The sequence below is a fragment of the Cornus florida genome, unplaced genomic scaffold (assembly GCF_030987335.1).
Source record: "Cornus florida cultivar Cherokee Brave unplaced genomic scaffold, ASM3098733v1 CherokeeBrave_3.0.0_Hap2_Chr11, whole genome shotgun sequence".
Lineage (NCBI taxonomy): Eukaryota > Viridiplantae > Streptophyta > Magnoliopsida > Cornales > Cornaceae > Cornus > Cornus florida.
In genome coordinates, this window is record NW_026775581.1 from 112,481,454 (window position 1) to 112,548,893 (window position 67,440).

The 67,440-nt window shown below is 35.3% G+C and overlaps 3 protein-coding genes across 6 annotated transcripts; 2 read left to right on the forward strand and 1 right to left on the reverse strand.

Moving 5' to 3' along the window:
- The first annotated feature begins 412 nt into the window (after nt 1-412).
- Nucleotides 413-32,816, forward strand: LOC132282515 (uncharacterized). 2 transcript variants are annotated; one of them, XM_059784229.1, is made up of 15 exons: nt 413-655; nt 766-888; nt 4,281-4,371; nt 4,504-4,588; nt 4,911-4,995; nt 7,378-7,447; nt 9,246-9,315; nt 24,643-24,688; nt 24,789-25,035; nt 25,934-26,139; nt 26,271-26,345; nt 30,135-30,204; nt 30,463-30,543; nt 32,134-32,213; nt 32,323-32,816. In XM_059784229.1, the coding sequence occupies exons 2-15, from the start codon at nt 773-775 to the stop codon at nt 32,399-32,401; spliced, it is 1,401 nt and encodes a 466-aa protein (XP_059640212.1). In that variant the 5' UTR covers nt 413-655; nt 766-772; the 3' UTR covers nt 32,402-32,816. The 2 variants fall into 2 exon arrangements, with proteins under 2 accessions (XP_059640212.1, XP_059640211.1); XM_059784228.1 differs by having other exon boundaries at nt 414-888.
- A 1,781-nt stretch (nt 32,817-34,597) lies between these two features.
- Nucleotides 34,598-42,490, forward strand: LOC132282804 (uncharacterized). Of its 3 annotated transcripts, none has more exons than XM_059784596.1 (5): nt 34,598-34,866; nt 35,510-37,193; nt 37,368-37,560; nt 41,647-42,017; nt 42,136-42,490. In XM_059784596.1, the coding sequence occupies exons 2-4, from the start codon at nt 35,581-35,583 to the stop codon at nt 41,782-41,784; spliced, it is 1,944 nt and encodes a 647-aa protein (XP_059640579.1). In that variant the 5' UTR covers nt 34,598-34,866; nt 35,510-35,580; the 3' UTR covers nt 41,785-42,017; nt 42,136-42,490. The 3 variants fall into 3 exon arrangements, with proteins under 3 accessions (XP_059640579.1, XP_059640577.1, XP_059640578.1); XM_059784595.1 differs by having other exon boundaries at nt 34,599-34,866; nt 35,550-37,193; XM_059784594.1 differs by having other exon boundaries at nt 34,598-37,193.
- Nucleotides 42,491-44,050: 1,560 nt separating this feature from the next.
- On the reverse strand, nt 44,051-66,896 carry LOC132282806 (histone deacetylase 15). The gene is made up of 18 exons (XM_059784597.1): nt 66,728-66,896; nt 62,347-62,646; nt 62,067-62,243; nt 61,767-61,881; nt 61,014-61,090; nt 60,247-60,322; nt 59,949-60,013; nt 59,272-59,327; nt 59,003-59,126; nt 58,775-58,900; nt 58,545-58,595; nt 58,018-58,086; nt 52,376-52,484; nt 49,718-49,797; nt 49,280-49,362; nt 49,147-49,192; nt 48,351-48,522; nt 44,051-44,302 (listed from the first exon to the last, which is right to left on the reverse strand). Exons 2-18 carry the CDS (start codon nt 62,569-62,571, stop codon nt 44,184-44,186), a joined length of 1,770 nt encoding a protein of 589 aa, XP_059640580.1. The 5' UTR covers nt 62,572-62,646; nt 66,728-66,896; the 3' UTR covers nt 44,051-44,183.
- Between the last annotated feature and the right edge of the window lie 544 nt (nt 66,897-67,440).

Genomic DNA, 67,440 nt, shown 5'->3' on the forward strand with positions numbered 1-67,440 from the left:
ATAAATTTTGATTGATTAATTGTAAGTGAGACAATTTACTTTGAGAGTTCCGTTGAAGTGTTACTACTCTTTTATTTGACAGGAAAAAAAATTTGATAATTTGTTTTCGTCTTGATCTATTATTTTTAACGAGGGATAAGATTATCACATTTCAATGAGATTCCATACTAGTAAATTTTGAAATCAATTTACCAAATCTATATAAATTAATATGTAATAAAGGATTATAATTTAGTGACATATTCTTTTATCTTTTTAAAGCGTGAACATAACAGTAAAAAAAAATAAACGTGTCGTGATGTTACAGGATCTTCAAATAATCGGAGTGAGCAGCATCAAACTCGCTTCAGCGTGAACGCAAAGTTGGAGAGAGAGAGAGAGAGAGTAAAAGAAAGGGACTCGTTGAGAGAGAAACAAAAAGGGTAATGAATACATTTGTTTCTACGTAATTTAATACTCGTAACAGTAACTACACAATGACATGTCTTGAATGGCGCATAGCATAGGGAATGAACTGAATTGAAACCCCCCTTTTCAATCTCTGCTACAGTTGCCCCCTTTCGCTTTCTTCTTCCTCAAGACCCTAAAATTCTCTCCTTTTTTTTTCCCCAAGCTAAATTCCCCATCGATCGCTACATAGATCGAACTCAAAATAGTAAAGCTCTGATTTCCATATATATATATATATATATATATAAATATATATAGCGCGTGTCCGTGTTATTTGAGTCTCATTTTCAAACCCCTTTCATTTATGCTTGAAAGGAAAGCAATGTGTTGGCGAAGAGTCGCGAAGTCTTTGCAGGCCTTCACAGCCCACAGTTTGCTGTTCTCCTTCACGCTCTCGCTGGTTCTCAAGCTCGATCATGTCGTCTCTTACTCTTGGTGGTCAGTATATTTTCTGCAACTCCATTTTCACACACACACAATATATATAGTGCACAGTGTAGGCGTTGATTTCGATTTTTGTTGTCATATCACGTGTGGTTGTGGGTTTGATAGTCTTCACATGGTACAAAAATTGGAAAGTTTATTTATTTATTTTTTCTTTTAAAAACATTTAATTGTCCGGAGAATTGGATTGGGGTAAAAGTTATGGGCTTAGTATCGAATTGATTAATTTTCTCTTTGGGTGTTTCCCGATGGGTTTAGGAAATGCATCATAAGGCTATTTCGAGGCTATCCCACGATTGAATGGGGTTTGTGGGCAGAAATTAGGAGGACTGAGGGAGAAGGGAAGAAGAGAGGTTGAATCAAGTTTCAAAGTAGAATAGGGAATTGAAGAAGCTAGAAAGCTCATTTGTTTATGATATTATAAGGGATATGGAGGTGGGAGTGTCTCTGGGAAGTAAAGGATATCAATATACTATGGTCTGGTACGAAGGTCAAAACAATCTTTTGGAATGTAAGGGATCATAATGACATGGAGACGACTGTTATAGGGTAGACTATGTTGAATAATGGAAAAGCTTGTGTGGCGTGTCTTCACAGAACAAAAATAATGAAGGAGATGTTGAGGGAATTAAGGTGTTATAGAGGTGCTTAACAGGTTGAGTCGGGTTCCTCCTGGAAGCTAGGGGCACTGGTAAGGGTGTAAATATAAGTTGGATTTGGTGGACTTACCCTTAAAAGGCTGTTGGTTCACATGGTCCAACTACAGGAGGACTGATCAATGGCAAGGATGGATAGATTCCTTATTTGTGCAAGTGGGAAGACCATTTCTGGTATGTGTCATAAATTTCCTACCCCCGACTGTTTTTTGACCACATTTCGATACTGTTGTATATTGGTGGTCTCTTGGGGTGTTAATGTCCTCACAGATTTGAAAATGTCTCTTAGGGAGGAAGGTTATATATCGACGTGGTGGGAGGTTGATGAACAGAGTACTCAACTAATGGTTTGTTATATGTTGGCTAGAAGATTGAGGATGTTGAAAATAAAAAAAGGAACTTAAAGGAGAAAAGATGTATTGGAAGTGTGGATGGTAGGAAATCTTGGGCCCTCAAGAGTTTAGGGAGTCAAATATCAAAGAAGAGAAGAAAGGATTTTTTGAAGAGCCTAAGAGGAGAAGCTAGGAGGCAACACAAGAAGGGGCAGGGGTCAATTGATTCTCTAAGAGGAGACATTGCAGACAGAAGTTTAGATTGCTTTGGCTTAAGGAGCGACATAAAGAGTAAGAAGTTGAAGTTCTTCCACCAAACGGTGAATGCTCATAAAAGCGTGAGCTATGTAGGGCTTATTATTATTGATGGCAAGAGGTTGAACTCAAAGGGAGATTTCAAGCTGGGTACTACTATTAGCTTCAGAGACCTCTATCTTAGGAGTGGTGGTAGCTTCACATTTAATGCAATGGGACGAGGCCTGCTTCCAAATGGTTATAATAAGCCTTGTTAAGAAATTTTGGTCAATGTTGAGGAAGGATCTGACGGCTACTATTCTTCCCTTTGAGCATGATGGGTTTGGGAAAAGCTTCAATGCTTCCGTTTATTTCTTGACAACAAATAAGGAGGATGTGTGCTTATCAGGGAGAAAAAACAAGGAGGATGTGGTGGATGTCAAGGGCTGCAAAGTACAAACCTATCCACCTGCTTCTGAGTGTATAGAATTTTTAGCTAAAATTCGCTCCTTAAAATTGTAAAGGGTATTGGGGAAGTGATATTTGAGGAACAGATTGCTTTTTTGGGTGGAAGGCAGATTTTGGATGCTTTACTAATTGCAAATGAATGTGTTAATTCTAGAATTGTAAGAGCGAGTAATGATTTGCAAACTCAACTTTGAGAAGGCATGCTATCATGTGAATTGAAGATTCGTGCATAATTTGTTTGATAGAATAGGGGTTGGGTTGAAGGAATGAAGATGGATGGAGACTTGCATATCTTCTGTGTGGTTCTCTATTCTGGTGAGTGGCTTCCTTATCCGTTTCCCTCCCAATTACAGAGGTTTGAGATAGAGGGATACTCTTTCTTTGCTTTTATCCTTGTAATGATGGAAGAAGATTTGATTAGATTGGGTAAAGCAGTTTAGGGTTGCGTGTCATTTATTATTTATTTATATTTAAAGTAAAAAAAACGAGATTGAGTAGTTTAGATATTATGAAATTTGTTTTTGTTTTTGTTTTTTTTTTTGTGTTATGAGGCTGTATCTAGTTTGATGGTAAATTTGAGGAACACTGAGCTTATTTCAGCTGGTGAGGTTGGGGATTAGTGTAGAATATGGATTGTAGGGTGGCTTTTTTCTTGCCTCTGACACGAGCATTCCTTTAGGTGCTTTGTTAAAGCCAAGGAGGTATGGTATTAACATTATTATAGAGATTTTCATGTAGGGGTGGCAATATTTGACACGACACGCTAACACTACACGAGATAAGTGGGTTTGGGTTTGGCTTAATCGTGTTCGTGTCGACCTGATTTGATACGGTAATTAAACGTGTCGTATTCGTGTTTGACCTGTCAACCCGTTTATAACCCGATTAACCTGTTTAACTAAACGTGCCAGATAAACGTATCTTATTCATGTTAAAAATGACCCGTTTAACTAAACGTGCCGTGTTCATGTCAGAAATGACTTAAACGTGTCTTGTTGTGTTGTTTCGTGTTGTGTCAAGTCTTGACCTATTTATTAAACGGGTTATGCGTGTCGTGTCGTGTAATAATCGTGTCGTGTTCGTGTAATAATCGTGTCGTGTTCGTGTGTTTTTTGACACGAATAGTAATCGTGTCGACCCATTTAACAGAATATCCATCCATGCTCTGACACGACACGAACACGACCCTCCAACACAAATTGCCACCTTTATGATTGGGAATTAGCGTCAGAGGATTTGTTGTTCTAGGTGGTTCAGGGATTCAGGTGATAGAAAGGAAGAGTCTATGCAGTGGAATTTTCAAGGGCAGGGTTTAGTGTGTAATAATTTTATTAGGTGTTGACTGCTGAGTAGGGGTGGTCATCCTAAAGTTCCTTGGAAGACTTTATGAAGGATGAAGGCCCCTCTTAAGGTGGCTTTTGTTCCTTGGATAGTCCCCACAAATGCACACAATCACCCATAAACCATGTGCATCAGGTAAGCCGGAGGAGAGTTGAATGTAAGAAGTTTGGTTGTTGACCTAAACATACAAGTTTTTTTCGTTATGCTCAAACTTTAGGTCATTTCAATACCACAAAGTGAATTGAATGCTTGACATAATAACAAACTCGCAGTTAGGAGCTTCCCCCATAGTTTAAATGTAAATTTCTTTGAATTTAGTTTTTAAATTGGTATACGGTTTCAATTTGATATGCAGGTTCATTTTCTTCCCTCTTTGGCTATTTCATGCTGTTGTTGCCCGAGGAAGATTCTCTTTACCTGCTCCATCAGTTCCCCATGATCGTCATGTATGGCACCATTCTTCTTGATATTTTTGTAAATGGATTTTATAGTACCAAATATGTATGTAGCCTCGTGGATATTAAAATTTTCAAGGTATATTGTACGTGCATCTTGAATGTTCCATTTCTTTTGCGCAGTGGGCACCATGTCATGCCATCATTGCAGCGCCATTGCTTATTGCATTTGAACTGCTCCTCTGTATATATCTCGAGAGCATTTATGGTATGGAAGCAACACCCTGTAACCGTTGTTCAACACCAGTAGTGCCAATTAAATATTTTCTTGTGTTCTAATTGTTCTTTTTGTTTGTAGTCACACATAGGAAATCCATTTTATTTTTTTGAAGTTGTTGGACTTTAAAATTATGTGCAATTTATGTACTCCAGTAAAAGTATTATTATGCATAATTTTTGTTTTTCATGTGTAAGCTTTATACTATGTTGGTCTATTAAAAGTATGAATGCGTTGCATGTGAAAGCTTTTGTTCTTGTCGTGGTAGTTGTTCAAGTTTTTGGACTTGCTGATGTGTTTTTCTTTTGTTCAGTCAACAGAGCTGCAGCTGTAAGCCTGAAGATTGTCTTTCTTCCCTTGTTGGCATTTGAAATAGTTATTCTAATTGACAATTTCAGGTACTTTGATTTGCATGTTACTTTATCCCAAGTTCTAAGACATAATGAATAAAGTCAAGCATATTATTATTATTAGAAAATTAGGTCTGTGTACTTTTTACTTTTTATTTCTTAGAACCACATTTTTGAATTATTGATACACAGGATTGATACCATGAAACAACCATATCATTTATTGATCCGGTAACCCATGTGTAGACTCTTGTGGACTGAGAAGCAGATGCTTATTTAGTTATTCCAGTTTCTGTTAGACCCTGAAGACCATAATTTGTTACTTGTAAGAGATGTACAGTTTGTTTGCACATGTTAAACAATCAATAATATCTTGATGAGATTCTTTCTCTGAAATATTTGGGCTTTTTAGCGAAGGATAAGAGAAAAAAATGACAATTGCCTTGTGCAAGTGGCGAGTGTGACAATGGCGGGGCATGTGCAAGTACATTTGGTTACCTTGTTCTTCATATCCAAGACATTGATTCTCTACAACTCCTTATTTTTTAAGCCCTTTTGTTTTCTATTTTTTAGATGATTTCACCAAAGGCTTTACCTAATAGGATGTCCAACTCAGGAGAATGACCGCGTTATATCCTTTACAAGCCCCTATTTGAGCACCCTAAAATCATTGTTCTTTAGGTGACCGGCAGACCCCTCGCTTTATTTTCTTAATTAAAAGAGTCAGCAAGCTACCGGAAGCGAAGCTTCTGGCTCCCCCTTTTCATTTATAATTCCTTCTTTTCATTAGAAGGCTCTTTGGTGGATTCTTTAGATCTGGATAGAGTCCCCTTTACTTTCTATTATCTTACTAAAGCACTAGCGCGCCACAGCTAGCAGCCCCTTTCTTATTATTGGTAAGATAGGGAAAAGCCCTTTCTTTTATATTAGTAAAGTGCGCTCGTCGTGACCCAGGAGAAAAAAAAAAAGTGCGCTTGCCTAGTGAGCCAAATAATCCTTAAGAAATTAAATTATCAACTTGACCTCATTAATTTTTTTGTGAAATTTTTTTAAGTACAATAAATAAGTAAAAAAAACGGAAGGAGCAATTACGTGTGTATATAAAGTATGGACGACTGCATACCTAGATTAAGATTTGGTGAGTTGCCATGTTGGACCTCCTTTTCCTACTCAAAAGTTGACACTCTACAAATAAAAATGAGAGGAGACTACTGCCACTTGAATGCACACAAGTAAGTCTGAAACATTCGATATAAGCTCCATTTCGTCATAAGTTACTAAACACCATCATTTCTCCCCCCCCCCCACATTTTAGTTTCAGGCATTAATATGGAGGTTTTGAGGAGAAAATAAGAAAAACTACAATTTCAAGAAGAGGGAAAATTTTGTATGATGAAATGAGAACTTCTGCTATTGCAGTTTTTATTAATTTTTTTCTCATTCCGTTTCTAACAATCCTCGAACTACTGACCTAATGTTTCACCACACGCCAACACTGAAGCCAGAGAAGTCATAGAGGAAAAGTAATTCCATAATAATTGCATCTAGGACATGCTTGTCTGTCCCCTGAACTATGGATTTCTGGTTCTACACACTCACACACACGAATATATATTATATATATTATGATTTTTTAGCATGGTTTTTTGCCCCAATATAAATGGATTGAAGATTGTTTTTTTATTATTTTATTTTATTTTCAAATTTTCCTGCTGTAAGTAATGTTATCACGTAAAAGTAGTGGAATCATCCTCACCATCATCAATGTGAAACTTATTTATTATTATTATTATTTTCTTTTTAGTGCTATTTCCAGGAACTTTGGTAAATACCAACTAATGATTATAATCATGGTTTTGAGACTCAGTCAGCTCTCTGTGTATTGGTTGAGTTGTAACAGACTCGGCCGAGGCCGGCTCCGCTAGCAGTATATAGGTGGGAATTACAACCATATGAGATTCGTTTGAGTCCCTGTGGACTCGACTGAGTCTCTTCCTGGTCCTTGAGGACTTGGCTGAGTCAACATGGTATCTGATGGTGTGCAAGGTCGAGAAAAAATCATGATTGCGGTTTCCGATACCGTTAAGTAACACCTGTTATACCCTTAGTCCATTACAATGCAACTGTGTCTGTGACTTAAAGCATGATTATAGTAAGGGCGGGCTATTCCACAGCTTCCTAAATTTAAAAGGAAAGCTATATAAGGTGTAGATGCAGCTTCTGGGGCTTTGGACATTAACAAGCATAAAATTCAAGAGTTTTTCTCAACTATCTTTGCACCTTCCTGCCCCCACCAAAAATAAAAAGAAAAACCTTGTTTCCAAAAGTTGCTGAAATAATTTCCCACCCATTTTAGTCATGCATCGTTCCCACTACTGACCACTGATGGTTTTTTTATTTTTTATTTTTATTTTTTTTTTTCTTGTACAGAATGTGTAAGGCTCTATTGCCCGGAGATGATGAAACCCTCAATGATGAAGCAATATGGGAGACGCTTCCTGTAAGTTTGGTTGAATTAGTTAATTTACTGATGAAGTATTCATGAGATAACATACTCTAGTTTTGTATCATGGCAAATAAAGCATTTGATAGGGGCCATTGCTTGGTGTAATATTAAAAGCTCGGGCTCACAAGCATGAGAATGCATGTTCAAGTCTAAAAGTAGTCACTTTGTGCACAAGTAATGCTAAAATTTAGGTTTTTCTCCAGTGAATCACTCCCAGTACCCCAGGCAACATTGGGGTAATGGCCTTTTCGGCTAAAAAGTCATTTGATGTTCCAAATTACTCTTCCATTCATTCTTTTCTCCTTTCTTTTTGCAATGTTTATTGCCTTCCTTGTGGAAGTCAATGCATTTAAAATGAAACTAGGGCATTAGAATACTAAAACTCTTGAACTACAAATAATATACGAGTTGTCAAGTCTTTCAGGGAGAATCAGACTGCTTTTATGTTTTTCTTTAATGAATTTAATACCTCATAGAATATAAAACTCAATGAAGCTGAATAAGATGATATGAAAATTGTGAAAAGAGTAGGCGAGATTCTTGGAGATATGCTACATCGGCTTTAATTTGGATCTCTTGATCCAACAGAAATACTAGCACTTTTTATGGTATTTCAGAGACTTTCTTGAGGATATCAGGTAAGAATGTCATTTCACTCATTTTGAAGCAATAATATAGCAAGATTGAATTATTGAACATGTCTTTTCGGTTCATTTCCAACGAAAAGTGTTGGACACATATCCCATACCCACATTCGTGCAACGTGTGTCGGACACTGGTGCTTTACCTACCTATGAAGAGTCCATGTAACATAGACTAGAAATTTTCTTCAAACTTTGGGTGTGTGTGACTGACGGTAATGAGTCCCTCGGATTCAGCATTCCATACCTGGGTATCAGATGCCCAAGAATATTGGGTAATCAACTATTCTTGTTCCAATTTTTTATACATGTCCCTGGAATGTCTCATTCCACTTACAGTGTTTGGTTCAGTCAATATATAATGGAGGGATCGGAATTATGTTTTACTGAACTTCCAATACCCTTCAATAGAATTGTTTACATGGGTTATTTGGTGGCCCAATTATTGCTCGTGTAAGCCTAACATTGATGGAAGGGCCTGAAGATTGTATAATGGGCGACATTATCATCGGTGGGAAGCAAAAAATTCGTTGTTGGCACCCACTAATGCTAATCGTGGCCGTATAGCAATAGTAGGTCGAATGATTGATAAGTTAAATATATAAATTTGCACAACTTATTTAGATGCAAAGTGAAATAACCGAATACGGAAATTATTGGAAGGGCTCAATTATAAATTAGGGGCGCTGATGCTCTTAATCTCTTAACTATTTATGTTATTGCGATATGACTTTTATCAAACTAGTGTGAATGGATGAGATTAAGAGCATATTTGAGGCTCTGTTAGAAGATAATCTCAAGGTAAAGCTGTTCTAAGATGGCTTGGCTTTAAAGATCAAGGAGGGGTCTACTTAGGCACATGCTTCACAGTCAACCCATTGTCACAGGCGTGTTTCTTCTGCATCTTTTATGCCTAAGCTCATGAGGCATACACAATCATTTTTGTTAACCAAATGAGCAGGGTTGGCTTCAGATTTTAGACTATTGCTATTTCTTTTTATTCTAAACAATAGATGTCAAATGAAAAGCACAAACCTGGATATTTCTGAAATGTATTGTTTTCAAGTGTAAACTGTTGTTTCTTTATTGATATGATACTGTTAAATATCTTAAAGGATGACTGTCACTGAATGCCAACTTTTGTTTTTTAGCACTTTTGGGTGGCAGTATCCATGGTTTTCTTCGTTGCTGCAACATTGTTCACTCTCTTAAAGCTCTGCGGTAATTTTCTGTTCCCTATTATTTTTCCATCAACAGAGAAATTTGCACATATTTAGGCATTGCATTTTCTCATGAGCTAGTTTCCATCTTCCATCAATTTTTACCAATGACTTTATTTTTTGTTTCAGTTCCTGGATGACACAATTCATTCCTCTTTACTGATTTTGGATATGCATTCTCGTCTTGCAGATTAAAAAATGTGAATATTTAAAGATTAAATAAATGACCTTCAGGAGGATTCATGGAATATATATATATATATATATATATATATATATATATATTGTGATTAGAAAAATTTATATTTGCAGTGAACATTGCAAATGATTGTGCAACTTGATGTTAACTCAATAGTCTTTTTTACTAACTATGGTGTCAGGAAAGGTAAAGCTATAAATCCAAGTGCTACTCAATGGACTACATTCAAATCTGTTGTATCTTGGATAATTTTTTTGGATAGGTGGCTTTCTACACTTGAATGTTGAAGCAAACAGAAAATGAAGAAGTCTTCTTACGACAGTAAGAAAGACCAGAATTACTCCAATCACCGTCTGAGCCTAGATTTCTAAAGGGAAATCTGGGGGAAAGCCTTAGAGAAGTAGAAAATCTGATAATGTCTCAAAATATATTGATAAAGACTTGACTACAAAACATATAGAGGTCTGTCCTTTTTATAAGACCACTATTAATGATACTTACTTTCCCTGACTTTTGGACTTTCTAGACTGACTTTTGGATTACCCACAGAACATTTATAACAACTATTCCCAGGATATATTCAGATTTCCACACCATAATTAATAGACTTTGACTAAACACTTTTCAAGACACCAATGACTGCCTCAATCTTGACAAAGGTACCATTAATGATTTGCATCAGACCCTCCTCCTTGGAGAAAACTCATCCTCGAGTTTGAAACAATTTACCACGATCAAAGAAGAACCCGAGTAAAGCCTTCCATCCTTTCCTTCTTCTTTTCCGTACTCTGACCCAACACACTAATCTTCTGTTACTAACAAAGAATACCTTTGCACAAACTTTCAGAGCTCTTTTTTGAAATATAGTAGATTTCCAAAACCTTCTTGAACAGTGATCAAGAACCAAAAGTTGAATTAATTTGTTCTTTGCATTGGAACAACACCTGGCCATATGTCGCATCAAGAATCCATCCCAAATCAGATCACGAATATGGGGTTGGATACTCCTTTGTGGTGGCAATCCTGCAGGCAAGGTAGCAGGGAAAACTTCAGCTAGTTCATTCAGCAACTTGTCAATTTCAGCAGGTACTTCTTGCAGTTTCTCCTTCCTTTCCCTGATCAGCAATGCATATGCAACTCCATTGTCCTCAAATTCATTTAAAAACTGCCTAGATGTCAAGTAAGCATGTCCTTCCTCCTTCTTGGACTCGGGAAAGTCTTCATCTTTCATTGGAGCTAGGATCACCTTAACTCCATTCTTATAAAAGGCATAAACTGTGATACCCCTCGATTCTAGAGCCACGGGTGATCAAGTCCGAGCACAGAATACAAGGGATATCATACAATTAATATTTAAACAAGCATTTGAATACAAAAAGAATAATAAAGAAATAAATAAATAAGAAGCTGAAGGAAACTAAATATTAAATCCTTATTTAAAAATCCTCAAATAGAAATAATTAAAAATCCCATACTAAAATCCTCCAATCCTCTGATACCAGTAATTAATTAAAACTACAACTCGGGAATCCATATTGTGGACCCCTAATAATATCATAATTGAAATAACTGAACTGAAATAAAACTAATAATTAAACCATGAAGAAGAGTCTTACGTAGAGTCGGAAGAGTGAATTACTGTCTTTGCTCGGCATGAATAATCTCTAAGACTGGAACTGACGAACACCTGAAAAATAATGGTGGGTCAGGCCCACAAACAAGTTCTAATCTATTACATCCCAAACAGAGACTCGATACACTTACACATCCTAATTAATTCAACAATAACTAAATAGTCCATATATAGATATATACGCACTAAAGGAACCTCACTAGACTATAGAGTTGTCTCAACCTGAATAGTAGGTAACATGCAAAATGCACATATAGTGGGCATGAATACCTAGACCTACCAGGGTACACAACTACGCTATATCTAGCTACACATCCCTGGCAATATACGCATCCTAACCATTGATCCTGAGACTCAAGCTCATATCATGGCGTATAATTATATATGTAAAATCCTTCCTATCCAATCATCAAAATAAACTATCCAATTATTATTTTAATTATATGTCATCCAACTATTCCGTTGACCTGACACGAATAAGTAGGACTTAACACTATGGTTAATCCGTTCCTTTATTAAAATTGGTAGGACTTAACTCTTAAGTTAATCCGTCCCTAATATGCCCCCATCCCATAATGGTGCATTAATCCATATCATAATCCAATAAAAGTTTTCAATCCAAAGATAATGTAAATAATATTTACATATAATAATCCAAATAAACATGATACAGATCATAAACACATTATTTGCATTTATTTGAGCAAAATATCAATTCTAAGTAGCGTGTATTTAATTTACATCATAAGAAATTAACATGCATCTCAACTAAATTGTACATCTCCATGTTCCGATTAAATTAATTTTAAATCTAAATAATTGATTAAAATAATATAATCCAACTATATTTAATTAATTTATCCCTTTTAAAATTAATTATATTCCATACTTAGCATGTAAACTTAAATCATGCTTTCCGATTTTTAATGAATCTATTTAAATCAATTAAATATTTAATATAGATCTATCAATTCAAAAATAATAAATATTAATTTAGTATTCCAACCCTAAACAAATTAACCTTAAAATATTTAATGCATACTTATCTTTTTGTTTTTTTATACCAAATTGATTTATTTCTACCATAACAGTATTACATGTTGCCTCGTTCGGCGTGTTTCCCTTGTGAAAAACATGGAATTCCAACTTTCCAATTTCATCACGTGCACCCCTTTATGCATAGAATCAATTTGTGACTTAGCAATGTCTAACTTTATGTTTATATCCATAAATTGATTCATCACCTCGTTCGGCGTGCATCCCTTATAAATAAAACCAACTTTTGATTTTCTATACTTAAAAGTACAAACTGTTGCAATCTCCAATTAATTCAGGTGAAAAAAAAAAAAAAATAGATAAATTAAATTAAAATCACAGCCACCAACAGTGCTAAGTTCGGCGGAAGAAAAGAATTAAATTCCACTATTAAAAGCATGAATTTAAATTTTCAAATTAATCCATGAATTTTGATTCAATTAATTTATTTAAGAACCTAGAATTAATCTAGCATGCATAGGGTACGAATCAAAGGAGAAGAGAAGAATTAAAACTTGCCTTTAGGGATTTGATAAAAACCCTAGCTTCCTTCTTCCTTTTCCTCTTCCTTCTTTCTCTCTCTAAAATATAGTACGCGATATATTTTCTAACCTCTTTCACAACTCTATAGTTATATATTTATAGTCAACTAAAATAACCCTAATCCTTTTTCCATTCCAAGACAAACTAAAATAAAATAAAAATAAAAATAAAATAAAATTTAAATACTAAAAATGTAACTTAAATATATGTTACGTATAATCTATGTGTACTCCTTTTTATATATAATATGTAAATATATATCAGATTATTATTTAAGGACTTTCTTTATATATATATATATATTTATTTATTAAATATACATATACATGGGTAATTATCCGTACCCATTAAACCCCTTACCCAAGTAGTCCATGGAGCCCAATTGATTGGTCAATTACTACTATCCATATCCAATTCCTTAAAAATAAAAAAAAATAAAACAATTAAATTCCTAAATAAATACACATCATCACATACAATTCAATTTAAACAAATAATTAAATCAATTAAACAATTAGCCAAAAAAACAACTAAATAATTAAATGCAATTAAAACTATTAAAATAATACTGAGACTATCCTTTTTAAATTAGGGGTATTACCTAAACATTCTTTTCACTAAGGTGGACAGTCTTGTTATTGAACTGCCATGGTCTTCCCAATAAGAGATGACAAGCCTCCATATTCACCACATCACACAAGACTTTATCTGTATAACTTTTCCCAATTGCAAAAGGAACAAGGCATTGTTCGGTTACCTTTACTTCACCTCTTTACTTGAACCAAGCTATCTGATATGGCTTTGGATGTGGATACACCTCTAGTTTCAGTTTTGTAACCATCTCTTTAGAGACTAAATTCTCACAGCTGCCTCCATCAATGATGACGTTGCAAAGTCATCCGTGAGATGTACATCTAGTTTTGAAAATGTTGGTTCGCCTCCAATCACCTTCCGGTTGTTTTGGTGTTAACATTGCTCGACGCACCACCAGACTTGGAAGATCTCTATCTTTAAATGTGACTTCATTTTCTTCAAAATCCAGCAGACCTTCATCATCTCGTGCTCCATCAAATTGACCCCTCTGTATTGTGTAATTCATCTTCATTGATAAGCAAGCTTTCTGCCTTCCGACAATCAGAGGACTTGTGACCTTCTTTACCACATTTGTAACAGATTATCTTGTTTCCCATGGATTGAAATGGTGTGCTACTACTCCCAGTTGCAGCATTTGTCGCTCCACGTCCCCGGCCTCGACCACACCCATAGGTAACAGGCGCTGTATTATTTTTCTGCATAGCATTGGTTGCTGCTCCAACCTCCCGAGTGATGTTTTCTTGACCAAATTCAGCTTCCAATTGTACTTATCCTCTTCTGAACTGATTTGAATGGTTGTTGGACCGATTTTGCTGTGTTTCAACCCTCGTTGCCAATTGGACAGCACTTGCTAAGGTCCAACAAGGCTGTAACTCCACGTGGTTTCTTATACTTGGCTTTAAACCCATCAAATAACGATGAATCACCTGTGTTTCTGTCTTAGCGTACACAAGTTATCATCTTATAGAACTCATTTGTGTATTCCCGAACTGAGCGAGCTCCTTGATAAAGGGACTGGTAATGCTGAAATAGAATTCCTTTGTAATTTAATGCAAGGAATTGGCTCCTGATTATTCTTTGCATTTTTGCCCAGGTTTGAACACGATCCTTTCCGGACTGAACTCTGGTTGTTTGAACTTGCTGCCACCAAGAAGATGCATATCCCTTCATCTTAATTCCTACCAATTTTACCTTCTTATTATCAGGAAGGTCAAGGAACTCAAAGATCCTTTCGGCCTTATTTAACCAGTCCAAAATTTCCTTCGGCTGCTCTTCCCCAGTGAAAGTTGGAATTTCCACCTTAATACGTGGATCTTGATCTCTCTCAAAGTTACGATTAAATACCGGCGGCCTTGCATATGGTAAAACTCCATCTTCTTCATCTGAAAATTAATCTGTAGCTTGCTGAAATCTTTCTACAGCAAGTTGGTTCCTCCAATTTCGTTGATAGACATTCATTTGATGTCCCCTGTCTTCCAACAGTTGGATTAGGAGGGCGAAGGATTCCAGATTGCTGCAACCCAGTGCACAACTGATTAATTTGCTGCTGCAAGTTCTCCAAATCTTCTTTTGTAGCCATATTACCAGCATTTGCTTGAGATGTTTCTATATTGCCCACTTGGTTGTTTCCTTGCCCAGCCATAGATCCGCAAATCACAGATCTTAGAGGAAAGACTCTGATAACACTTGAAGCAAACAGAAAAAGAAAGCAGTCTTCTTACAACAGGAAGAAAGACTAGGGTTACTCCAATCACCGTCGGAGCCAAGATTTTTAAAGGGAAATCTGGGAAATCCTTAAGAATTGTTTATACTCTGAAAATAACTCAAATTATATTAATAAAGACTTGAATACAAAACATATAGAGGTCAGTCCTTTTTATCAGACCACTATTAATGATACTTACTTTCCCTGACTTTTGGATTTACCCACAGAACATTACTTTTGGACCATCTAGACTGACTTTTGGATTACCCACAGAACATTTATAACAACTTCTATTCCCAGGATATATTCAGATTTCCACACCAAATTAATAGACTTTGACTAAACACTTTTCAAGGCACCATTGACTGCCTCAATCTTGACAAAGGTACCATTAATGATTTGCATCAAATGTTAATCCTCTTAATAAGGCAGAAGGTGTTCAATGGAGAGTTTACAGACAAACATCCATAGATATGGTATAGGAAGGTGGTTAATGTAACGGGTGGGCGCTTGCCCATGTATCCAAAAGTTTAAGCTATTGGGTAGTGCTGCATACCCACCCATTTATACTCATACCTTTTCCCATCCAGACCCGATGTGGGACAAACTCCCCCTTGTAACATTCTCCCCCACCCGAACTCGTAACGCTTTCATTGCGGTCGAGCCACCCTGCTTACTCGGATGGGTAAGGCTCACCCGGATGCCTTTCAGGCCGGGCGCTTGGCGTGACATCGGATCAAGGATTGAGTCTGGCTCTGATACCAACTGTAACAGGTGGGCGCTTGCTCATTTACCCAAAAGCTTAAGCTATTAGGTAGTGTTGCATATTCACCTATTTATACTCATACCTTCTCCCATCCCGATCCGATGTGGGACAAGCTCCCCCTTGTAACAATTAACGAAAAGAACAGAGAGGAAGGTGGTTGTTATGTAGGGGGCACATTATATTGGTTTGCAGCTGATAGATTTCTGCATTCGAAATTGTATTTTCTAAATCCCATTCTTCCTACACCAGGGGGATTTTCTTCATAATGGTTTCTGGGTCTCTGTTGATATTATTATGTGAGGACATTGACATGGTAGCTTGCTCCTTTCTAAGCTGCTTTCTGACCCTTTTAGCAAGTTGTCAGACATGGATGCTATGGTGAATGATTTTCAAAAAAACTTTCATTCCTTCAGCAGAGGAATTCATCTCATTGTGGTAATGGGTCTCAGATTAGGTTTTGGGATTATCGTTTATGTGATGGATTGCCTGTTTGTTTGAATCCGCCCTGCACCCAACCCCCGAGTATATGCTTCAACAGGAATCACACAAGGGTAGATTAGAAACCTCTGGTAAAATGCCCCCCCGTAACCCAGCAGATAAAGTACATTACATAGTCCGTTTTAGGGATTGACGACTTACCCATTCCGTGACTTTGGCACTGGACGTTCCCAAAATGGGTACTATCGGGTCGGGTGAATTCAATAATAGACGCCTGTTGGCATTCCAGCCTTCTTTCTCCTTTCAGGGCCTATCCGAAAGAGAATCCAGTACTTAATTTTCTTGACTATTTTAGGGATACACCCAAGATGTATGCATCAATGACGATTATTTCTCTAGTTCTCTCTCTGTTCCTTGAGATAATGTTGTTTGTGATCTTCCATAGGAATCCATTTGAAGTTGCAGGAGATGAAGATGGGTTTTAATGCTATTTTCTAGATTTTCTGTATTTGCTATAATATGGTGTCAATCAAAGAGTCAATTGATGAAGTGGAAAGAGCCCTCCAAGTTTTATGACATAATTCTCGTATCATTTTGGTGTTCTGCAATCCTGGTTTAGCATGATAGTTTTGCTACCACCACCAAGGGCTGTGGCCCAGTGGCATTTCTCAACTTTCTGGGCCCTGCTGTTATATGCTACATTCAAATGGGTCTAAGTTAATTTTATACAAAGTAATGGATAGTATATCATTTGCTATAAAAAAAAATGTCTGGGAGTCCTGGAGCCTGTAAAGGATCTGGCAGCCAAACTGATTTTTGCAAGATGGCTAGCCATGCTTTTTGGGGAGAACGATTAATAAAATAAGATAAATATCCTTCACTCCTAAGTGGAAGGTTGAGGGTTGAAGTCCGTATAGGGGCAAAATGTGTGGCTGGGCTATTTGTGAGGACCAAAAACTGAAAAAAGTAAAAAAGTTTTGCTACCAATATTTTTGTTTTGAGGTAGCGCCTCACAAACATTATGTCATAGGATAAAGATAAATTCAAAAGCATGAAGAAAACTAAGAAAAATAAAAGCTAATATCTCTAATTAAATAATAAAAGACAATCAAAATCAGGAAATACAGAGCAGAGTTAAAAATAAATATTTCCAACCATCAAAATAAAGAAATAAAGCAAAATAAGTACTTAAAGGTAATAGAGAATATGTATAAGATTCTAGTAAAAATATTTTTGCCTCAAACTCGACAAGTTTCAAGAAATAAGCTTTCAGAACCTTTCAGATACATAGGTATGTGTTAGCCGAGATATGATAGGCTAGAATCATGAATGTAACTTACCATATTAGCCGAGATATGATAGGCTAGAATCATGGGATTGGACTCTATTTACACATTTCTCTTCTTTTCCATCTATCTTGTATTGGTATTAGAGACAGGATGGTCTGACCACAATGAGGGCGTGGCAAGTTCAGCATCACCCACTTAGAAATGGTTTGAGGAGACATTGTTGATAGTTTGTGGTCTGAGGAGACATTGGTGATTCTTCCTTCTACATATTTTAAAAAATGTGTAGGAAGGGGAATGGTCGGAGGAAACATTGTTGATTATTTATTATTTGATGAGACATCGTTGATTCTTTTGTCTACATATTTTAAACATGTGTATGGAGGGGAATGGTTTGAGGGGGGCATTGTTGATTCGGAGATCCAACACGAGTTGATCCGAAGATCCAAGACGAGTAAATTTTAGAGTAGGGTATGATAAACCTGGCTCTGAGACTAAGAAGAAATACAAGATAGAAGGAATATAAAAAGAAATATGTAAAGGCTTGAATGAGATTAATAATACGCAAAGGTTGAATGAAGCTTAAACACTCATTCAGAGCTCTGCTAGGAAGCACATACACGCCTAAAAGGGCAAAGAATCCGTGTCGAACACGCCAAAAAATGTGTCTGATTTTTTTTTTAGTATTTGGACACGGCATAGACAAGTGTGGACATGCGTTGGACACGCCATGGATATTTGGACATGGCGCGGACACGGCACTAACACGCCGTGATTTGATAAGTAAGCTCTTGCTGCACTTGGGATTTTAAAAAAGTTTTAAAAAGAAAGTTAGGTTGAAGTGTAATAATGAGGAGTTGTTTAATAGTTTTCAATAATATGATGGCCATTATATAATTACTTAAAAGAAGTTGTTTTATAAAACAATTTTATATTAAACAATAAGATATTTATGCTTATATTTAGTTCAAAGGTTCAAACTCTTGCGTATTTATGTTTATTTGTTTTCTCCTCTTTCTTAACTCTCTTTCTATCATTCTCTCTTTTCCTCGGCAAAGCACAAATATATATATATATATATATATATATATATTTTTTTTTTCATTATTAGGTTGATAAAAAATAATATTACTCTTAATTTCTTAAAGTACATCATATATATAAATATATATATTTATTATTCGTTGTATCCCTTGCGTGTCCATGTCCTAATTTTTTAGGATTTGCCATGTCGCCGTGTCGGTGTCGGTGTCGTGTCGTATTCGTGTCTGTGCTTCTTAGCAGTTCTGGTATTTATATACTAAAAAGAGCATATGTTAATATTATAAGAAAGGAAACTGAGTAAAATCATTGCATATTGTATGCCTAGACATAGGCTTATAAAGTCAAATTTCATCATTTTAGCGGGCTAATATGGTAAGTTACATCCATGATTGTAGTAGCATATCATATCTCGGCTAACAGTATGGACACCGGAACTGCAAGATTAAAAAAAAGTCCGCTTAAAAACCTTTTAATCTTAACGAAGGTGGTGCAAAAGCTACAACACTACTCTTCCTCATGCACATGGAAAGTCAAAACTTGGAAGTGTTTATTATAGGATGATTGGTGGATCCCTATATCTCAATTCCTCTTGCTCTTATACAAGGCGGCGCCTCTCTTCTAATCTTTAATCAACACAATAAGAGATTTTGATGGCTGAGAGTAAATGATCTTGCAGCAAGTGAAATGCAGCATGGCCGTCTAGGATGTTATCAATACTGTAATACAACTTTAATTATATAACCAAACACAAATTTGTGGATGATTTTAGTAGTGGAATGTTCCACTGCCCAATTTTTTATGAAAAGTTGAACTGTGTCTAAGCTGGAATCAAGAGCCCAACAATTTCCACATCACCCGACTCTTAAATTTATGGACTTTTAACCCGAGAGGAATTGGCCCTCCTAGGACCAATTGACACTATCTACAAAGAAAAAACGATTTTTTTTTTAAGGGCGTGCTCTATCTAACAGTCTCATGATATGCACTTAATGATTTGCTACTCCTTTTCTTTTTCTCTCTTTTTTTCAATGAAAATGGTTTTTTAGGAAACATGCTAATTTTTAATTTTAATCTTCTTCATGAGATATGTGTTGGTGTGCTTCCAAGCAATTTTAGGATTGATTATCAACATGGGAAAAGTGATATTGTGCTTGTGGTGGAGGTGGGAGAGATAGTTTTGCGGATTTCTTTGGATGTGTGGTTTTGGATCTTTTCCAATAACCTACTTAGGCTTGCATTTGAGGCGCCCGTCGAGGAGGGAATCTATATGGGGACATAGACCTAGTGGTGGAGCAATTTGAGAGAAGACTTGCATGTGTGAAGAAGCAGTATCTCTTGAAAGGGGCAGGCTATTTGAGCACTCTTTCGAGCCTTCCAACATACTTTTCCTCTTTCAAGTTCACGTCTTCTGTTGCAAGAGATTGGAAAAGCTGCAAAGGAACTTTCTGTGTGATAAGGTAAAATTACATTTGGCTAACTGGGGGAAGGCGTGTAGCCCTTTTCAAGTAAGGGATTGGGTATTAGGAGCTTGGACTTGTTCACTAACGCTTTGTTGGGCTAGTGGCTATGAAGATTTGGGGTGGAGAGATCCAAATTGTGGAGGAGGGTCATTGCATGCAGAGTGACCTACCCACCGCCCAGGATCGGCCTTTTTTTATTATACACCATGGATCATTCACTTGGGGTGAGATCTCTAGTTGGGGTAGGGGTTTGGAAATTCATTCGAAAAGGTTGGAATGAATTTTCAAAGCATATTCGGTTTAAAGTAAGGAGTGGAAGGTTTAACCCCAAGGGATTGGCTCAAGTGGGTAAGTCATTTGGCCCTGGTGCCTCATGTAGCATTAGGTCTAAGTTTCGTCTCCTCTTGGGTGCAATCAATTCTTTGTTGTTGTTGTGTGTGTGCGTGTGCGTGTGGTTTTTTTTGTTTGGGGAGGGGGGAGGGGGGGGGGGGGGGGGAACAATTTCCACATCACCTTTGATGTGGTTTCAATTCCCTTGCTCTCTTTATCCGCGGTTCTTCAAGGATTGTTGTTGACCAGAAGATTTTGGTTGTCGACTATTAGGGGCTTGATAATGGAAGGGTGACTTAGGGATGTGCAATTTAAGAGACATTTCTATGATTGGGAGTTGGAGGAAGTCGCAAATCTTCTATCATTATTTTACGGTCAACGCTACTCAGGTAGAAACAAATTTCGGGCCACAACATCACACAGGTTTTTTAGGTGTGCTCTTTTTATCAAAGGCTATCAGATGTTCGAGGGTCTTCTTTCCCGTGGAAGGCTATTTGGTGCTCAAAAGCCCTCTTAAAGATGGCTTTTTTTTTTTTTTTTCGTGGACAACGGCTCTTGAGAGGATCTTGATGTTGGATAACCTATGAAACATGCATCAGATTATAGTGAATTGGTATTGTATGTACAAAAGAAATGAGGAGTCGGCGACCCATCTTCTTTTGCATTTTTCTGTGGTGAGGGATGTGTGGGCCTTGTATTTTTTGGAGCTCATTGGGTTTTACGGGTTCCATAGCGGGCATGATTGAGGCTTGGAGAGGCGGTTTAGTGGGTAGGCAAGACCGAGATGCTTGGAGGACAACCCCCCTTTGCTTGTGCTAGGGTTTGTGGAAAGAGAGAAATTCCTTTGATGGGAAGGAGACTCCTATTTGGGTGTTTAAACATTCTGTACCCAGTTCTTGAGTTTTTTGGTAAATGGGTGGACATGTGAATCTTTGGAAGGAGGAGAGAGTGAGGGTATATGTAATTGTGTTCAAGTGCGCTCCCCTTTTGAACTTCTTTTAATGAACCTTTTTACTTATTAAAAACATAATATATATTGACAATCAACAACCTTTTATGAATCTCTCAAAAATTCCTGGCATTGAAAAACAATTTTGGAAAGCGGAGATTAAAAATTTCTCTATAATTAAGCGATCAGCTTCAGTTGGAATGTTATGATGAACAAGATTTTACGACCCGAACCTCGATTATCCAAAATCATACAATACGTCAATGGGGCATTTGAGGTTTCATAATTATGTAACCTACAAACATTCAATCAGATAATATTCTTCCAAGAAATAAACGATTATTATTGCAAATAAATCTCTCAAGAACGTTTATAATTTACACTACAGTATCTTTACATCTCAAAATATCCAATCTCATAAAAAATCAAATGATTAAATGTAGTTTCTCCATGCTCACTAAGTGTGTTCCTAATTCCGTCTTCCTTCATGCCCATAACCTCCGATGTAGCGAGGGATGGGTGGAGCTTGGGAAAGCCCAGTAGGAACCATTCATCCCAATTCTTAACTAGTTCTTGTCTTTTTATCTCCATTTTTCAACCATAGGACCCGAGATTTCTGTGAATCATTCCTCCACCCCACTTTTTTCACTGGGTAGAACACAAAGGATCGTAGTTAAGCATACAGAGAAAAGGGTTATTAGATTTCATGCTATCAATCGTATAAAACAGTACTTATTAATATAGACTGTAATATGATTTTCATTCAAAAACCAAAATTTTGAAATTAAACAAAAATAGGTGCTTGGCTATAATTCTGCTATTATAGCATACAGAGAAAAGGGATATTAGATTTCATGCTATCAATCATATAAAACAATACTTATTAATATAGACTGTAACATGATTTTCTTTCAAAAACCAATTCTTCGAAATTAAACAAAAATAGGTGCTCGGCTATAATTCTGCTATGATCCCCACATGGATTTTGTACTTCACGTATAATAGGTGCTCGGCTATAATTAGGCATCCGCCTTCACCGACCCTTCACATGGCCTCAAACAAAAAAGTTTGAATTTTTCACAAAATCCTTTTATTTCAATAATTGCTTTGTAATCTTTTCAATTCAAGTAAGAACTCATGTCAACAATTTCATGGACAAAATATTTTTCTTATAAACATGGTATTAGCATTCTTTCGGAATCAAAGTTCAACAAATATTAATGCATGAATATAGAAGCATATGTTTTCAAAATATAAAATAAGCTTGCATGAGGTTGGGAGAAAGAAATGATTCCGTTACTGTCTTTTCCGTAAAAATTCGAGTGCTATTCAGTTACTTCTTTTCTTTTTCTTTTTCTTTTTCTTTTCCTTCGGTTTCTGTTTCCTTTGCTTCTGTCCCTTTTTTCCTTTCATGTCAATCTCTCTATCTCTTAATGCCTATCAGTCTCAAACGTCCTTCTCACTTTTCTTTTTTCTTTTTCTTTTTTTCGCTCACACTCTTCAACCTATTATTTCTATATCTATATCAAGAAGCCAAGTAATAATGGGTCTTCGTTTCCTGTTCTTATTCAATCCTCCCTTTTTAGTTTCAACGTGTTCCTTTTTTTCAACTAGTTAATCTTTACACTAACACACACACACACACATATATATCTAACTAGAGTGAGAATATATTTAGTTATATTTAATAAGAATTAATTTTGATCTCATAATCTAATTAAGTTAAAATTGGTGGTGCATTTGGCTCGAGAGGAATCGGAGATATTTCGATGGCAAGGAGAAACCTATTTCTATGCTTAAGTTCTCTATTATTTCCACTCTTTTTTGTTGGGTCTCAGGGAGAGATTATCGTTCTGTTGAGGAGATTGTTATTTTTTTGGCCTCTTTGAAGGCTGGAGGCTTTTTGTGGCCTTTTGTTTCCATGGGATTCGCTCCCCTTTTGAGCGCTTTTTATAAAATTCTTACTTACCAAAAAAAAAAAAAAGTTAAAATTGGTATGGGTCATTACACAAGATCTGTTTCATACAACAATATGCACATACAACATTATGTGGAATCTTCATTTTGCTTCATTAACAATGCTGCAGCATCATCAGACTTGACAAGTAATCTTGCTGTCAGCTAGTATCCCTACGGGCTAAAAGCCAATAAAGGAAGAGAAAAATGAAAAAAAACAAATAATGTTACCAAATTGTAACATGAGCTTAGTTGGACAATCAACAATAAATCTATTGGTCCAAAATATTTCTCAATGTTGCCAAAATAATGGAGAATTTTAGTTAAACACCGTAACATCTACATATGTTGAGTATGCATTTCCACATAATAAAAAGTCAACATTTTTAGGGATATGCACTCTACATTGCTAGGAACTCTCGGTGATGACATTTCTATGAAAGCAGAATTCGGGCAAAAAGTGCACTCATGTATTCATTTGCATGGAATTTGTGTGGTTTTGGTCTTAATTCTTTTGTAGCTAATTAGAATTGTATCTGATACATACAGAAAAGGGGAATTCTCCTGCGGTCTAAAATGCTTGTTTTTTCCTCACTGACTTAGTAATACCATTCTTTAAGTACTTGCCAATGTAAAAATGACTATCTGACAACTGCTGCTCCTTCCCTTTATTGTTTGGAATTTTTTCGCTGTCATAGTTTTCATGTCCTAGTTTTAATTGGTAGGTGAATTGTTGGAATCAGCATTTTGATACTCTGTAGCATATCAATTTCCACAGTTTTATAGGCATTTTGGAAAGAAAAGAAAAGGGGAAAAAACATCTCTTAAGGAGGACAAATCCATTAGAGACACTGGTTGATGTCCATTGGTTCATTGCTTCTTTAGTTGCTTTTATGTGTTACCTTTGGTAAAGGATTTCATATGATGATCTTCATATTTTTGCCTTTTTATGGACATTTTGGAAAGAAAGAGACTCCTTATCTTTTGAGAAGTGACAAATCCGCCAGAGACAGGAGGATCTTTGGTGTTCCGTCAGTTGTTTTAGGGTGTTCCTTTGTAAAGGGCTTCATAGAGCTCATGCTTCATATTTTCACAAAGCTTTTGCTAGTCTTCTCGTTACTCACTCAAGTGTTGTTAAGCTTGTAGGTTGTACCACTTTTTTTTTTTTCCTCTCAATACCACTCACCCTTATTTGAAAAAAAAAAAAAAAGTGCCCTTGGAGTCCAGGAATTTCATTTGCATACTTTTGCCCGTGATAGCGGTGCTGAAATGTGCATACATTATTTCATGATGCTTTTATGTTATGCATGCATGCTTGATAATCTTGTTATGATTATTATTTCAATTCCATAATAGACTGTTTTCTTATATCTTGTATAAAATATTACAGGCAATGTGGGCGCTCTTGGCTGGTGGGATTTATTTATAAATTTTGGGTACTGTTTATATGTCATCACTGTCATATTACCTTCATTTTTGGGGTTTATCTTATGTTATAAAGAGAAGTGACAATTGTTAACATTTTTTCCTTTACAGTATCGCTGAGTGCTTTGCATTTCTTGTTTGTACAAAATGGTCTAATCCGGTGATTCATAGAAATTCTAATAGAAGAGAGGCCAGCTCATCTTCTACGGCAATACGATATCTTGACTGGAATAGTGGCTTAATTGTTTCTTCACAGAATCGCTCCGAGGATAGAATGTGTGGTCTGCAAGACATTGGTGGGCATATTATGAAATTACCAATAATTGGTTTCCAGGTCCTCCTTTGTATGCGATTGGAGGTATGTTTTATTTTTGTGGTCATCAGGGACAGATCCACATTGTGCCCGTGGGGCACGTTACCCCACGCCACCCCCCCCCCCCCCCCCCCCCCGGGGCCCAACGTGTCTCTTCAATATATATATACCACTTTGGTCCAATAGCATATGTAATTTTTTATAAATTGCAACCCCCCTAAAATTCTCCATTTCTAAAGTTGTCCCTTTGGCCAATGTGGCTCTTCAATATATATATATATATATGTTTACTTTAGTGTGTGTAATTTTTTAAACTTTTACAAACCGTCCTTGTAAAATTCTCCCTTTCTAAAAATCTCTCTTAGCTCTTTCTTTCTTCTCTCTTTTACTTCTTTTCTTTGATCTTTTCAAAAAATATTTGCATTCACTTCTTCAATCAAACCCTAAATTTCCTCTTCAAAGTGCTTTCATTTTTCTTTTCTTCTTCGTCTTCTTCTTTTATGTTTTTTCTCTTATTAAATTTTGTATTCTTGCACTCATCTATTATGTATGTTTAATAAGCTTTTTCTCTTCTTTCTTTCTTTCTTTTTATTTTTATTTTTTATTTTTTTAAATTCACTGCAATTTTATGAACTTATTTTTTGAATGGTGCAATTTATGAACTTAATGATTTTATATTTTTGAACATTTTTCACTATATTTTTTTTAGAATAATGACATAGTATTTGAATATTGATTACTGGAATTCTGTTTTTTGGCTTGCTGTTTTGCTACACTATTAGGTGGAAAAAAAAATTAATTAATTTTGATCATGCTCATTGCGCCCCCTGAAAAAAATTCCTGGCTCCATCCCTGGTGGTCATCATGGCTACTGGCTGGATGAGATATTATGATACCCTTGGAATGCCTTATCAACAAATCTAAATGTGGTTTCTAATTTCAGGGAACACCTGCTGGTGCGAAATCTATCCCACTTCCACTTCTTTTCTCTCCTCTTTTTCTGTTGCAAGGTGCTGGGGTACTGTTTTCTGCGTCTAGATTGGTGGAGAAAATCATTCTTTTACTACGTAGTGGAGCTGGTACAGAAAGTTATTTTACATTTTCTTCAAGAGTTCGTGATTGCTTTGGCTTTTTGCACCATGGCTCCAGGTAACAATTTGATACATTTCATCAGGAGGAGGTAGGAAAGATTGTGCATTTAATAAATTGATGCAACCATCGAATGTGGTGCGAGTACCATGAATCAGTTATCACACTGTTCTGTCATTCTTTACATGTAGGCTTCTTGGTTGGTGGTCAATTGATGAAGGAAGTCGGGAAGAACAGGCTCGACTTTTCCAGGATGGGTCTTCTGGGTAAATTTTCTTTTTGCATCATTTAAAGTTTCTGAAAGGGATCAAATTCCATATTTTATCCTTGTGTGTGTTTGTGAAGTATACAAATTCAATTTTATCCTTGTGCACAAATTCAATATGTTACCCCCTTGTGCGTTTGTGATCTTATGTGATGTCTGTGGCCACAAGCCACACATCTATCATTGGAAAAAAATCAGAGAAATTTATAATTTTGTACAATAAAAATTTTATATTTTGATTTGTAATTTTGTAGTGAAGTGCTCCAAAAAAAAAAAAAATGATGAAATGTATTACATGTCACGGGTGAGAGCAAGGCCGTGCTCGTGCCTGCACGGCATTCTAACAAGGTCGTGAATGTATCCTTACCGCAGTATCAATGGGATGCCATCACATGTACTTGGGCTGTCTGATTGAACGTGTTAGGTGGGCGGCATTAAGGTTATAGAGTTGGATATGGCGCGTAGGCATATCTGCATACCCGCTGTGGGCCATTTGGACAACACAAAGTGGGTTGTAGAAGCCCTTGATTCTGAACTCAAACAAGGTGCATAAAGGTGCTTTGGTCTTACAGTGAGACTTACTTGTGGAGTTGAGGTCCTCTCAATTATGCTTATGGAAGGAGAATATATCTTTGCATTAGTTTTCAAAGATGTTGAAGACTTCGATTATGGAGTCTAATATGTAGATGCTGTTGAGAAGGTTGGAGACTTCATTAGGGGCTTATATGTGTCTGTAGAAAAGCCAGTAAAGTCTTCTGTAGCCAGACCCTCATAGATGCTCAATAAGAAGACGGGTTTGTTGTCCATAAATATATATTTATGGTTGTAGACCCTGCTGAACACAATAGGCCCGAGATAATGAACCTATGGAGAAGGCAGACCACATGGTCAAAGAACAATGCAAACCGAAGGCAAGGTAGGCCAATAGGAGATCACTTTTGCTGAAGAGGGATAAATATATTGATAGAACCACTCAAGATGAGCTTGCCAAGCAGATATAATGAGGAATCATATTGTACGCGGTGCAGTAAGCATTACGGCAGCAGATATAATGAGGAATCATATTGTACGCGGTGCAGTAAGCATTACGGCAGATTTAAGTTTCTTCAATAATTGGGTCGGAACCGAAGCTGCTTCGTTCATGGATTTGACAAATAATGGATTCCATGTACATGACCTGATTTGGGATGGATTCTCGGCTCCCATAAAAAAATCAGAATAGTTCAAGTCTCGGTTCATGATTTATCTTCAAGCAAGTTTTGGAGATTTCACTAGAGAGCTCTGAAAGTTCATTCAAAGTCATTCTTTGTCAGTAATAAAAGCTTATTTTGCTTTGATCGAGCATGGAAAAGAAGAAAGAAAGGATCGAACGCTTTACTCGGTTTCTTCATTGATCGTGGTAAATTGTTCAAACTTGAGGGCAAGTTTTCTTAAATGAGGAGGGTCTGATGCAAATAATTAATGGTGCTTTGGAAATTGCCTTGAAGAAAAAGTCAAAGAGTCAGTCTTGTTTTAATAAGCTTTGGAATTAGTAAGATTTTACTTATGAAAGTGGTAAAGTGTTATTAGTGCTGTGTGGAGATTCTAAAAGTCATTCTAGGAAAAGTCAACTGAAGTGTCATGAAGAGTAGTTTTTATAAAAGGGACAACCCTCTATAACTGCTGTAACCAAGTCTAAAATCAGTGTAATTTTTTGACATATCTTTTTATAAAGTATTCCACAGGCTTTTCCTAGATTTCCCTTTAGAAATCTAGGCTTCAACATGATTGGAGTATTTCTAGTCTTCCTTACTGCTGTAAGAAGACTTCTGTTGTTATTATTATTTTTTTTGTTTGCTTCAATCATGAACTACATGCTGCATCAAAGGACAATTTGATAATCTTCATCAACAAGGGTAAAAAGGTTAACTTACACGATGATGCACTCTCACCAATTAGGTACATGCAGTGCATATTTATGGTGTCTCAATTTACAAGTTTCTAACTTATTTTGATTACCAAATATGTTTAAAGAACGTGTGTTTGAAATTTGAAACCTACCTTATGAAAAAATTTATAATATAAAATCTGCAGAAAGGTTCGATTAATCCCCTTCTGGAGTACTGTCGATCGATCAATGTTTAATTTGATCGATCGGTTTCGTAATAGGTTTCAAACTCTTCTAAAAACCTTTTCTCTCACAATCTCTTGGCTGCCTCACAATCTCTTGGCTGCCTATAAATATATTTCTTTTTAGCAAACCTTAAGACACAATATTCAAAATCATATCTTGGATAGAAAGTTCTTGTGAGGTTTTTGTGTGTATCTTTATTTTTCATTCGTTCTATCGGTAAGTGTTCATACACTACGTAGTCTCAAAGATCATTCAACATTAATCCAATCCACAACCAGATTGACAAACCGGATGACTAGTGGATGAGACCGATTCCCTAGAAAAACAAGTTTGTGAGGAGCGAATACTTTAGACGATGGGTGGATAGCCTGGAGACTTTCGAGTGAAAGTTTGGCATCATCTATGTCTAGAGGTAACTAGGAGTTCGAGGGTCATTGAACTGTAACCTAGTTGTAATGTCTTTCTTGATAGCGGATTTGGTTTTCCTGGACCTAGTCCCTTGATTTTCTTTCCTTTCTGAGGGTTTTTCACGTAAAAATCTAGCATCTCTTATGCTGCTTTAATATTTGTGGATTGCATGATTTTTACATGTGTTAGTTTAATTTTTCTGTTAATCTAGTTTAATCTGAAAATTGGTTAAAATAATTAAATTGATTTAGAAGACCTATTTACCCCTCTTTAGGTCTAGACCAGTAGACCTTGCACAGTTCTATATATGAGCCTCGGGTTCCAATCCGTAGTACTTTTAATACTACTGTGTTAGAATACTTTTGCTAGCATAATTTTGAAAAATTTTGAAGTATGAAAGGGTTTTTTTTTTTTTTTTAACAAGTAATTTGAACTATGAAATGTGAGTATTAATTTGTAGTCTCATTTAATCATATTAGTTTTACAATGTCAGTTTTTCATGTAATGTCTTATTTTAGGAAATTGCAATGAACAAGATTTGACTTCTTTAATAGATGGCTATGAACGCATGCACTATCATTAAGTCCGACAAATTGGCATTTCAAAAGGAAAACTGGTGGTTAAGTTCTGACTTACCTTTTTTTTTTTTTCCCTTCGGATTTGTCAATGTATTTCTTAGCTGGACTATGAAACTTTGGTGACCTGTAGTGTCTGCATAATTGGCATCATTTTTATTACCAGAAAAAAGAAGGAAAATAAAAGAAAATAAAAATATTGTCAAATATATTTACCTCATTGTCTTTGTAATGTCATTTTCAATATTTTCCTTTTTTTGTCGTCCTACTTTTTACTTTCAAAATATAAACACATTTATCTAGTCAATCTTGAGAAACGTGTATAAATGTAATACCAACATGTGCGTAATCTAATGTGTCTCTAATTGTACATGTCTTGATTGTATAGACAATGCAAATTTTGTTACAAAAAATAATGTATATAACCACACTGAAATTTGGAAGTATCTAGACGGTTAAAATGGACATAATAAATGCATGATTGATACATGGGGTGTTTTATCTAGTTTGGAGTGAGATTTTTGCTTGTTCGGATAAAGTTCATGTAAACTTTAAAGCAATAAAAATAAAGCATGAATGCAGTTAATATTATTTTCTGCTGTCTAGTACCCTCAGGGCTTATAGTGTTACCGGGAAGGGTGTCACAAGTAACTTTGATCACTAATGTCTGTAATTTTCTTTTCTAACTATGCAGTTATAACACTTTTTGTGGTTATCCTCCTGAAATAGTGAAGAAAATGCCTAAGAAGGAACTTGCTGAGGAGGTGATTATATATTTCGGAGTGACCTTTGCATTTTACTTTTGCCTTTAAGTTATTAAATCCACTTTTTTTAATTTTCTTGTTTTAATCTCCATCAACTGATTTTATTCCCTTTTCCCACTAGAGTAAATATGCTGGCCAATGGCATCGTCACTGTGTCACAGTTTACATACCATTGTCATCATTCTTTTTTTTTTTTATTAGAAATATTTTTGTTGATAAGTCATTCTTTTGTTCTGTTCTAATTCTCCCGCGTTTCAGGTTTGGAGACTTCAAGCAGCTCTCGGTGAGCAAACAGAAATCACAAAATTCAGCCAGCAGGAGTATGAAAGACTTCAAAATGTAACATTCTTAATCTTGGTAGATGCTTTTACAACAGCACAATACGTGATGTTAACAACAAATAATACGAATTTTCTTTTTTTTTGAAAGGTTAATAATATGAAAGTTGCCTTAATACATGTTTTAAATTATGTTGTCTATAGTGCAATTCTTGAGCAGCGTTCTCTGCCATAACGTAGGATGCTTAAGTATGCACATGGATTTTGAACACTTGCATGATTCTCAGTGCTTATAATCCAAGAAGCATGGAAATAATATTTCTCTTAACTTGCCATGTGTATAGTTTTTGTAGTCTAGCAGAGAAAGGCTTTATTTGTCTCTAGTAAAAGATTACAATTAGCCTCCTAGTATTTAGTGCATTGTGGTCAAATTATCACCTAGATGATTGCTTTTCCCAGTGGACTTACTTCCTGGAAGGCTTTAACTTGAGATGTGATCATCTATGAGCCATGGTATTCCGTATCTGTTGTTCGTAGAGTCTTTTCTATATAGTTTCTTGGTTTGGGGGTTGGGTGGTTGTTTTGTGTTGTGGGGAGCTTTCCCGTTCGATGGCCCCAAAGAAAACAGTTTTTCTAGGATTGACTTTCTTTATTAACTGCGCACTTGGAGAAATATGTTATCCCCGAATTCCTGCGACTTCAACTCTGCTTGGCCGCGCCTAAAGTAATACCGGTGGAAGTTCCACAAATTTAGCAAACGAAGTGTACGGGAACTTCAAAGGAACTCCAGCAAACGAGAATCCACTCCCTACTCCTAATCTTTTTTACTTTTAGTTACTTGGCCATGACTTGCATATATGAGTTTTTCTTGATAACAAAAGGATATCATGGCAAAAATGGTATCTGGTTATCCCTAAAATATATACATATACATATGTATATAATTGACAAGGACCTAGGAAATGGCTAAAGTCTCAGCTTCTGTTTATCTCCTCAAACTGCCCTACTACTTCCCCCCTCCCCTTGTCCCCAACCACCCTCGCTTCTTATCCATATGCATTCTGTTAGTTAATGCTGAAAATAGCCTGTTCTTATTTCACATGTATCAGTTTTGGGGTTCCAATTAAGGTAAAGGATGGGGGTTAAGTTGACAAGGTATCATTGGATGGAGTGGCATGATGGTCTTAGGAGAGACCTCTGTCTCGGACATCTTCATACTCCGACCTATCTTAGTCTTATGTGTAAACACTATTTGGTGAAGCCGGCACATATAATTTCATTCCAACAGAACAAGTTAATAAAATTTAAGAGTTGACAATGAACGGGTCTTCAATACAGCTTTTCAATTGTGGAACTGTTCATCTTAATAAAACTTGCTTAATGCTTGCTCATTTGAAAAGAAGGTTGGTGTAGAACATTTCCATGAATCCTTTATACGGACTACTTTTTAGTGGTGTTCTGCTAGATATGGAAACATTTGACATGAATATGATACACTGTTGTTAGTTGATAATACTATTTTTCGTGTATGTTTATTTTGAAATTTGACCATCTGGAGTTTGTTCAAAAGTTCTGTTCAATTCTGAAGTAGGGTTTGTTAAGAAGTTGATTCGAAATTAACTAATAGATGTTATCTTGATGCATTTGTCAGGAAAAAGTTTTATGTAGGGTTTGCTTTGAGGGAGAGATTAGCATAGTCCTACTACCATGTAGGCATCGCATCCTATGCAGGTATGTTCCTCTGCCTGTAGGCAACTGAATTCTTTGCAAGTTTGCAACTGATAAAATGTCTACCACTGTTTTGTCATTGCATACTTAATTATTTTCTAATTCTGTGCAGCAACTGCTCTGAGAAGTGTAAGAAATGCCCCATTTGCCGTGTAGCTATTGAGGAATGCTTACCTGTATATGATGTATAGCTTTGACAATTGACCCTTTTTGTATAACTATAATCTGGAGTATGCACATAACGTCAAAAGGTTTGACAGGGATTCTCCTACACAGCTCTCATTGAAATTTTTAGGAACAGTGAGTGTCGCTTTGATTGAACTAACAAGCAAGAATTAGGAAATGTATAAAATGCAGTTTTCATATTCATGTTTCGATCGGTTAGTTTTTTACCCTTGTAACATACTCTACTTCGATGTGTGGCTGAAAGTTGCATTGTTAGTAAACTTCACTTGTAACGAATTTTGTTGCACAATCGTTGTTTGAGTTATATGGGGTGTATGGAAGGTAAAACTATTCCTAAAATTTGTCCATTGGGTTAAGAAAACTGAATGTATCAACGTTTGAGGAAAGGTAAAAGTTGATGCTTTTCAACATTTCGGTTTACCCCCAAAGACGGACAAATTTTCTTCCTTTTTGATTCACAGTGAAACCATTGCTACGGATAGCTCTGCAACTTGATCTTAATGCTGTATTGCTGTATGACCTAAATGCAGTGTGTTATTAGATTTATTTGTTCATGAAATTAGCATGCCATTTTGCTTTCATGAATAGAAAACAGAAACTCTATTGGTGAAACTGATGGATAACTCTGAAAATTGTGGAGCTGCTTTAATCTATTATTTATGCTACCAGATATGGCCTTTCAGTTTTTCAAAGATGGGGCTTCCTACAAGGAGGTTGGAGAAAAGGAGGTTACTGAAATTTGTTTTAGAAACCTCTTTTTCCAAAGAATAGTTTTAGAAATTTGTCAACAAGATGATTATTGAAAATGTTCAGTTTTATTTTATTTTATTTTATTTTATTTTTTATTTTTATTTTTATTTTTTTTTATTACCAAATTACAAGTAACTAATATTCTGATGGACATGCAGAAAAATAAGGAGGATAAAATGAAAAATGAAAACAGTTGTGAGTTACTAATTCAATGCACAATGACAGCTTGTTATTATCCTTTATCCTCTCATTATCTGTAATAATTTCCTCATAAATAATGTTATTCTAAAATCTTTCGTGACATAACCAAGCACCTAATGAATAATGGTTAGAGATGACATTTTATCCATCCCGATGCATGCTAGTCTTGTCTCACTCTGACTGATTTTCCCGATTGACCAAGATAAGAACAGGTTTTGCGAGGAGAGTCGGAACTTGTTCATATGTAATATAAAAAAACGAAAAAAAAGAAAAGAAAAAAAAAAAAAACCAGTTCAATGTTCAATGCTTATGATATTAAATGTTATTACGGGCTAAGTATATAAAACATCTCTAAAGTTTACTTTTTGAACAAATAACACATACCTTTTACTTTGGATATATAATTCCCTTAAAAATGTTGCAGAACTATTTGATAGTCAACGATATCATTAACAAACCATATGGTTTGCACATGGCTAATTAATTGTATTAAATATCAAAAATGCCTTTATTTATTTTTTATTTATTTATTTATTTTTTTTTAATATAAAGTCCATAATAGTTATTTTACATTATCTGATTTTTTTTTTACTATTTTTATTTTAATTGTAAAAAGGGCATTTTAGTATTTTTATTGCTCCATTAACAACCGAATAAGGGGAGATCCTAATTTGCCCCTAAATTTTGAGAACCATAAAGGGTTATATGAACTATATGTATACTAATACCGAAATTTACTAAATTAGATACATTCTTGCTTATGTGTTTGTGTTTAATTAATTTGTAATTTTAAATTATCACCACGGCAGAAAATTTTATTTTATTTTCGTGTATTAACCGATTTTGAATAGTTAAAAACATATATTACAAATAATTATTATATTCCTAAAATATTTTTAATTACATATATTGTTATTATTATATTCTTAAAATATTTGGATAGTAGAAAAAGAAAAATTAAATATTTAATTTCTTGAGAAAGTTATGTAAACTTATAATTAATTTTTCTTTTATTTCTCTAAAGTAAAATGTATTTATGTATAATTTTTTATAAGAATAATATAATGATCTATATTTCTCACTAAATGTCCTACTAGATTCTTATAATATTTTTTATATCAAAAACAGAGACAAAATATACAAGTTTTTATTTAGATAAAGTATTTGTTTGTACTTTTTTTTTGGGGTGAAATTGTACTTAGCAAGGCGTCCCATTGTCCCAATAGCCAATTGTGCTAGGAAAAAAAAAAGCAGGCCGAAAAACCAAAGAGACCCTCGTCTAATCTGTCAGTTCGGTTCCTATCAAAATCAAAATCTAACCAAAACGTTGGACAGAAAGATACTTCCCAAGTGGGTAAAAACCAATAACAGACACCGGCTCTCTCACAAAAACCTTCTCGTTTCTCTCATTTTCTCCGATTTCTTGCTGCGACCCACCTTTTCTTGAGCAATTGGATGACCATTCTCGGCCGATCCGGACTGGTTTTTGCATAGTATAGCTTCTGGGTTTTGATTTCAGGTACTAAGCTTATGTACCCATTTTGTATTGTATTCTTCAAATCCTAATTTTTGAAAAAAATATTCTGTTTGATTTTTCACTCATGTCCTCAATACCCTCTTGAAATTGGGTTCGTTTCAATCTGAAAATCAGTGCATTATTTTGGGTTCAACTTCTGATTTTCGGTGGTGTTTGTTTCTTCACTATTATCTCGAAAAACACTCATCATTGAATTGATTCGTACCTGAGAATCTGAGAGTCAGTGCATTTGATTCAAAGTTATGATTGCTTCTGTTTCTGTGAATTCTCGGTTTCCTCTTGCATGAGTTGACATTTATTTGCAACCCAATTCAGTACTCCGGGCCAAGTTTTAAGTTCTGGATAGTTCGTTTCCTACCATATATTTACGGAATGCTCTAACATTGGACGGATTTAAATTGTCACTCAATGCAATTTTCTGGGTTCAAGTTCAAAATTTTGAAGAATTTTATATAAATATATATATATATATATATATATTATTATATGAAAGTTTCAGAAAACCCTCTCAAATTGAGTATGAATCTGTCTTAAAGCTTGATGCATTTTTCTGGACTTTTTTTTATTAAGCCTTGAATTGGTAGTACTAGTATATCAGATGAGAAATTTCCAGTTAATGTTTTAGTTGGGATTTGAGCTGAAGATGGTGAAAATACTGTTCTTAGATTGATGAAAGGCGGTTTGGATTAGCCGGAAATGAGCCGTTCTCCATCATTTTCGGTGAAGCCAGAACCCAATTTGAAGATTGAGCCAAATTCCTTGCGACGATGGGTTGTTGCCTTTTGCATCATTAGGTTTGATCTTGAACAGGGTCAACTCGTTGAAGAGTGTTACCCACCTGACTGTCTTACCCAAGATGAGGAGCTCGAAGTTGCTTTTAGTTCATTTCCGGATTCTGTTTCCCAACACCATAACCGCACAAGCATCCATGATTGCATCTTCTTTTTCCGGATCCGAAGGCAGGGAAATTCTCAAGTGGCAAATGGGTCTTCTGAGATAGTTGAAGTAGATGATGAAGAAGTATCACGGAAGTCAGTGGACGAGAAAGTACTAGAAAAACCAAGCATAATTCGAAATAGTAACTGTTCCAGATACTTGTATGGTTTTGTATTTAATAGGCAGAGACATGATGAGAGGCTAAAGCGAGGTGGGGAACAAAAATCGGTGGTAATTCTGTCTCATAGTCCTTACTCTAGTGTGTTTAAGCCTTTGTTACAAATCATGGGTCCTTTGTATTTTGACATTGGAAAGAAAGCTCTTGAGCATATAGCAGGATGTGTATCAATGTGGCCCGCTCCTCTGACTGGTAAGCTGATGGAGCTTCCCATTGGGAATGCCACCCTCAAAGTGAACTTGCCACCTGCTCATAGCCTGCCTTCAGATGGTGAAATGTTGTTTGAGGAGTCCACTTACTCTGTGTCTTCTTTTCTTCCTTCTAATCAGTCAGTGCCACAGGGTCTTTTCCATGATTCAGATCTTTTTGGTATGTTCCGTGGACTTTTGTTGCAACTCTGGGTGTTATGGGAGTTGTTACTTATTGGTGAACCCATCCTTATCATAGCACCGACACCTCCCCAGTGTTGTGAGGCAGTTGCTGGTCTTGTTAGTTTGGTTGCACCACTCCTTTGTAGTGTTGATTTCAGGCCTTACTTCACCATCCATGACCCAGAATTTGCCCATTTAAACTCACTTCAAGAAGGGGATGCTTTTCCTCCAATGGTTTTGGGTGTGACAAACCTCTTTTTTTTAAAAGCTCTTCGCAATATCCCTCACATTGTTTCAATTGGAATCCCTGCTCCTAATTCAAGCAGGCCTGCCCTGGCTCCAAGGGCCTCTACTGGCAGAACTTCTGCCAGACCTGAAGGTTTTGGTCTTCAAAGTTTCTCTTTGAAGAGATTTTCTCCTTCAAGTTTGTTGAATGCTGTGAAATTGAGGAGAGATGGTCCTCTTTCTCTCATGACAGAACACAAGGAAGCCATTTGGAGCACTTATGCTGCAATTATGAAACCGGACACTTCTATCTTGAACAGGCTTATTGATGCGGGCATGTCACCAAGGGTTGAGGAATCTATGTCAGTTGTCAACAATGAAATTCTGCGTCGGCATTTTTTGGAGCTTACTTCCAACTTTTTGGCCCCTTTTGGCCCATATTTTAGAGCTACCACACCTTCTGAAGGATCTTCGCCATTTGTTGATCCTCCTCCTCTTCCGTCGTTCATTGCTGATGAATTCCTCGCAAGCTTATCAGCAAGAGGTCCAGGGAAGTTTCTATCAAAGCGGATGAGATCAAACTGGCTGGATCTATATAGGTAAATCATCATTTGTTGTCATTAACTGTCCCACCCACTAATCCACCATGCAACCCCCTTTTATTTTATTCAGCTTACCCACTTCACCTAAAAAATATTCTTATATTAATTTTAGTTTATGCAATCAAGTGATCAATTGTTTCTAAGGTTGAGATGATTTACAAATCTGTACAGACGGTTCTTGAAAGGATACAACTTTGTGCCCTGGTTCCAGAGAAGGCGTGCTGTTGCTGAGCAGGAGCAACATAGACTCTGGAGGCAAGCAAGAATGAAGACTGACATACAACAATTTATTTCTAAAATGTCTGAATTGGAAATTGTTGATTCTTTCAATGCTATTGAAAGACATCTTCTTGGAGAAATTCAGGTAAGTGATTCTTCAAGTAATGAGATGATCTGGTTATTTCTGGGTGACCATCCAATGATTTAGTATCAACATCTTAACACAAATAGCTAATTAAGGGTGTCTTCAAGCATAACAGCTGATCGAAGGAAAAACATTTGTACTTAAAATGATACTCTCTGCAAATTCTTGAATGATGTTAAGCTATCATTGATCCCTTTGAGGTAGAAGTCAAAAGTTGGTCTTTTTGTAATGCATTGACTTTTATTTGTAATTAAACATGAAAATTAGAAAATGCAAAGGAGAGATTCAGTAAATTTGAGTTTATATGGAGTTCCAATTTATCATACTTGATGCAGCCTATGCTAGAATTCTCCAAAATGCGAATAGTAAAAATGAGAATGGAGAAGGAAAAGTGAAATAGAAAGGTAACAAATAGGAAGCGGAAAAGAATTCCGACAGAGAGAAATATAGATGTGAAAAAAGAAAATATATAAAGATAGAAATAAGAGAAAGAAAGGAAAGAGAGAGAGATGGGAAATAGAAATTGGAGGTAGATAAAAAAAATAGAAGAAATAAATAAGAATTTAAAAGAAGAGAAGCATATAATGTAGAAGTACAACATGGTTAGGTTACTTTCAGCAACTTACCTGTGTGACTTTAGCTACTCCCTCAGAGAAAGGGTACATATATTATTGGCATGCATTTTTTGTATGTCACATGACTCATACCACGTTTGCCCCATACAAACACTTTTTGTTTCTGATGTTCTAGTCCTAAAAAATTTAATTCCCTTAGCAAGTTCCATAATTTCATTTAAATTTCATCTTTTGTTATTGATATTCATCTTCTTTTCAGAAAAACTGCAAATTCATGTACTGCTTGGTATATCTCTTTTTTTTAGACTGATTTTCGTGGATAATATATTCCTTTATTGATTATTTAAAAAGATCATTTATGGGTCATAAGATGGGAATCTAGCTATATTAGTTGTGTTAAGCTTTGTACATCAGAAAAGACGAGAAGAATCTCTGTATCTTGTGTTACAGAATAATGAATTACAAAGAAGAGACTAAAATATTAAGAAATAAGCCCTAACTAAAATAAAGGAAAATACAAAGCTACCCTTAACAAATAAGAAAAATACATAAATACATAAAATATAATAACTCTCTAATAAGTGGAGACTTCTTGTCATGGAGGCATTAGATTTTTGAAAGTGTGTCTTATAAAAAAAAAAATAGATTGTTAAAGTGTGTTTATGGTATTGTATTATTCGTGCTGAAACAATACGACAGACAAGAAAATATGGAAAGATGCGCATTATAAATTCTAGTCAAGGAAATAAAGACTAAGAGTGAGGATCAGGGAAATGGTGAGGATGGCAACAATCAGGATTAATCAAATAGTAGTGGTGAATGTGCCTGGTTCAACACAAAAGTTTGAGCTAAAAAAACCTGCCTTTTTTGGATTAAAGGTGAACCAATTCAATTCAAGTTGAAGAGGCAGAAACGGGCTGAAAATTTATTAGAATTACATGATTATCAGTCAAGAGTCATTCATCAATACTTTTTATTAATGGTGTAGATTGATTTTAGGTCTGTCAAATTTATTATGACCCCATATATCATTAGCCCTCCGATACATTCCTCACTAGAAGCAAATCAAGCATGATAGTCATACACAGCTTCAGACAACCTTGGAGAGATTAGGATATGAAAAACAAGTTTCCGTTTATACTGCTCTTGGAGAACAAACTTATGAACTTTAGCAGTTATTCTTACGGTCTTTTGGAAGCCCTTCAACTGCACCCGTGGGTTATTGTTGATTGAAATTGACCTCAAGCCTGTAACAAATGGGAGAGTCAAATCGCATAATTAACAACTTGTAAACATCATTAAGGATAGGTCGGACTTCTCAATGACGGACTTACAAGTGTCAGAATACCTGAATTAACTCAAAATAAGATGCTTAACTTTAGGTACTTTCGGGCAACCATTTTGGTCAAACATGTTGTGGTCAGATGTCCAGACAATGGGAAACAAGAGAAGATGGGTTTCTGGCATAATTTAATCGCTCAATATAATAGTTATCTCTATCTGAGAAAATAGTAGATTGGGGATATACTTGAGGAGGTGCACCAACTTTTTAAGTTTGACCAAATTTAGACATGCTTCTGCGCAGCAGCTGACTCACAGGTGATGTCACTTTTTGATAGTTGATGTCCTAAAATTCTTGGCCAATGAAGTACCTTATGGTCTGTCAAGGAAATACCGCTATATTGAAGATTAAAGAAGAAGCCCTTAAATCATCGATAACAAATTTTGGAAGTCTTAATAGCAACCCTTTAGGGCCCTGATTCCATGTCACTCTTGAAATAATAGAACTATTAAGCTAACAATTCCAACAATTTGTTGGTGTTGGAATTGTGATCTACAAGATCCAGCAAGTGGAAATGATTTGATTTTATAATAGGCATAAATGATATTGGAACTTCGGTGTTCCTTCTATCCTCCTATTTCTTTATTTTTTTGTATTGTGGTTGAATCATAGGCATGTGTGTAATGGAGCCTACATGTGCCACCATTGTGCAGTAATGTAAGAGTATTGTGATGTGGCTATTTTATTAAAATCCTATACGTTTGGTTAGCGTCAACTAGCCAAAAAAGAAACGGAAAATTTAAAATTTTTTAGGAGTTTGGTTAGGAGGAAAAGGAAAATTTTTAGGAAAGTAGAATTCTCGTAATAATTGATTTTCCTGAAAAAGTTTACTCCATAAAACACGTAAAAATTTTAGTTTCCTGTGAAAGTTGTATCATTATATTTTTGTTTCTTGTTATGCCCTTGTCGCTTGTTTCTCTTTGTTCTTCTAAGAAGTGAGTTTTCTTCATCCATAAATTAGGACACTACTATTAAGTTACAAGTTTCCGGCTCTTTAAATTAGGACTCATCTCCAGAGTCGCAAAAAAAGTAAGCAAATCTAACAGTAGAGTCCTAATATATAATGCGAATTCAAAATAATAATAATAATAATAAAATCTAAAGAGCCAATTACCAAATATATATATATATATATATATATATATATATATATATATATATATATATATTTGTATGTAATTGGACACATATACAAAATTTCATTGTTGTCAGTATTGACATGGAGAAAGGGGCTAAACTGGAGTCCATTTTTAGGAGTGAAGGGTTATTCGTAGACAGGTTGGCATGACTGGACCGTCCCTACCCGGTCCCATGTGCCTTCCGACTTCCACAAATTCACTACCTGCTTCTACTTCCTTCCGCTCGAAACCCAAAACAAGAGAAGAGTGCACAGCGGGTATAAAACAGCGGATACGTGCCCCGTGCATGATATATATATATATATATTAAAAGAACATATTTTTAAATAGCAAACCCAAATTATCCATAATTTTAGCATATATATATATATATATATATATATATATATATATATATTGTATGTAATTGGACACGTATACATACATACACGTAGATATTCATTCCTATACCAATTTGTATATACATATGTATTTGGATATATATATATATATATATTCATTCATAAACCCAATTGTATATATTATTTTATTTTATTTTGCCTTTTTTTTCCAACTTATTCCTATTGCATGATGATGTATATTAATATATATATATATATATAAATTGTATATTACTTAGTATTGAACTCGTAGGGGTAGTTTTGGTATGTGAAATCATTTTCATTTCACACTCATGCTATCCAAACTACTAAAACAATATTCTCTCACAAATTTCTCAAAAAACTTTCATGCTAACCAAATGCATAATAGAAACTTCACTTTCTTTTATTTTCACTTTCCAGCATCAATTTCGGCTAACCAGACGGGGACCCATAATGTCACTATTTGGCACTAGTTTTATGGTTTTTTCTCCCCACAACCTACCATCCACTCCTCTTTCCTGATGGGTCTATGACATCGTACACAGAATGAACACTTACTAGAGAGACTTGACTTTTATTTTCTACAAACTCATTATTTATCTTCATGTAAATGAACAATCCTAGCATTATTTTACTTTTTCATTAAATGCAATCTTCTGCTGCAACAGTCTCAAAGGGCTGATGCAGACTCTGCAGCTACTTGCCAGAAATTGAAGGGAGATCTGCAGGCGGTGTTCAATGTTCTTCCCAAGGACATACAGCAGCTACTGCTCATGAACCCTCAGAGGGTAGCTCTTCTACAGTGACGTCTTGAAAGGACGAAGCTTCCTGGACGTCCTTTGCTGCAATTTGGCTTCATTTCTTCCATTTCACCTGATAATACTCAAAAAATGGCTAGGATTAAGGTGGCCTCTGGTAACGTGGCTTCCAAGCGCTGCTGAAGACCAGAAAAATGTTACAACTTTGCAAAATTCATAGCATAGTTTTGTCCTCGGGTTGGGAGTATTTAGCTGGTTTTAGGGCATAATTTTTATTCTTGGTGGGTAAATTTTTTTATTTATTTTTTCTTTTCTCAAATCACTCTTTTTCATTACTGATACATGTGCTGGAGAATCAATATACGTAGTAATTATTTTTCACTTTTTATCTTTTTCCAGATAACCAGAGGCAAAATAATCACATATGACGATTGAATTGCACATCCCACAATCAAACTTGAGGTAACATTCTTCTTTCCATGTCTCGACCTTGAATGGGTGAAACGATGATCTGGAAGATAACAATTCATGGGAGGAGTTGTTTGTCTTGACGAAGTTACAGACTCGTGCTTAATTTGTAAAGAAACAATTCATATTCTTTAGGGTAAAGCACCCACCCGAGGGCTGCAGTTCACAGTTCCATTACATCTTTGTATGTTGCAGTTCTTTCAATTACAAAATCAGGATTATCTATTTTTGGTTAAAATTACCCTTGCATTCCCATAGGAATAAACACTGCTGCAAAGTTGTGTAACTGGTATCTGTTTCAATTACAAAAGAAATTCTAAAGCATATTTGTCAATTATGTCAGCACAAAAGCTGTTGTAAAGGTTATGGAATTCAGTCTCCCTAAAGGTGGATTCTGATTAAGACCATCGATTTGCTGCCAATAACCAGAAGGAAAAAAAGAGAGGAAGATTTGCGGGCTAAAAATTATGCATTTGCTGTACTGGTGGCTGCCCCATCCTCATGATTGGTACATAAAGGCAGGTGATTTAATTTGAATTTCAGCATCCAGCCATTTTCAACCTCCAGAATGGGGTCTTAATCAAAGTATAAGAAATGTTTGCAAATGTTCTGTCTGAATTTGGTTTTCTTGATATTTTACCAGTCCCATTACAATTGATTTAAGCTGTAAAATGAACCAAAAACAGTACGATTTCATTCCCAATGACCAAGTGCTGAGCGAAAAAGAATTGATGGTTAAATGTTACTTGATAAATTCAATCTTCGGATACTTTATATTCCACTGTACTAGACGGTTATCATTATAGTTCATGAGAAACGTGACTAATCACAATATAAAGCAAGCATTATGTTTTGAAAGAATATGAATCTTTTGGCTTAATCTAATGGTCTAGCGTCCATCAATACTTTTTATCATTTTCACCATTAGTTGTTCACCTCATTCTTAAGGTTGGAATTTAAATGAAGAGACTAGTATTCATCAAAAAAATAAAAAATAAAAATAAAAAACCCTACACGATTGCTATCACCATGTGTTCTCATCTTGCTCCTTGCTGGAGGACTCAGATCATACACCCAATTTCAATATATTTTATACAAATTAACTGCTCATATTGGAGCTTTTGTGATCACAAAGTACATCAAATTACCACGTGAAAAAAAAAAATTACATCAAGCAAAAGCCCACAACTGCATCTCTAAAGATATATACTCTAAACCACGTAATATAAGGTTCAAAAAGAGGATGAGTAGACGCACAAACTCAACCAGCTTGAAACACTGCTAAAACTCTTTTACGGTGGGGTACATAGATATCATAATGAAGATCAAAAGATGCTTAGGATACACAGCACAACTCCATGCTTAGGATAAATGAGGAAAAATTCCATGCCAGCACATTATGAAACCTCATACATCCTGAGACTAGCAGAATCAACACAAGAAGAAAACACCTAGCCCACCAACATTGTACTGGGCAACTAGGTGTACTTGTCCGGAGGCAACAAACCAGAATTTACATAATACCAGGGCATTAGCATCATCAACTCGAACCAGAAGACTTATGACAAATGATGAATCTCTCACACCCCCAAACAAGAGTAGGTGATTGTGGTAGACTTGATATACGAAGTTCTTAGATTTCGCCGTAACTGTTTGACAAGTGGCAAGGTGCCCTAAGCTTGCAGGACTAGAGCTGAGTCTCCCATATAGTGAAAGACTGCAGCGGTGTGTATATATGAGAAGTTCCAGCAAAATTGATCCCACTCTAGACTCTTCACTATGCTAAAAAGAAAAACCTCATGCGCACGCATAGAGAGGGAGAGGGAGAGGGAGAGGAAGAGAGAACTAATGCAGAAAATGATCAATAACATTTTGAAATCTCCTGATACAAAAACAATATTCTCCTAAAATGAACTGGGATACAAGGAGGCACAAAAATTAAAAAAAAGGGTGCACAAAAATAAGATCCACAGGGATAATTAACATTCCTTTGATTTTATATGAAGCTGCCCAGTTAGGATGTTATACAACCACCTTTTACTTCCCGATTTCCACCACATTGGTACAACACTCCGTTGTCTCTTCCTTGTCTGTTCTTCTGCAAATTAGGGTCAGAAAATTAATTATAATCGGGAAATAATCAAATACCAGACCACTCCGCCCTTCCAAAAGGGGAGAGCGGGCTTGAAAATTCTGCCATAATGATGTCTTCTGAATTGAAAACAGGGTAATCTGTTCCCCTCATTTACTGTAGGAGAAAAATACCTGCTTTTACACAATCTTATCATGAGATCTGTAGCATTTTAGTATTAAAACAGATTTTTTTGGCTAGAAAAGATTGTAGACCAAATTCTTTCATATAGAAATTGAGAACAACCTCACGCGGATATTCCATACAAGAAATATTCATGTCCTAAAACATCTCTGCTACTTCATAAATATAACTCAAATGATACGCGAAAGTGAAAGTGAAAGTGAAAGTGAATGTGAATGTGAATGTGAACGTGCCTAACATCTAAATCTCAGAATCACAAGCAAGAAGACGAGATATTCATTTAAGAGAGCTAATAGAATTTTAACACAACCTAAAGAAAGACAAAAAACTTACTTTAAGTAACTGTTACGTAAAATTCATCAAGAAAGTTTAGGCTTGGAAATTTAGAAGAATATGACAAACTTATGGAGAACATACTTTTCTTTAGAATTAGGAAATAAGTGGTTAGAAATGTATTAAGGTTGATGAAATAAGGAAGGGCATAGGACCAGATTACATTCCTATTGAGGTTTGAAACTGTTTAGGGGATGACCATGTGTTTTGGCTAAAAAATTGTTTAATAAGATAATAACTAAGAAAATGTCTGATGACTGACGCAAATACCTATGTATAGAAATAAAGGGGATATGAACCCCAAGGGGTTGGCGCAAGTGGGATAGTCACTTAGCCATGGCGCCTCAGGAAGCATCAGGTCTAATGTTCGACTCCTTTTGGGTGCAAACAATTCCTTGAAGTGTGCGTGCGAGTACCAATTAGGAAAAAAAAAGGGGGAGGATATGCAAAGTTGGACTAATTATCGTGGTATTAATTAATGAATCATACTCCGAAACTTTGACAGAGTATCTAAACGACGACTAAGGCGGGAAACTGAAGTGTTAGAAAACCAATTTGGATTTATACTAGGGAGGTCAACAATGGAGGCTGTTTACCAATTGAGGAGACCAATAAAAAGATATAGAGTGAAAAAAAAAAATCTTCATATGATTTTCATTGATTTAGAGAATGCGTACAGTGGGGTACCTAAAGATCTAATATGGAGAATTTTAGAAAATAAAGGAGTCCCAAAACCATATATTAACATAATAAAGAATATACATGATGGAAGAGTAGCTATAATTAAAACAAATATGGAAACAAGTGAATTTCCAATTACTATAAGGCTTTCATCAAGATTCAGCATTGAGCCCATATCTTTTTCTATTAGTTATGGATGAATTGACGAGACTAATTTAGGATGAGATTCCATTGTGTATGTTATTTGTTGATACTATTTTGATTAATGAAACCAAAAAAGAGTAAGTGCTAAATTAGAGGTTTGTAAGGAAGCTCTTGGGATAAAAAAAAAAAAAAAAAAAAAAAAATTTAAAAACAAAAAAAAATAATAAAAAAAAGGGAAGAAGAAGAAGAAGAAACGAAAATGAAAAAGAATTTATGGAGTGCAACAATAGTAAATGTAGAAACACAAAAAGGGGATGTAATAAAGATTGGGGATCAAAAGATACAGGAAAGTGAACATTGTTTGTTATTTAGGCCCAACTATTCACAATGAAGAAGAAATAAAAGATGATGTTAATCATAAAAACAAGGCAGAATGGTTTAAATGGAGGAGTGGATCCAGTGTATTGTATCATCGACATGTCCCTCTTAAGTTTGAAAGAGAAGTTTTAAAAAATAGCTATTAGAACAATCATTCTTCAGGGAACAAAATGTTGGACAACTTATCAAAAAAAAAAATTTGTTGGACAACTAAGAACAATATACATTGTGGTAAAAATGCAGATGTTTAATAGATGTGCAGCAAGACAGATAGAATTAGAAATGAACACAACTGTGAGATGGTTGAAGTGGCACCCACTGGAGATAAAATGAGAGAAAATCGTTTAACATGGTTTGGACATGTGCGAAAAAGGCTACTAAGTGCACTAGTTACAAGAATACATTTTTTCCCCAAGGCGAGTCTGACACCTGATTCCCAGTAGCGAGTTGTTGCCCTATCAAGTGTGATAAATCCTTATAAAGTAATCATTCTTTTAAGGGGGCGGGCAAACTGGTCAGGACTCACTGAACAAATAACAAGTATTGCCTCCCCGCCCAACTCCATCAACAGCCCTTTCTTTCTAATACTAGTTACAGTCTCTCATGGTCCCATCAGAAGTAAACTTAGATAAGTGAAGCAGAAGTATAAATATATATATATATATATACACAAATTGCTGCTTTTGGACCTCGACAATTTAAGTACTTTTTCATTCAAGGAAATGGAAGTACATTTTTCTTCCCTGGAAGTAATCATACCAGTTAACAACTATTTGCAAGAAATTAGAAAGATACATGGCACTTAACATCCTGTGAATTTCAATGATTAGTTCAATTCAGGTCCTTTTTCAAATCTAACATCTGAAAATACTCAAACACTGGTTAGTTTCATGCCCAATAGAAAGAAAATCAGATGTTTGAAGAAGAAAGATACAAAAGCAATCCTCCACCTTCCCGCAAGCTGAAGGTCAGGTTTGCATCCAGTCCACCACATTCAATACCCCAAAGTTTACAGGAATAACATCAGGTAAAACACTTTTTCTAGACAAGACTAGCAACAAAAAAAAAAAAGAGATATCTTCTCAGACAAGATAGGGAGGTAAAGAGAACCAAGCCTTTCAGCTCAAGTGGTATCTCCTCCTCCCATATATGAGGTTGAAGGTTCATGTCCGAATTGGGCACAGCGGGTGTGTATGCTTACCTACCGATATATATATATATATCGAGACAGATAGAGAGAGAGAGAGAGTTCTTCTACATAAAAAAATGAGGAAGAAAATATTGGAAAAATAAAGAGGCACCATTGAAAGATCTTTCTACGCTGAACAATTCAAGAATTTCTAACCCAATCCCAAACCTTAAAACAACCTTTACCCATGTGACTCTGCACAATGGCCTCCGCCCATTAGGAACCAAGGAGTTTTGAACTCCTTCCCTCTAAACAGAAGTACCTAGACAAAACCTCCACAAAATAGCCAATAGACCGTAGTTGATGCATGTAATAAATGAAGTTTACTTGAGGAATCTTAGTGTATAGATAATATTCCAGGGTCATAACCCCAGTTTTGGGAAGAAACTGGAAATTTGCAATAAGCGTGTATGCTATAATGCATAAAATCTTCTGGTTAATAATTCACAGACCTTTCACAAGAGGTCCATCCAGAATTACAATACTTAAACTCCACAGCAAGGTTTTCAACACTGTCAAGACAATAGAAATACATTATAATTCCTTCTTTCACCAACACTTTAGGAGGAGAAATTGTATTCTATTGTTAGCAAGGCAAGCAACAGAAGGTCCAAATGGCCTAAACTTTATACAAGATGAATCCTGAACAAGTAACCAGCCTCGTTCATGAAGATGTGCTGAATTTCTTCAGTTTCTTTTTAAAATGTTGCGTAAATAGTGCTAATACCATCCGGACAAACATAACTACCTGATTGAAAACAAATTTCTATTTTTGCACCAACTGAACACAAATTTGAGTTAGGTAATTCTCTTAATTAATATTAGTAAGATAAAGTACTATGTATTATCACCTTGGGAGAAAGATTTCAGAACTTGCTATTTTACAAGTCCTTTATTAGGCTCCCAAACCATCCAACTTAGAGACAACTTCGAAATTTACGGTTGAAGAGAGATGTCTACTTGATTTATTTATTTTTTTTCTTTTCCTTACTTCTTCATACAGGAGTCTCCCCCTATATCTCACCATTTTTGGGCCTAATAAAGTAATCCTTTGTTGGGATAAGTAAGATATGGACCATAAAAGTTGACCTAGAAGAAAAGTTCACACTGAGAAAGGACAAAATCACAGAAAGGAAATGTACTTACTTCTGTCTTGAAAAGCATATGATCCCCATTGTGACTGCAATTTCAAGAGAGTGGCTTCCAGTGTAGGCCAGAAGTTCATCTGAATTTTCAGGACTTCCAGAACAGTTTGCAATCCAGCTCTGGAAGGTACAAGGTTGTCCACTTCACATGCAGGACTTTCCCCAAGCAAGACCTTCATCAGAGAGTCAAGTCAAAAAAGAACCAACACACTGCATCATACTAAGATTTGATGCGATTATGTAGCCCACACAATTCATCAATAATTGATGTATGACTTTTGACGCATGCATGTAGCAAGTTTTTTTCCTCCCAATTCTCAGGCACAAAGAGCAAAACTTCATTTATTTATTTCTTTTACTTTAAGCATGTATATTAAACAAAGTGGAATTACAATCATGACCCAATTTGCATAGGAGATAACAATAATCACTAGTTAAGAGACACATAGGAATTAAAAAGAAATTGAAAATTATCTTAATGAAGGGAAGAGGCAGAAACTCTTGCATCATATCCACACGCATCGGTTGGCACAGACTATTTAATTATTAGGTTGACTTCAATTTATGAGACATGATCTATGTATAGTAGTTTAAAAGTTGTTGATGTATGGGGTTGAGGAACAGCTGAGGAGATTTCCGGAACAATAGGATGTTAATGAGAAGGAAGATTGAATAACCATGGGGGTTTGGATTTCATAGGGGGTGGAAATAAGAAATGGATTTGCTTAAAGTATTGAAAATAAATTTCCCAGCGAACTGGAGATGGATTTGCTTGAAGTACTGAAAATAAATTTCACCTTAATCACCGCAACAGCAGAGGATGATATGGAACGGAGATTATATCTGCAAACAAATATGTTTACCTAATCAAATTTCAGGTAAAGTAAACATTTGAAATTAACAACCAAGGACCAAAAATAAACCACAAACCCGCCCTCAAGAATAACAAGCAACTTTCCACCAGAAACAGCATTCAACATGTGTGTCATCTGTGCATATCCAGCAGGAGTTACCTACAAAAGATAATCTCTAAGATGTAAAAGAGTGACATCAGATAAAAATTAAAAACCTTGGAAGGTTGACGTCCAAGTGAAACAAGAAGAATAATAAAACCCATCAATCCGTACGCTTATTAGACAATAAAATATAAAGAATTGCATTACATTTTCTTTAAAGATTTAGTGAAGGGAATAATTGAAAAATACTTCCACAATCACCAAATGCTCATGGGACACCGTCCCTTTAAATGCAAAAGACACAACCATATAGCTCATAAACTCAGGCAACAGTACTTCCAAATAAAATGGATCTCTCAATTGATTAATGATGAAGATAAAACGGTTATTCAGCCAAGATAAAAATCCTTACATCACAGCAGCCAAGGGGATCACCCCTTGCAGCATCAAATCCTGCAGATATGATAGTGAAATCAGGGGCAAACTCCGAAGCTGCAATTAATTGTGGTACAAACCCCATCAAAAAAATACACTAAATCAATAATCAAGTAAAAACAACTACACCCATTACAGAACACAGTGTCTGCACGCTATAATGGAAAATAAAAGGAGGGTATGGATATTATCAATAAAACAAAAGTGATAGAAATGGATACTTACAATAAGTACAATAAAACCTGAGTATATAACTCTCATAAAGAATAAGAAAATGGAAGTACACGATAATACAAGTAAGAGGAACAAGAACAGAAAACGATAGATCAAGATCAAGAACCATTTTGTTAGTAATTCGTTAATTGAAAATTTCCAAGGACTTCATGTTCTGCATCATAGATTAAGCTCAAAAAATGATCAAATGGAATGCAAATTATGAACAACAAATACCATACAAGGCTTATATACACAACCTTAGATGTTTTCACTCCCTTCTAGCCAGTTTTTGTAGTAATTTGTATAGTAAATGACTTAAACCCAAAATAATGGATCACTGGCGTTGCAGATTGGATTTTCTGCAAGCGCATTACATGGAATTCTCAATTAACATAATTCCATTTTTATATCAAATCCTCCAAAGGTGTGATTGCAGACAAAGAGCAATTATTTAAGTTAGCGTCACGTTATTGCATATTCAATTATCACCATGTCATACTTAACATATAATGATAAATAACTGAATATGCCATTGATTTTCCCAGAATTATTGTAGGTGGAATCAATGCAAGCTTCTTTTTCAATTTATATCACATAATAAAAATAGCTTCATTGAAGGTGGCTAAAAAGAAATGAAAGTGGAAGTCCATGTCAAGGTAGCAAAAAAGTAAAAGGTGATACCAGTGTTGATCCCCGCTCATGAAATATTTTGGAAGCACATTACATAGGCGAGAAACGTTTCTTGTTTTCTGTTGTCAACCTCTAAAAAGGCAAAACGAAAACACAAATCAAGTTCAATAAAATGTTTTTGTTTTTCTATAATAGAAAACGTTTTCAATTTTTGTGAAGAAAAGAGGAAACATCAAAATGATGTTTCTTATGTTTTCGGCACTGTAGCGCAAAAACGTTTTCACTAATGTTACTGCACAGACACTATTCATTTCAAATAAAATTCATATTATTTGTGTTATATACTAAATTGCATATTAAATGTTAATAAAAATATATATATTTAATATAGAATATATTAAATATTATTTTTTATTTGATAAAAATATATTTCAATATATAATATATTAAATAATAATGTAAATTATTTTTTGTGACAAAATAATTTTTGATATAGAATATAATGTTATTAAATTATTAAGCGGTAGATATTTTATATTATTATATATCATATCTATATTATATTATATGTAAATATTAAATTATAATTAATTTACAAAATTATAACACAATATATATTTTATTACATATAAGATACATTATTTAATATTTTTTATTCATAATAAATTATCATATGCTAAATATATTTTATATCACATAATAAATGTATACATCATGCATATACATGTATTTATATACATAATTGGTGGGAATGTTTTTTTCTTGGTATATCTAATTTTGTACTTGAGATGTATTGGGTATTTTTAATATTTATAATTTTAAATTAGATTTTCTACATTTATGGCTTTTTGATATTAATGGAAGTAAGTATCGTGCCTGAGTGGCTGGGTTGCTCCCTGTGTCGAGAGTTCATGTTCAAGTCATCTACCTTCCCCCTCACCCTCCCCTCTAATCACTAACTCCTAAAATTCTTACCATGAAAAAAAAAATAAAAAAATAAAAAATTTTAAGAATATTATGTACATTTTGTAGCAAATATGTTGTATTACTAAACACCGTTATTGTTTTATGTTTTCAAATTTGTGGCAACAACAAGTGTTAATAAACATCATTTCTGTTTTCTATTTTCACTCAAGAAAGCAAAATCATGTTTCTGCTTTCTTAATACTGCAAAAACAGAAAACGAAAACGTTACTAAACGCACCCATAGAAATCTCATTAACATAATACAATTTCTTTTTAAATTCTTCCAACGTTCTGAATAAAGATTATGAGCATTTTTTTTTAAGTTAGATCACTTTATGCATATCCAAAACTACTATTGCCTTGTATATGACATATGACGATAAACAGTCCAATATACCAATGACCGCCCTCAATTATTTTTTTCAATTTACAACAGATAGTAAACACAGCTTCACTAAAGGCTGTCTTAAAAGGAGATAACAAGTTTGATCCCAATTAATTGAGGGTGTGGGGAAGGACGGACTGACCTAACCTTTGGCATAAGAGGAATGCCATTTAATGTTCCAGTAATTATAGATTTAAGAGACACATAAGTGGCAGCAGATATAACATATTCAGGTAATCAGGCTATTCACTAAAGACAAATAAAAAAAATTTTAAAAATGAGAAGAGTATTATTGATCAATAATGCATGGCCAACTTCCTCGGGCACACTCTATTATTAGGTAATTCACTGAGAAGACGAGTAATAGAAAACCACAGAATAAAAATACAAAGATTCCTCTCATTCTTTTGGTATATAAAACAAATGAAAGTGAATAACCTATAGGAAGCACAACATGCTGAAATGCATATATATAGTCATTATCGCCTACTCCCCCACGACTCCATGGAACATTCACCGAGTATCCTTCTGCTCCAGAGGTACCAACCTGCAGAACTAATATATCAACTATGACCATTCACTAAAATTGAAACAGTACTTAAAATGGCAAACAGAAGAGGAGAATGAATTTATACGCAGCTATATAAAACAACAAATCTAAAGTTTCAAAAAGAAAACTCCTGTCAAACACACCAGGATGTCCGCAATGAAATCAATTTCTGAAGTACAAACACAAGGCGACAAGATATACATACAAATATTACAAGCCATGGAAATAAAATACGAAAGATTAAACATAGTCTATCAAAAACTTTGATTCTTGAGGTTGAAGAATGGAGATTAAATGAGGACCCAAATTCAGAAGACAGGGAATGGAAAAGACGACCTGGAGAAGTTTAACCCAGATTCTTGAGGTTACTAACCATGCTCAAGTTAAATGGGTATGGATTTGGCAGCAAAATATATATATATATATTTTTGATAAGTAAGATTTTATTAAAAACGCTCAAAAAAGGGGAGCGAAGCCCAAAGAAACAAAAGGAACAAAAGGGCCAAAGGGCTCCTTAGACCTTCAGAGAGGCCAAAAAAACAATAATTTCCTCCATAGATCTATAATCTCTCCCTGAAACCCAACAAAAAAGAGTAGAAATAGCAGAGAACTTAAGCATAGAAACAGGCTTCTTTTTCCCGTCAAAATATCTCCTATTTCTCTCAAGCCAAATACACCACCAGATACAAAGCAGTGTAGCCCTCCAAGCATCCCTATTGCCAGCCCCAACAGAGACGCCTCTCCAAGCCTCAATCAACCCTCTAGAGGAAAAAGGCATCGCCCAGTGTACACCAAATAAACGAAGCATCAAATCCCAACAATCTCTGGCCATGCTGCAATGTAAAAGGAGGTGATCAACAGTCTCCTCATAACACAAACACATGTAACAGTGATTAACCACCACCTGATTCCTCCTGCTCAGATTATCCTGGGATAAAATCTTACCCAGAACAGAGGTCCAAGCAAAAAAGGCGACCTTGCGGGGAGCCTTAGACCGCCAAATAGACTTCCAAGGGAAGGGATCTCCATGAACCGAAAGGCATCTGAAAAAGGACCTAACCTCAAAACGGCCATGCGAGGTAAGAATCCAGAACCACCAATCCGATCCCCCAAAAGAAATCACCTGGCTATACAATAGCTCCAGAAAATAAGAAACATCCTCGATCTCCCAATCCTAAAAATGCCTCCTGAACTGAACATCCCAAGACAGTCTCTCGTTATCAAGATGATAACAGTCAACAACCATGGCCTGTCGATGAGAAGCAATCCTGTAAAGCCGAGGGAACGCGAGAGCAAGAGGGAGATCCCCACACCAAAGATCCATCCAAAAACTGATCCTCCTTCCATCTTTAATACGAAAACGGACATACTTGCAGAAATCATCCCAACCCCTCCGAATGAAATGCCAAACTCCCACCCCCCTTGGACCACGCAACTCCAGGGAGCACCACCCACCACGACTTTCCCCAAATTTGCTAGCAATAACTTTCCTCCATAACCAATGCCTCTCGACCCCAAACCTCCAGAGCCATTTACCAAGAAGAGCCTTATTAAACGGCAACAACCTCCGAAACCCTAAGCCTCCAAACCGAATTGGACGGCACACTTGATCCCACCGAACCAAGTGAAATTTGAACTCTTCCACCCCCCACCCCCCCCCCCCCCCCCCCCCCCAAAGGAAGTTGCACTGCAATCTTTCAATTCTCTCAGCCACTGAAGAAGGAATAAACCAATTTCTAACCTGATTCTTTAATCTTTATCAGGTTTAATGCATCTATATGTGTTTTTTTTTTTTTTTTTTGATAAGGAAATACATCTGTATGTATATTTATCAGTACTTTGGTTTTAATTTAAAGCAGCAGCAGCAACAACAACCAAGACTTTTCCCAATTATTTGGGGTCGGCTACATGAATAGTTTTAATTTAAAGAATAATATATTCAATCATTTTTTATTTAAATGAGTTAATTAGTTGGCTCATTATCAGGCAATTCCTAAACAGCCCAACTTCAACTTAACTCGAGACCTACAGAATCACTGGTAGCTTGTATCTGGTTTTTTCGGGGGGTGGGGGGAAGAGTCAAATTTGAATGTCTTTAGCATATAAAACCACAACCGATGCAACTCTCTGCACAAAACAACTCCCATCTACCCACAATACACTTGTGCGACTTTATACAACCCCCACCCCACCCCACCCTGCGCGCGCACGCGCGCAGAAAGTACTTACCTCACGTAGGGAACCGGGTAAACAAAAGTAGCGATTAGAGCTAACCCCTCTCGCATAAACCTAATTCGCCCTAACTAAAAAAATATCATCAGAAATGAAATTCCGAATGTACTTGACGCCAAAAATGATCAACATTAAGGTGGTAAAGATGAAGCACTGGTTGATGGAGATTTTATGAAAGCCTCTACACGCCGGGGGCTGGTCGAGCTGAAAGAGCCCCACTTTCTCTCATAAAGGAAACATACATGGCCTATCCTTTACCTATTGGATGTCACCTAAACTGGTCTGGCAATAAAGGAAGAAAAAAATTACATACGAAGGATACTCACCACATAAACCATAAAGACACCCATTATTCACATCCCATCAAGATATTCAACTCTTTTTAAAATTTAATTTGAAATAACTTTCAGCATCTATTGCCATATGACAAAGCCACCTCCAGGACGACCATCATAAGTGCATGTTTCAACATTTTCCAACATCTATCTTTCTCTGCAGATATCCTGCCACTTTTAAATATGCCAAAGCAATTTTTCCAAAAATCATACCACTCTTAAAATTGCCAAACAGCGAGGGGAATGCCACCCTTCTGCTCACAAACTATATTTTAACACGCTTTAAGCTCCACAAGAAGCTCCACTGCATCTGTTCTGCTTTTTCAAAAACTATATGCCACCATTCTTTAGTTTAGAAGTAACTTCTCAACGCATCATCACCATGAAGACAACCTAACAGCAAGTAACCTTATTAAAAAAAAACTAGAGAGTCAGCAAAAAGTTTTAAATATAACCTTTCATTTAAACCTCATGAAGAAAGCAAGATATATTACAAGTTTCAACGAAGATACTGAATGTTCCAATTGACAAAATCACATGAAATATTTAACACCTAAAATGCAGATGTAATTGGAAAGGTCACCAAAATATAGCTGTTTTATCATAAATTTATTTAAGCTACTCAAGTCTGATGCTTACATTCTTTAATGATGTAACGTATCTTTACGACTTTACTATTGAAGTTCTGATTACAGGATTACTTGCCGAAGATATATATACTGTAAGTACACTTAAATATGATAAACCTGTGAAGTTTGCTGAGCTTCACACTCCTATCAATCAAAAGGGGTTCAAGATCATAGATGTAATTACTAAACTGTAGCAAATTTGGTTAGTGTAGAAAATGATGGACCCGCTCCATGTATATCATTTGAAAAGGGAGGAAAAGTTAGTGGTGTGATCCATTTCTAAATTTTTGAACTGTAGTATTAGTTTGTTTTCAGAACAAGAGGTCCAACAAAATATTTTTTTACTGCTAGGGTCTTCCAATAAAAAAATAAAAAGAAAAGACACTTCATCAAAATGTAAACACATCAGCATATTGGGTTTAAAACGAGAAAAATATTTTGATCATTTATTATCATTAGTGACAGTGTATTTGAAATTAAAAATGTGTAGACTGCAGAGCAGTAAATGCTATTTAGTATAGACTGTCTATTTCGACCATCTAGACTGGTATTTCCTTGAAGGAATGCTGAATCATCTAGGCACCAAAAATGGAAATAAAAAATGACGCCCTATACAGAAATTTTAAAACCTCAGAAGTTTTAAAACAACAATCAATCTCTAGTCCCATGTTTGTTAATATAAATCACATAAAGTATATAAAAGTTACAAACTAATCCCCCAGGAGATCTACAAAAACGATGAACAGTCTAGAATTCTCCCAGACATTCAAAAATGGAAGTGTAACATCAATTTCTTTAACCTGCGTATGGGAATCTCCAAACTATCAAAAGATCAAATATTTTGCTACCACCAAATACTCATCTAAAATATAATAGCAACCTCTCAAGCTTGCCACATTCTTTTACTCATAAAATCCAAACAAGCAAGAATGTTACCCGCTGAACGAGGCATATCCCAAGACACATCAGGTAAGAAAAGAAAAACAGTTGATAATTTCTTCATCCTTCTTACACGTGCAACACAAGTTAAGAATCAATTTTTACTATTCCTCAAAGTGTCTATAACTGAAATTGCTTCAAGGGAGCATCCGCACAAAAAGGGAAGCCCGGAAGGGCATTTCAACCTTTCAAATACCTTCCCCAGGAATTAAGGCTTATCACCACCACACAGGGCTCTATAAAAAGTTCTAATTACAAACTACTGTTCGTCAGATATCCACCAATTTGTCCTCTTCACACACCGAGAAACCATAAAAGACCTAAAAGAAAGTATGAACGATTCAAACTCCAGTCCATCCATGAATATGAATACTGAGAATTCATTCTGTCTCTCAATACCCTCTCAACTTGAAAATCCAGGATTTGAATTGATGTCCTTCCATTGTCTCCTAAATTGCATTAATTTATCCTAAAGATTTCATTCCAATTGGAATTTGGTTGAGGGCTTTAAGAAAACGGGACTCCTAAACCGCACAACTCTGAAAAACCAGACAATCTGAAACCAGTAATCCTCTATTAGAGACAAAACAGACATTTCAGGAACGCCAATTTCAGAGGGGAATTCCCACAATATACTCATACCCAAACCTTGCACTAAATTAGTTCCCATAACAAACAAATGAACTTGGATAATTCCCTCCACCCTTTCCTGATCCCTTACTAAAGTCCCACCCAGTATGAACTTGCATCCTCCTAGTCTTCTAGCCATCATTGTCATTTTCAAATGTCCTCTCTATTTTGTTTCTCAAGTTCTACTGCATATCCTTACAACGTTTTGCAAAGGAAAGCTTGGTCAACATACCTTGACCAAACCCCATATAGTTTGGCCAAGGCACGTTAACAAATTAAGGCGGTGTTGATTTTCTATTTAGTATCGCAATATCCGGCAACTGGATTTGTAATTATATTTGAACCAATACCTATGACACAATAATAATCCAATACTGAGCATATAGGTGTAGAACCTAGAGAACTTTCTTTACAAATATGTAAGATAAAGTACTTTATTTCTGCATAATCTTGCATCCACATTTCCATTATCCCTTACAAAAGAAAGGAATTTATTTAGATAATTACATGAACTTAGAAATCGGTGGCAAAAAAAGAAAAAAAAAACACTCAAAGAGGCCAAAAGCATTGAGCATGAATCCTTAAATTAGCCCATCCAGAGTCCCAAGGGTGTCATTGTGGCAACATCACAGCAGCAAATTCCATTTTACATTCTCACCTTTTAAACCAAAATATTCCTTAATATTTGCAACTAAACAAAAAATCAAGACCGCAAAAGCAAAAAGAAGCCTCTAAGAGAGAGAGAGAGAGAGAAGGAACCAGTACCTCACCAGCTGCTCCAGTACCAGGATAGAACTTCCCACCCTCATGTCTATGTAATGAAATATACAATACCTACAAACAGGTTCAAATTCATCAGAAATTAATCCTATAACTTTTTAAAATGTTTGCTGTGTAATGGAAGAAAAGTTTGTTTCCCTTTTTCGGTAGAAGAAAAAAGTTCTTTTCAGTTTAAACCAAAAAAAAAAAATGAATTTAATCATATATATATATATATATATATTCCAAATAAAATTTGAAAATGAGGATTGTTGTTAATATATCTACACTATTTAATATTCACAGGTTTTACAGAGTAGAGACAGTCCAACTACGAGGTGAACACCCCCGCCAAAAAAAAAAAGAGAGAGAGAGAGAGAGCGAGTTAGAAGGAAATGAAGAAGAGAAATAAGATATTCAAAAGTGTCACATACAGTAACTATAATCTCCATATTATTTTACACTGGAATATTTAGTGAGTAAAAAAGTTAATTCAAATGACAAAATAAGAAGAAAAAAAATTTAGAGCTCACCGATTTGCTCTGATCAAATATTTCTTGTGTGCCATTCCCATGATGTACATCCTACAAGAGATATGGACAAGAGAACACCATATTGATTTAAAAGCACAGTTGTCTGCATGTAATCCATCCAACAGTAATGTAAATTTGCCTTCGATATGGATGGCAGCAATTACTGCACCGCTATAAATATAACTACAAAACCAGCATAAAGAGAACAGGTAAGGAGTCATTGACATTACCCAATCAACAATTAGCACTTTTTTTGCCCCCGCAACTTGAGCTGCTAATGCAGCAACTGCTGCATTATTGTGGAGGCAAAATCCCATGGCCTGACTGATACCAGCATGATGGCCAGGAGGGCGAACCTGACTTGTTGTAAAGAGAAGAGAGACCAATTTTTACAACAGTTTTTGTTACTCTAAGAAAGCTAATAAACGGATACAATAACAAGACTTGAAATTTCCTACCAGAGCAAAACCATTTTTGGCACCTCCTGAGAAAATTGCTGAAGCAAGATCAGCACACAGACCTGCCGCAAGCCTTGCAGCACGTGCTGAATGCTCATTTGCGTATGTATCTGGAGTGAAGTAACTGCCATTCAAAGGAACTAATCATAACCAAAAACCAACCACACAACAAAAACAGCCATCAACACCGCATTCATCCCCACCCACACCAACATACACAGTGATTGGTTTTACTGGGGGTGGAAGAGTACCAACCAATATAATATTACCTAGCAAGAATACGACTCGTAAATTCTACGGCTTCAATGTGCTCCAAAGAGTGGACCTGAACAATCCAAAACAGTAATGCAACAATTGAAGGTATTATAAGTTATAACTTCTTTCAAAACCTAAGAAATAACAAACTTCTTTCAAAGCCTAAGAAATAACAGTTTGCATCTCAGTTCTAACACATCAACAATTAAAATGACAAACAGAGCAGTTGATTTCTATCAACATGCCATCACAAAAGCAATTTCCAGAAAGACTTGATTCAAATTATGCTAAAAAAGTTATAAGATGAAAAATGATTCAGCTATTTGGCGTCGCATGAATTTATCCCAAATAGAATCCCGAAGAACTATCAGGCCAAGTTCCTCAAATCCAGAAAGTGTGGTTCACAGCACAGATTGGGGTTTCTACTTCTATGTATCGGTCTCCTCTTGCTGTTTTTCAAGGAAAAAGAGACAGTTTCGGTCACTGGAGAGGTGCTTTCAGAGGAAGTCGCCCACATATTTCAGTTACCAAACATATTTCCTCCAAACAATCTCAAATATCAATTCCCAAATAGGATATCCACAGCTCATGTTAGCATTAATTTGCACTTGGACCCTCGTAAGCATTCAAGATCATGGTAGGTTGCTTTCCATACCCATGTAGGCATTCAATCTCATGGTAGGTCGCTTACCATCTGAAGTTCTTCTTTTGTAATTTCTCTTGCAGCTATTGGAAAGCATCTTCCAGGAAATATACCTACAAAGGTATTTCATTTGACAATTGCTAGTCAATTATTTGTGAGGGGCTAAAAAAATTAAAATAAAAAAGAATCCATATAATTTATTTACTGCATATAAGGTACCATTCCCAATCAAAAACACTGAGAAATGAAAATATTTTTTAACAACAATAGTGGCATACAGAAATGGGAACCAAGAATCTAGCCCTCGTAAATGTAAAAAAATATCAACAAAGTTTAACCCACAAACCAGCAGTTGCAAGGCTAGCAGCAATAACTCGAAGTCGATCTGGTCTTTCTGGATGTGGATGCGACTTCATTTCAACCTAGTCACAAGAAAAAATTATCAAAAACAATAAAGTCATCATTAGTATGATATTAAGGAACCACTGATCATAAAAGCTCAGGCAGCCAAATGTTGGAAGCTAGTTCAAGTATAAGGAGCAGTCACTTGATTAAAGGGGACCAATAGGGTAACGATGTATAGTGGATATTATTAGTATGACATTAGCAGGTAACAAGCATTATATCCATATTCTATTTAACTTCAGCTGTGATTTCAAATACCAAAACAAAGTGATTTCAAACACTTGTTTTTAGTGGTTATCTTACAACTGCCACGGAGAGAATAAATCATTTTAGATTTTATCCAAAATTCTGAGAGGGTAAGGAAGCACAGAGAACAAGAAGCGGGGAGGCGATTTGAAAGGGCACTGATAACTGATAGAAACATAAACAAAAATAGAATATTTTTTTACAAATAAAAGTAAGAAATAAAAAAATGTCTTAAATTTTTTATGGGACTATCTAAATCTCAACATCTAGTATCAAACTGTTAACATACTTTTATCTACAATGAAATAAATGTTGACATATAATGCATGTTCACATTCACAGTTAATACTAAATTCTGGATCAATTATAATCCATACAACAGGCAACCAAAAGTGCATAATACATAAGACATTCAAATTCAAAACGAAAGTTTCAAGAATATATAGGAAATTGGCAACAAACTTCTGAGTGAAGCAACATTCTCTCATCAAAACCTATTGCAGTGGAATTGCTTGACGCTGAATTTTGCGAGCATGAATCTACATGGATAAAAGAAATTGAGTTTTACATCAGTGTAATAATGTTATCAATCCTAACAATTTGCATAATCATACTATTGGAATTACAAAAAATTATTCAGCTAAAAATGTCCAAGAATGCAGTAAAACCATATCATGGAATTAAATGTATTCTTAAAGCACGCCTTAGGCAGTTTTGATATTTTGCTTTTCATCAATCGAAGAGATTCAAAAGCAACAATCAAAAATTTCCTCATCAACAAAATCTAATTAACATATATAAAGAACAGATGAAGGCTATCACAAATGGTTCAACAACATAACAAACACAGAATCTGACTCATCGTTGTTGTAAGGAGGTCTTAGAAAAATCAAACACAAAATTTGATTCACTGGCAAGGACTTAGCCAAGTGGAATATTCTCCTCCTTCCAAATGGAAGGTTGAGGGCTTGAGTCCTCTATGGGACAATAATGTGTGTCAGTGCTCAGTAAGCCAAAGAAATTAAAGTTGGGCTAATTTGTTCTGTTGGGGTTTTGCTTCGGGTTTGGTCTGGCACACGGAAACTACCATTACTCAGATCAAGTCTGAGTTAATCTAGCCTAACCCACCAAAGTTGCAACCTTACCACCTCCATACCAAGGATTCAACAAAAAAGTAACACTTAATGATACAAATAGCATAAAATAAGCAACCACCTTTGCATCTTTCCGTCATTTCAGATTGATCCTCAGTGACACCGCCTTCTTGCGAAAAAGGAGATGCAAAAAACCCATGCCTAAGGATTCCGGATTCTTTATATTCTCCGCATATCTGTATAAAGGAGAATGCATCAGACAAGCTATAGGAAACAACATATATCCGTTAAAGAATAATTAATTAAGTTAGAAATCGAAAAATACTTCGCATAAAATGTGTCATTCACAAGGGAAAAACAATTTAAAGATGAGGAATATTTAAGATTAAGATCAAGACAGAAGCTGATAACATAACCGTACATCACAATGGACAACATCATCAAGGTTAACCATCGTACAGTTGATGCAAAACCACTTTGTGACTTCCATATCCTTTTTTAAGGGTTCCCAATCACTGTCATCATCCTCCTCATCAAAATAATCTTCATTACTGTACATATCTTGAAAAGTCATTTCTTTCTGCTGCCTTGCCCTCTTCTGTGGTCAAATCACATTACAAAGTGAGAATTTGAAATTATTGAGCATCCACCACTTTTATAAGAAACTATATTTCTTGAATTTGTCCATGTATTCTGCTTACAGATATAACGGGGGGCTGCATGTTGCCATTTAAATTGTCTGCTGTAGCTGTGGTAGATTTTGTAGTTACTTTTTCTTCCCCGCCATTTTCATTATTGTGACAAGTACAAGCAACTTTTCCACCAGATCCCATGTTTTCATGTCTTCCACTATAGCCTTCACGTAAATTCCGATCTCTTTTACTTGGAAGACCGTTCTCAACCACTCCATTAGTTAAACGGCCCATTTGCAGTGCTTCTAAGACTATGTTGTGCTCAGGAATAATCAGGATTCATATGCCAAGTCTCCACCAGATTCATTCCTTCACAAAGATCAGTCATCAGTCAATCATGTGGGAAAGCTTGGAAAGCAAATCTAAAGAAGAAATATACTTAAAATAAAACAAAAGATGAAGGTAAGGAAAAGAACGGTTCTACAAATAAAATGGATAAATGGAAATGAGAAAAACACCAGGAGGGAGTAAGCAACTAGATCACTCAAAAAACAAAATAAAATTGAAAAGGTTATGTTTGGTGCAGACGAAACGAAATCAAGTTACAGAACTTATGTTTACATTGATTTGTCTCAATCCAGTTTGATGCAACACATTTTTAGCATTTTCATGAATTCGGTTGGTCGCTTATAAAAATAATTTACAAAAACTTTTAGAAAAAAATGGAAATAGTTTCCAAAAAAAGATTGCACATATGCCCAAACAAAAGCATTTTCCCAACTATTTGGAATCTCCTTTTTTGACATTCTATTCCAAGGCTATTACCACAGTCAAACCATGTACTATCATACCTTTCTTAGTCGCATAATGATCATCTTTATGCATGAAAAAAGCATCTTAATCGATTTTATCTCCAATGGATGCTACTTCAACAGTTTCACTAATGTTTCAATTTCTAGTTTTATCATTTCTTGTCCCAGCTACTCTCATTTTATGAGTATGCTGTTTCTTAACCGCCTAGATTTTCTTCCGTAAAGTACAATCAGTTTAATAACAATTTTGTAAAATTTTCCTTTCAATTTTAAATTGTTTTATTAATTTTTTTTCATTACTAATTTTATCATTTCTTATCTCGATTCTCGACCACACTCATTTTATGTATATGTTGTTTCTTATCCGCCCAACATTTTGCGACATTAAGTAATCAGTTTAATAACTCTTTAGTAAAATTTACCTTCAATTTTAAACATACCCGTTCACCATACGGTACATCACAATCATTTTTCCAATTAACCAATCATATTTTAATCTATAATTAACATCTCTAGTTCCTCCATCCTTGCGAAAAATCAAGCCTATATAACAAAAATGTTCACTTTATGGTATCTCTTCACCCTTGATCTTCAACACGTCCTTATCTGTATTTTTTACTTTGTTAATATTAAATATAAAAATGTATATGTACACACACGTGAGCCTACATAATCATATTTTATATGCAACAAATCAATTAAAGGAGTCTTTACCCAATTAATTGGAGTCTGCTGCATATATCGTATTTTTTTCATTTTTCTCTAAGTCATAGCGTCAATCAACAAGTTATTCCATCCTTTCTTACTAACTCTACCCAAATTAATTTTCATTCCCTTCCCTAGGGTTACCCTCAATGTGGACCATGTCACTTTCTAACTAATGCACTCAATGGTCATGGCATTTTCACCTCACTTGTATTATCAAAATGTTGTTTCTTAGCCATCCAACAAGTTGTCCCATATATAATAACTAGTCTAATATTTGTTTTATAAGACTTCTCATTCAATCTTTAGAGGAATGTGTCGATCACACGACAATACATATGCATTCCTCCATCTAACATGTATTGTCTTCATTCTACTATTAACACTATTTCCACTTTTGCTCACTTTGTGAATAATTAAGCCTAAATAGCGAAAATGCTCACTTTTAGCATCTCTCGACCTCATTCTTCACTGGATCCTTATTTGTATTACTAGAATTGCTAAAATCACATTTCATATATTCATTTTTATTCCTAAAGCTTCTCCTTGAACCTTTAATTTAGCCCTTAACCCTTCTTAAGTTTCATCAATTAAAACAATATCACCAGCAAATAGCATACACAGAGGAATCTCCTAAATGTATCTCACGACTTCATCCATAACTAAGGCAAAAAGATATGGACCCAATGCTAACCTCTGATGTAAACCTCAAGGGACTGAAAATTCAGTTGTTCCTCCCATAAAATTCTAACTATAGTCGCAATTCTATCATATAATTATATGTCATTTATCATGTATTTCAGACTTTCAGACTTACTCGTACCCGTGGAAAACGGTATGGCGTTCGAAGGCTCCTATTAGGGTGGCTTTCTTTGCTTGGACTACTGTTTGAAGTAAGATCTTGACTTTGGACAATTTAAGGAAGAGACAACATATCATTGTTAGTCGGTGTTGTTTGTGTATGGCCGATGGAGAGTCTGTGGACCACCTTCACTTACACTGCCCAGTGGCCAATGACTGTTGGGGCCTTATGTTGGGCCTCTTTGGCGTCCAGTGGGTTATGCCTTGGACCACACGGGATATTATGGATATTTGGAAGGGGCAAAGGGTGGGGATTTGTGTTCGTAATTTCTGGAGGGCGACTCCTCTTTGTATTTGGTGGTGCCTGTGGAAAGAACGAAATAGAAGATCCTTTGTTGGGGAGGAGTTACCCATTGGGAGGTTAAAGTACTCAATTATTTGTTCTCTTTTTAGTTGGGGTACAGGGAGAGATTGTTCTTCTGTTGAGTAGATCATGGATTTTTTGGGGTCTTTGGGGCCATAGGTTTCCGTTTTTTTGCTTTTGTTTCGTTCTTGGTTATTGTACTAATCTTGGGATGCGTTCCCCTTTTGAACGTTTTCTAATACAATTTTACTTATAAAAAAAAAAAAAAAAAAAATGTATTCATGTCAATTCGTGACTCCTTTCTTTTCTAAAACCCATCATATTATCTCTTCAGTTACCCTATCATTGACTTTCTCTAAATCTATAACAGCCATATGAAGTTTGTTTCTTCTTCATATCTTTCCACTAGTCTCCTTCACAGGTAAATAGCCCTTGAAAGTTTCATCTTTTGACTCATAACTTTAATACCACAATAATTAACACAAAAATGTAGATTTTCTTACTTTTGCACCAAACATCAAGCATTTTCTAAATTACAATTATCTTATTAAACAAATTTGTCAGACACACACCATCCTCCCCTAAAACTTCGAAACCTAAATAGGAATGCTCTCTCATTCTAAAGCCTTTCCTAATCTCAACTTCCTTAGTGCATTTTTTGCACTCTTTGTACCTACAGAAAGATTTGTTCTCCCTATTCTCCCTACACCCAAAGTCACTAGAACAAGGGTAGACCAGTACATTTTTCATGTTCTACCTAAACTTCATAGATGATTTTCATTTCACAATTTCTCAAAGTAACTTCCCCATCTTTCTTTCATTTCGTCATCTTTTAGGGAAAGTCAAAAACCTAAAAATCCTCACTCCTGATGGATTTGATCTATGTTGCATGGACTCTTAAAAAGTAGGTGAAGTACCGTGTCAAATACATGTTATTCGAACATGGGTTTAGAATATATGTCCAACAAATTTTTTTTTAAGTTGTGTCCACATTTTTGGTTGGACACGTGCCAAAATAAAAAATAAAATAAAATAAAATATCCAATAATTCAATTTTATTATGATATTACTTCAAAATGGGTGAAATGCCTATATAAAACACTATGTTATTTAAAAACATTATTTTATTTTTAAAAATAAATAAAATAAATATTTAGCAATGTCCGTGTGTCCTTCAGTTCAGGGATTTTAAATATCTGAGGGTGTATACCCGTACCCGAGTCAATGTAACATAGCATTTGATATAATTTTAGTTTAGCAAGTTTATAAATATTATTCTCTAATTTAGAATAGAAATTTTGTGCCCTCACTAGTCACTACTTTTTTAACTTCATTTTTTGCATCTTTGCATTTTTCAAAATTCTCCTTTTCTAGATTTTTTTTTTTTTTTTGTCAAAATATTGTTTTTATGATGATCATTTTCACTCTAGTTGGATAGAGATGGGAACTGTGGAGCAAATTTTAATAACAACAAACAATGAAAATGTGCAAAAGAATTTTGAGTTCAAATTGCAGTTCTAGGGTTTGGACTCAATCAGTACAGTGAATGATTAAACTGTGCTCTAACTTTCCCCTCGTGATGAGAATTTCTTTCATTCCGATGCGTACACGCATACTAAAACGTTCAGAAAACTCGAAATACAACAATACATACACATAAATAAATATTATAAGCTTACTCAAGGAAGTACCGAGAACAAAGGAGACTGAGTAAGGGGAAAAAAAAAAACAAAACATGGATGAGAGTGTAAAGAGTGGAAAATCTAACCTGACTAGGGCAACATTGGTGCCTCCTCGAAGTCCGTTAGCGAGCGACGATGAGTCGACTATAGAAGAGGACTCCACTATAGTGTGTTTTTGCATCGGTGCCCTCGTCTTTTGGTTTATCAGTAAGTTTGTCACGATTTTTCTTTTCTTTTTTTTCTATTTTCCTTTTTTAAAATGAGAAGACAGAGAGAGAGTTTTACGATGACAAAGAATCTTATTGGACTTTTCGACCCTATCAATTAGTTGCATAAAATAAAAAATAAATAAATATGAATATACTAGTAATAAATAAATATAATAAAATATTAATTTATCCACCAATTAAATTCTCACGACTCTTTTTTGTTAGACGGAAATAAGTTAGAAAATAAAATATTTTTCCTTGCATTTGGTTAGCAATAAAATTTATTCAAGAAAATTGTAGAAAATATTAGTTTTTTAGTTTGGATAGCGTAAAAGTGAAAAGAAATTGATTATGCAGACCAAAACTACCTTATGGAGTAAAATGATGAATTATTAAATTTAAATATATAATTGTTTATATTTATTTTTATTATTTATATTTAAAATAAGGCTTCATAATATTTTCTTAGGTAAAATTAATTATTAGTTTAAGATAAACAAATTTTAAAAAAATAAAAATTAGAGATGAAGGGGGAATACTACTGTTTGGGATAAATATCAAATATTTCACCATATATATATATATATATA

Bases quoted from the DNA above. Each gene is read 5' to 3' on its own strand.
- LOC132282515 (XM_059784228.1), top strand. From the start codon at position 755: ATGCTTGAAAGGAAAGCAATGTGTTGGCGAAGAGTCGCGAAGTCTTTG. The intron at 4,589-4,910 runs GTATGGAAGCAA...TCTTTTGTTCAG, and splicing joins ATATCTCGAGAGCATTTATG to TCAACAGAGCTGCAGCTGTA. The intron at 24,689-24,788 runs GTACTGTTTATA...TTTCCTTTACAG, and splicing joins GATTTATTTATAAATTTTGG to TATCGCTGAGTGCTTTGCAT.
- LOC132282804 (XM_059784594.1), top strand. From the start codon at position 35,581: ATGAGCCGTTCTCCATCATTTTCGGTGAAGCCAGAACCCAATTTGAAG. The intron at 37,194-37,367 runs GTAAATCATCAT...AAATCTGTACAG, and splicing joins AACTGGCTGGATCTATATAG to ACGGTTCTTGAAAGGATACA. The intron at 37,561-41,646 runs GTAAGTGATTCT...CTGCTGCAACAG, and splicing joins ATCTTCTTGGAGAAATTCAG to TCTCAAAGGGCTGATGCAGA.
- LOC132282806 (XM_059784597.1), bottom strand. From the start codon at position 62,571: ATGGGCCGTTTAACTAATGGAGTGGTTGAGAACGGTCTTCCAAGTAAA. The intron at 61,091-61,766 runs GTGGTTGCTTAT...TTATCCATGTAG, and splicing joins AATGACGGAAAGATGCAAAG to ATTCATGCTCGCAAAATTCA. The intron at 60,014-60,246 runs GTTTGTGGGTTA...ATACCTTTGTAG, and splicing joins TGCTAGCCTTGCAACTGCTG to GTATATTTCCTGGAAGATGC.